Genomic DNA, 69,755 nt, shown 5'->3' with positions numbered 1-69,755 from the left:
CATCCCTTTAATGAGCAGGGGAGCCTGAGAGCCCCAGAGGAGCTGTGGCTGCTCAGCAGGGACCCCAGCCAGCTTTGGGAGCGCATGACATTGCAGGAAATGTCAGTGAGATGAACAGCACCAGGAGGTCCCCAGTAGAGAGCTCACTGAGCACCCGGAAGAGTTGCAGGCCAGGACCAGCTGCAGCAGATGTCGGCACAGCTAGAGGAGGACCAGGCATCACCAGAGCCAGCCATGAGGTCGGGTTTGGGAGGACTGGACAGAGGGTCTGGTGGGTGGCTCCCTAGCTGAACCCTGTCTTCCCAGCAGACCCAGCCTCCCAATAGTACATTTAACTCTGGTGCCTTCCTGACCACTCAACTACCCTTTGCCCATGAGTCAGCTTGATCTGAACCATAACAAACTCCTGAAGTAAAACAAGAGGCCAGAGTTGTCCCCTGTTCCTGCTCCATGTCCTGTTCTGCCCTGGGAACACTGATTCCAGGGAACACACTCTGAGAACCCTGAAGTAGCTGGTGGTGACCTGAGGATGTCAGAGTCAGCAGTGGACCAAGGGTGGCTCCAGCCCTAGCCACCTCCCTGACTTGGGGCTGGTGGCTCCCTCTGCTCCTCACTCCCATACCGCATCTGGTTCACACCAAGTGAGGTGACCCCGCCTGACAGCCCTTCCGGCACTGGAACTGCTCATTCTGAAGCCATGCAGTGAGAGAATTGCAGGACGGCCTCACAGCAGAGGTGGCAGGGCTAGGCCAGGCTGTGGAGCAGAGGGCCCCACGGATGGAGCCCCGGCAGCTGTGTCTGTGCCACCCAGGCCAGGGACCTCTGGCTGCCCCCAGGTGAGAACTCCCGAGCCCACACGCTGACGACACGCAACCTGGGGCACTCAGAGGCTTGGCAGGATGAGGGCTGCACTCCCAGAGCACCCGAGCCATAGTGGGGTGAAACTGCCAGCAACAAGCTCCTGCCTCTAGGAACCCCGAGCATCCTCTCCCTGCAGCTGAGAGATGCTCCCGAGCACTGTACCCCACTCCAGCACTGCACCCCCACAGGAAAGGGTCTGAGCAGTGACAGCCACCACAGGTGGGGACCCCACCGTCTGCCAGTGTGGCCTCTGTATGGGCTTGAAAAGTTCAGCCTACACTTCATGGAATCTGAATGGGGCAAAAATAACGGGGTGATCTTGTAGGCCAGGTCACGGGCACAGGGCCCCTGAGTCTGAGAAGATGCTGTACCTGCAGTCAGGCAGCTCATGGGGAGTCAGGCAGCTCATGGGTACTCAGCCGACCATTCCAGATGGCCTGGGTGTGCATAGGGTCCCTGGCTCATACTGGGGACCCATCAGCCCCACCATGACCTCCCCTGATAATAACACACCTTAGAAAAAATCCAGGTCAGAAACTAGCTCGGTCCTCTCTGCCATCCCTGTCCTGCCAAGAACGTGCCAGGACCCCATGGGCTGTGCCCTCCCAGGAGCCCTGGCTGTGCAGCTCTCACCCACCGATGTCCTCATCCCCCTGCCTGGAGCCTGGTTCCACCTGGTTGTTCCAGGAGGAGCCTCAGGGCATAGTGACTGCAGGTTCCAAGCCTCCACCATGTCTGGGCCTTGGCCCCCACCCCCACCCCCCTCTAGTCTTCACCCAGAGACCTGGGGTGCTGAGGGTCAGGGCTCCAGCATCCACCTCTCCCCAGCCCACTTCTCCAAGCCCAGACTAGAGCTCATCACACTGAGGGTGGCAGGGCTGGTGGTGGTTTTAGCTATGGCCAAGTCAGTCCCAGTCTCTGGCTGGCCAGGCTGGGGCTATGCTGGAGGGGGCCACACAGTGGCCTGTGTCCTGCCCTAGGCCCCCAAGTCCTCAGGTCAGGCCACCCTCGGAGCACTTGCGCCCTGGCCACAGTGGGAGATGGGAGCACAAGCAAGGTGGCCCTGGGCAGGACTCGTGCACTAGGGTTCCAGCACATGGACCACGGTCCTCACCACACCCACCAGCCTTGTGGCAAGCGCAGAGCACAGTGAAATAGAGCGCTCTCCCAGCCACTCCCCCAGCACCTGGCAACGCTGGGCCCCAGCCGGGTCCTGCGGGCGGACAACATGATCTGGTGCTTGGAAGAGGTGGCCGAGGGTGAAAGCCTGCGTGGAGTCATCCCCTCCTCAGAGAGCCCCGTGAGCACCAGGGACGAAGCCTCAGGTAGCCCGGCAGGAGGTGCTGCAGGCCAAAAGTGGCTGCTGAGGTGGATCCAAAACATGATTAAGACCACGAGTTCTAGATGAGGTCCACCATCGTCCACCCTCCTGCTGGCCCAGGCCCCGGCTGAGGCTGATGCAGTGATGCCCAGGGAGGAAGCTGCCGGCACACTGAAGCCTGAGAGGGGCTGGTGTCCCCAGGGAGCCCGGGCTCTCACTGGGGCCTAGGGCAGGACCAAGCATGGACCTGGAGCCTGCCTGTTGCCTGTCGCGTGGATGGTGCTGCTGCCGATGTGCAGGCTGGTCTCCCAGGGGCTCTGCTGAGCTGCAGCTCCGTGGCCCTGCGTTCAGAGGCAGAAGGCATAAGTGCTGTGCAAACATCCTGCCTTCTCCCCAGGATATTTTCTTTAATAAAAGAGCGTGGAAATGTCAGCCAGTCTAAACAAACAGCCAAGTTTATGGAGGATGAACAGGCGCTGAACGAACCCTCCCGGGTCCACTTTCCTAGCTGGCTTGGGAAACTGCACCAGGAAGCAGATTCCTTCCCTGTAGGAGGGGAGCATTTAGGGCCACAGTGACCTTGACAGTCAAGGAAGGAAGGGGCAGGTGGGCCCGGTGAGGTATCCAGAGAACCTTGCCATCCCCACAATGCCAGAGGAGGAAACAAAGTGTCCCCTGCACACCTACCCTCTGTGCAGCCTCAGGGACAAAGCCAGCTGGTCCTTCAGCACGCAGCAATGGAGTGGCTTGTGACACAGTGGGAAAAGGCCTCCAAGTGTCAGCATCCAGGGCTCAGCCTTGCTTTCCTGAACCCCGAGCTGGGGCTGAGCAGAGGGAAGCAGGGCCCCATTGTACCCAGTGTCACCTTGTGAAGATCAAGCTTAATTGTCAATCTGACAGGCTCAGGAGACCCAGGAGAGGTGACCAGATCGAGGGGCCACTGCACTCATCAGTGGATGAGTCCCTGCTATTGACAGCTGAACGTGCTGTTACGAGGTGGGATGCGGTGGAGAGGGATCCTGGGGTTGCCTTTGGGTGCACCTCCTGACGGTGCTTTTCACGCTCTGCTTCTGGCCCCCATGATGTGAATGGCTTTCCTCTGCCAAGTTCTCCTCCCATGATGTTCCTGCCTTGGCTCTAGCCAACCTCCAACTGACTGCTCTGAAACCATGACCCAAATTAAACCTTTCCTCTTAAAGCTGTGGGTGTCAGGTCTTTGGTCCCAGCAGCAAACAGCTAGCGAATGGACCCCCAGGTCGGACTACCTGGGAAAGCCCCACCCTGAGAATCTCATGCAGGAGACTGGGCCCCACAACCACTCTGTCCCTCCCAAGCTGAGGGTCAAGGCTGAACCTGGAACCAAACTCCACCCCCTCAGGAATACAGGCCGGGTGCTGAGCCCCACTTCATGACTGTGCAGTCCACCGAGAACCCAGGACGCAAGGTCTGTGACTACACAGGCAGGGAAAGCTGGCTCTGCCCAAATCAGCTGTGCCCTTGCCTCCTGTGTCCCGTGTGACCTTGGAGGTGGTATGCTGGAGTGATTTAAAAGCGCCTGGTCCAGATCTCCCCCACAGCCATGTGCCAGCCATGGGCCACTCACTGAAGGGGAAGCAGTCCTCAGCCAGGCTGCCCATCAATCAATATTTTTAATTACCTACATGATTGACTAATAAAACTCTCTACCACTAATTGATTTTTTGATGGGGCAGAGCCTCTGTTCTTACGAAAAGGCTACTTAGATGAAGGGTTTGTGTTTTTTTTTTCCTCACTTAAATGGGAAGTTGTATTTCTTTTGGTCATTTTGGAAAAGGAAAGATGGAAAGGAGCAGGAACAAGGGGAGACCAGAGGCCAAGAAGGTTATGGGCCCATCTGTGAGGCCATGAGATGAATTACCAGGTAGCGAGTGCCCATATGCTGCCTGGCACCAGAGGCTCTGAAGGGTCAGGAGCAGCCATAGACACCGATGCCTGGGCTGGCAGCAACCTGGGACATGTGTGCTCAGTGTCAGCTGCTCCCATCTTTCCAGTCGTGAACTACAAACGTCACACTTTCAAAGCTTTTTATTTGTTCGTCTTTGTGTTGCTGGGGGTGAGTCCAGGGCCTCAGACACACTGGCCAGCCCAGCCTTTCCTTGGCCTTCTAAAGAAAGCACTGAGTTTTAAGTTAGAAAAGTAACTCATCTGTTGTAAGCAATTTGGGAAAGACAAGCAATTCTCACACAATGATCAAATCCTCCGTGGGTAGGAAACAGAGATGGCACTGGGGCTGCTGCTGAAGCCCTGCGATCAGAGGAGGGACTGTGACTCCCCGAGGCCACGTGCCCTCTCTGAAATGACTGCCACACTTGGTCCCAGCCAGAGGCCACTTCCCAGAGCTGCCTGGGGTTTCCAACTGTAGGTTCCTTGGCAGAAACCTACCCAGGCCTCCTGGGGATGGGCCTGCTGCGGGTCCAGAGCCCTAGGATTCTGCCTTTAATCAAGAAGTTCATAGGGTTTTGTGTCTGTTCAAAGCAAAACAATGAGAAATAGAAAGCCATAAAAAATAAATCACTGCTCCTCCTCCTGAGAGCTAACGACAGGAGGTGCGGGCAGGGACGCCAGAGGAGCCCCAGTCCCAGGCCCCGCCAGCCAAGTGCCTCAGGTCTCTGCCCCCGGGGCTGCTCTCACCCATACCTTGCACCCAGGCCCCTTGCTGAGTCCTCTCTCTGCAGCCCTCCAGGCCATGCAGGTAGCCTGGCCTTCCTCACCTGCACCCCAGCCCGTCCTCTGTGCTGACTCTGGAAGTCCAGGAGCCCCAGCCTCCTCTTCCCTCTTGGAGGTCTCATGCAGCCCTAGAGCCCCCCTCTGTGAGGTCCTGCAGCCCAGGCCCATTGTTCAGACCTTCTCAGAGGCTTCTAAGGAGTCCTGACTGTCCCCAGTTCACACACACCTCAGGCCGCCCTCCACGCCCTCTCAGGCTCAACCCAAGTCACTGGCAGCCTGCACTGTCCTGCCCATCCCCATCCTGCTGGTCCTGGGTCTGGCTGTCCTCCAGCCCGAGATTTCCAGTACCGTGATGCTCATACTGTGAAAGCTGATCCTCTGACCACCCTGCTCCCCTCCTGGGTCACCATCTCTACCAAGGCAGAGCACCCGGAGTCTCCTCCCCACCCGCCGGCCCCCTCCTGCTGCTCCTCCAAGGCACTAGGCACACTGTCCCCAAAGCAGAGCCTCGGTGTAGCACAGGCTCCGGCAGTTGACTGGGACGTGATGCCAGCCAGCAGGGTTAGGGGGAGGCAGCCAATGTGGGATGAGTGAGCACTGGGCTGGAGGGCGAGGGGACCCCGAGAAGCTTCCAGAATTGTTCCAGGCTCAGCTGGGAGTGTCCTTCCCCTGGCCAATGGCTGAGGCTCTCTTCCTTTAGATTACAGCTCCCTCACCCCGTCCACAGCACCCTGAGCCCCATCACCGCCCAGTCCTCCTCTTGTCACTTCCCAGCAGCAGATCTCTTTACGGCCTCAGCGGTCTCGCCCACTGGCGGCCCGGCACAGGCTCCTGGCATGGACACCTGGCACGAGCGCCAAGCAGCACTCTCCTGTGACTAGGAGGGAACCCATTCCAGAAAACGCATCCAGTGGAAAGACGGAGACTGAAAGAAGCAGTGTGGGCCAACCTGCATAACACAAACTTTCATCACGGAAAAACTCAGACACACAGAGAGTAAACAGAAGAGCAAAATGAACCCTCAGTGCCATCGCCAGCTTTGATGGCCACCCAACTGTTCCTGCACCACGTCCTCACCTCCACTCCATTCTTGCAGCTCTTCGTGGGAGGAAATTCCCCTTTGCTGGGCTCAGGGTGTGGCTCGGGCAGAACACTTGCCTAACCTGCCCAAGGCCCTGCATTGGATCCACAGCCCTGAAAAAGCAATCGCTGTACACGTGTGGAAGTAAAAGTCCAGCTGCAGGGGCAGCACAGCTGTGCACTCTGCCTGTCATACCAGGGCATCTGCCATCTTGGTCTCCTTTCTGGCCGGGCTCAGAGGCAGGCAGAGGAGTGGATGGGGCCACTGGGGCCCTGATCAGAGGCTGAGGCCGGTGAGGCTGGATGGTCCTGGCAGGTACAGGCTTCCTGTGTGACCTTTGCCAGCCACTGGCCCAGGTCTGGCCACGTGGGGCCCGACATTGCAGGAGCCACTGCCCTGCTTCGAGACTATACCCAGAGGCAGCAACCAGGCTCCCTACGAGGCTGCCGGATAGCAGGGTGGGGCAGGTCTCCCCCCACCCCCACAGCGCTGTGGCTGCAGGGCAAAGTTCTGTTCTCACTCGTGCCTGGCCCTCCTCTATGTGTGCTCAGCCCCTCCATGGAGATGTGCAAATATTAGCTGTACAATTTCAATAAATGGGTGCACCCAGGTATCACACAGGCCTGACATGACGGTGAGCAAGGCCTAAGTCATTTTTAATTGCTGTAAACCCAGGAGATGCTCTCCAAATCTGGTTGACTGTAAGGAAGAATGAATGAGTGCTGAGATTGAAATCCCAGATCAGTGTGGCATGGGATGAATTCGTCCAAGAGAGACACAGAGGGTGAAGCAGGCTATGGTCTTCACTTCCTGTCATGGACAATATGGCTGATTAAATGTACTGATGGAAAAGTATTTGTATTTAAAATTTAAGAGTAACTCCCAGAAAAGTAAACATAGACTGGTGCCTTTCTAGGGAATCATTCAAACAACACCCTTGGCCACTCCCTTATCTGAGCAGGTTCGGAGGTTCCTGGGTCTTCAGCCAGGGGATAGGGGTGCACTCTTGAACAAAGTCCCTGCCCACATGAGTGGCCCTTCTGAAGGACACAGGAAGTCATCAAATCAGTAAGTGTAGCCTGAGCTGGTAGTCTGGTGCTGTGGGCCCAGCAGGAGGGTACAGGGTGGTGTGGAACTGCTTTGTGGCTTTAAGCAGAGCAGTCAGTGGCCTCTGTGAAGCAGGACTAGAGGAGCTGAGGAATTGAATCCTGTGGGTCAGATCGAGAGGGTCCCAGGCAGCGGGGCAGGACAGAAAACATCTGCGGGCCAGCGGGGGTCACTGGCCAGTGTGGCCAGAGCCGTGACAATAGAACAAGGCCAAGGGGACACAGGTCAGGGCTGTGTGATGGGAAGGTGGCCTGTGGCCTGTGTTCACACCTGTGTCCCCAAGGTGGTGGCACCCTCTACAGCACAGAACAGGGAACCTGACGACCAGCCTCCTCCAAGAGCTGCTGACGAGAAGGCCCTGTCCTCTGTCTTGAGTGCACTCGCTCTGTCTCAGCCTCTGGGATCAGTGCTTGTCACCAGGACTCTGGGTGGTAAGGAGAAGTCTCTGGCCATTGTCCGTGAGGAACTTGGGCCTTCCTGGGAGTGAGCTAGGAGCGGACCCTCTCCCCAGCTGCACCTCCAGCAGGTGGGACTGAGGCCCAGACCCCCGCTTAGCTGCATCTTCCAGAGAACTGGAGCTGAACCTCACAGCCATTCCGTTGCCGGCCCTGGGCAAGGCCAGATGATGTTGGTCCTTTTGGGTGGCTGAGCGAGGGGTCTGTGTCACCTCACAGTCACCAATGCAGCTGCACTAGGAGAGGAGTCAGGATTGGACAGGCGAGAGGTCAAACACAGACAGCTTCGTGTTCACTGAGGTGCGGGAGGGGTGCGGGATCGGCCTTGGGGAGAATGGGAGAACTCAGCTTCGAACCTGCTAAGTCTCAAGGCCTGCAGGACCTCGGTCAAGCAAGTTATGAGCATGGGAGCCTGGGATTTAGGGAGAATCTGGGCTGAAACATACCCATGATGGTGTGGTGTCTGCACGGAACCTACATGTCCTGCTGTGTGCTGAAGTCACCCCTGGTACCCTGACCCCAATACTCTGTTACTGTGCATTTAGGGGACTGATGAAATAATCCTGCACGGTTCAGCACAGACCCAATGCCTTAGTTACTTTTCTCATTGCTGAGGCAAAATACCCAACACCCAAATTTAAGATACAAAAAGTTTATTTAGCTCACAGTTTATAGAGGTTTCAGTCCATACTCGGCTGGCTCCAAGGCAGGGTGGCCTGGCAGACATGCCTCACAGAGGAGAAACAGTCTATGGCAGGCAGAAAGCATGCAAGGCCCTTAGCAGCTTCTTTCTGCTTCTTTCTGGATTTAGTGAGGTACCAAACCAATCAGTGGACTGATTTAGTAATCACTCACCTCTAATTTTAGCACCCTTAATCCTAGCATTGCACTATGAATCAGTCACACACTAGAGATCTAGCTACCTCTGAACAAGGCCCACCTATGACTGTGTGAGGCTTTGGGGGGACATCTAGACACAAACCGTAACACCCAACGTTCTCTGAACACCTGCTTCCTGAGTCTTCGGATGGTGCGTGTGGAGAGAGGGGCTGAGGAGGTCTGCAGTTCAAACCCCCAGAGGAGGTGGACTCACGAGGAAAAGCCGCAGAGAAAAGAGAGAAGGTGCTGGTCCCGGGCACAGCACATTAGGAGGTGGAATCCATGCACAGATCAAGGGGTGGAGCCTAGCAAAGTGGACTGGAAGATGTAACCCAATGTATGCTTTCTGCAGGAGACTTCCTTCAAAAATAAAGATTTGGATAATGTTTAAAGTAAAAGAATGGTGAAGGGTGCATCATGGAAGCACTGTCAAAGGGAAGCAGGAATGGGTAGGTTAACAAATGGACTTCAGAGCAAAGAAAGTTCCCGGAGACAGAGCCGTCACACACGGCTGAACAGCCCATCTGCCAAGAGACTTAATGACCTAAATATGTCAGGCAAGGGACTGCAAAACATGTGGGCAAAATACGACAGAACTGAGGAGGGGGACAAACTCACATATTGCCGAAGACTTCAGCCTGGCTCTTCCAATAGCCCCTAGAAGCATGAGATGGAAAGACTGGAACAACACTGTGCACCAGCAGGACCTCATCACCACTGACATCCCTGCAGCAACTGCAGAGCACAGATCCTTCTAGGAACTCACGGAGTACACAGACTGGAAGACTGTCCCCACAAGTGTAGAGGAATTGAGTTGATACAGTGTTTCCTCTGACTAGAAAGGAATAAAACTGAGAGCTGGAAAATTGCCAAACACTTGGAAATGAAACAACACAACTTCTAAATAAACCACGGGTCAGGAAACAAAGGAAACATCAAAATTTATGGTCCATAGCTGTGGTACTGATGGAGGAAAATTCATAGCACTATATGCATGAAACAAAAGGGCAGAAAAGGCAGGAATAGAGGATCAAACTCCTCTCTCAACAGCCTAGGAGAAGAGCACCAAAATAACAGCAAAGCAAGCAGAAAGAAGGAAATAATAAAAATAGAACTCAGTGAAAGTGAATCAGAGAAAATCAATAAAACAAAGAACTGGTTCTCTGAAAAGATAACAAAATTGACAAACCATTAATAAGGCTAACAAGCCAGGCATAGTAGTGCATACCTATAATCCCAGCACTTTGGAGGCTGAGGCAGGAGGATTGCAGTGAGTTCAAAGTCAGCCTGGACTATATATTGAGACCCTGTCTCAAAGAAAGAAAAAGAAAGAAAGAAGAAAGAAAGAAAGGGAAGAATTAGCCAGATTGACAAGAAAAAATAAAAGGTACAAATTATAATATTATTAATGAAAAAAGGGCTATCACTATATACCCTGCAGACATCAAAAAGATGGTAAGGGGATACTATAAATTTAATGAGGGCCAGGGCACTCATCAGTGATTTAGCTCAGTGGCACTGTGCCTGCCTCGGAAGCGCAAGGGCCTGAGTTCGATACCCAGTACCAAAAAATAAAAAAAATTGATGAATTAGCTGAAATTGACCAATGTGTTCAAAAACACAAACTACCACCATTCATAAAATACGAAATAGATAATTTTAGTGGGCCTATGACTACTAAGGAAATTGAGTTTATAGTTTTTAAAACTCATAGAAAGAAATATCCGGACTCAGACACTTAAAAAAGAATTAACAATGACTCTACAAATGTTTTCCAAGAAATAGAAAAAGGGAAGCTACTCCCAACTCATTCTACAAAACTAGCATCACTCTGATGACAAAAATGCTACCAAAAAAACCTAGACCAATAATCTTCTTGAACATAAATACAAAAATATTTAACAAAATAACAGTAAAAAAGAACTCAGTGGCACAGAAAAAATAATTACAAACTGTGACTAAGTGGGATTTATTCCAGGAAGGTAAGCCCAGTCCCAGCAATCAATGTAATCCTCCATATAAACAAGACAAGGAAGGTAAATTATATGACCCTATCAGTTTGTACAGAAAATGCGTTTCACAAATTTAACATTCACTCCCCATTTTAGAGACTTACAGAAGATAATAATACAGGGCTGGGGATTTAGCTCAGTGGTTCTGGTGCCTGCCTTGCAAGCGCAAGGTCCCGAGTTTGATCCTTGGTACCAAAAAAAATAATAATAATAATAATAATACAGAGTACTTCCTCAATTTAATACAGAGTATCTACAAAAAGAAGAAAAAAGCTGGGCAGGGTTTACGTACCTATAATCTCAGGGCTCTGGGAGGCTGAAGCAGGAAGATCACAAGTTAAAGCTCAACCTGGGCAAATTAGTGACTTCATCAGACCTGTCTCAAAATTAAAAAGGGCTGGAGATATAGCTCAGTGCAAAGGCCCTAGGCTCAACTCCCAGTAATGCAAAGAAAGAAAAAGAAAGGAAAGGAGGGAAGGAGGAGAAAAGGAAAGAAAAGAAGAGAAATGAAAAGAAAAAGATGTCTACAGCCAACATGGTGCTCAGTACTGAAAGACAACCTGCTCCAAGATCAGGGCCCAGGCAAGAATGGCCACGCTCCCCTCTCCTACTCCACAGTCCTAGCCATACTGCAAGACAATGAAACGGAGGTAAAGACACAGAGTGGAAAGTAAGAAACAAAACTGTGTTCTCACAGACTAGAGGTAAAAAATGCTAAGGACTTGATTTTAAAACTAATAAACAATCCCAGTACTCTTGCAGAAAATAAGGTGAACATATAAAGATCCATTGTATTTTATTGTAAAGAATATGTGAACATTAAAGTTAAAAATGCAGTAACATTTACAGTCCCTCAAGACAATGAGCACCTTGGTGTAAATCCCCCAAACCTTCCTGGGACCGAGAGAGAAATCCCACTGACAGGAGGAAGAATGGACATAGGAAAGATGCAGGTTCTTCCCACATTGGCCTGCAAGCACAACATGGTCCTGTAAAAATGTCAGGAAGCTCTTTGGCTGGTGCAGACAAAACTGTTTTAGCATGTACACGGAAAGGCAAAAACTGGAATAGCTAAAATACGCTCTTGAAAAAAAAGAAACTGGAATGGAGCAACCCATCTGCTGTTTACATCACCAAGAGAGTGAAAACTGTGTGTCAAGGGCCGAGGGGCCCAGGCCTGTGCAGGAGGGGGCTCAGAAGCTGACTCACACGCATGCTGTCTAAGGGGTTTCTGCAAAGGCACAAAAGCAGGGAGTAACAGGAGGATCATCCCTGACAAGCGGTGCTGTGGCAGCGGACAATCGCAGTCAGAACACAGGCCTCCAAGCCAAGTGCTCTCCTTTCACAGGAATCCACTCCACGTGGCTGTGGAGCTAAATGCAATACACAAAACTAAATTTTTAGAAAAAAATGATAAAATATTTGAGATTCAGGGGTAGACAAGACGACTAAAGCACAGCACATGGATTTGACAGCCAAAGGAAATATTAATAAGATGGCTCCGTCTAAATTCAAAGCCTCCACTACACAAAAGACCCTGTCATGAGGTTAAAGGTGATACACAGTGTAAGGGAAGTTGGCAAGGAAAGGGTGGCCAGTGCCAACACTGGACACCACCGCAGGCTCGAGACCACTGGACAGGAGGGAAGTCCACAGTGCGCAAAGCAGAAATGTTTAATGAAGGTTCAGAAAGCGTCTCATTTAGCAAAACAAAAACTAATTCAAAAAACGAGTCAAGGTTATGAGAAGAGACAATTTACAAAAGAACTAGGCCTGGCTGCTATGTGGTAACACGCTCAAGGTGTCCAGGGGCAAGGCCAAGGCACAATGACACACCTGTAAGGTGCCTGTTCCTAACTCACCCAAACTACAGAAAAGTTAAGAGAGCGGTACAAAGAAACCACATCCCCGATTTGCCTTTTTCTCCCTTTCCCTCCCCTCTTCACACACACACACACACACACACACACACACACACACACACAGAGGCATGTATTTCTGCACATTCTTCACTGGTCCCTGCTCTTCTCTAACCTGAAGGTGCATCGGGTTTCAGAGCTCTCCGGCCTTCGCCCCTGATGGTGACATTCTGTGTCCAGGACCACGTGCTGCACTGGACCATCCCTGGGGTCCCTTTCCATCTGGGGCAGCTCCGCCCTCCTCTGCCTTCATGAGATGGATGTTTGGAGGAGAGCTCTCTGCATAGGTTGGAGAACACACCTCGACCTGGGTCGGTGTGTTCCTCAGGGTTAGAGCCGAGTCCTGAGTTTTAGACAGGAACTTGAGCTGTGCCTCTGGGTGGACAGCGCACTCCTCCCACTGCTGAGCAGAAGGCTTTGGTCACTGGGGTGAGGCAGCTCTCACCAGGTTGCTTGGTGGCCCAGGCACCATTCCCCTCTGGAGCACATGCATGCTTTTGTGGGCAGACATTTTGCACTGTGGTCCATGTTCCTGTGATCCATGACTCACATCCCACTCACAAATTCAGCACCTGCTGATACTCTTGCCTGAACTGTTATAGTTGCTGTCAAATGACACGTTGGGACTCCCATCTACATTTATCACCTGCCGCTCCACTACAAGCACAGCTCTCCCTGTCTTCATATTTCCTTCATGTCACTATGGACTCATGGGATTTCATTCCATTCCACATCTGTAATTCATGACCACCTTCACTGAGCTGCTCTGATGTTCCCTAGGTCAGGCCTCTGCCCCTGCGGCTTATCTCCCACCCCACCCCACCAGAAGCACTTCCCTCCTCAATCACAGCAAGATGCTCAGCCTCATTTTCTTTCCCCTGCCCACCCTGGAATCTCTTCTCCAAGGATCCAGGCTCCTTTCAGTGGAGATGGAACCATGATGGGCATAACTCGGCGTCAGCAAAATGCTGGAGAGCGAAGCCCTGCAGAGGGCATGGTGCAGGGCTCTGTCTTCACATTTTGGGGGTCCCACACAGCACCATGAGGGATCCTGACCCTGCACAGAGCTGTCTGCCTAGAGGAATCGGCTTCACAGGACCTGGCTGGCACCATGTCCACCAGGCACAAAGCCCCACACTGAGGCATGCAGCATGGACCCTGTGCACTCACAGATAAGAAGAGTTCAAGGCCATGAGCTGCTGTCCAGTGAGCAGCAGTTCAGAGCGACGAACACATCCTGGAAAAGACAAAGAAGGCCGTGTCATTGCTCCACATGAGGATGGGGTCCTTGCCGTGCTCACCTGGGTGCCAGTGACCTCGTGGGATCCCCTTCTCCCACACCTGGCTCTGATTCCAGTCCCTCGGGTGCCCACATGAATGGAGTGTGGAGACCACGGGAGCCCCCATGTGATCAGGAGATCAGCTCGGTTCCCCAGCTCTACCCGAGTCCTGCCTTGGTGCTTACCAGCCTGGGCTCACTCCTGAGCCTCCCTGTGCCTCAGTTTCACCTTCTGCAGCGTCCCCATAGGGCAGCAGGAGGAAGATCAAGACCCAGAGTGCAAGACAGCGGCGGCATGCAGCGGACATGAGGGAAAAACGCTTGGCTTTTCCCACTCTAGTGGTCACAGCTCTTGTACCCTTGTCTCGTACCAAATGTCAGGGCCTGGGGCAAAGGTCCGGTCCTGCATGTGGGGGCAGCTGACAACCTGCCATAGCGGGCGGTGCACACCACTGGGAAGGCCCTGAGCCACAGGAATTCCAAGCCCTTCAGCTTCCACACTGGGACCCCGCCCCCAGCCACTCCAACAGTAAAGGATTCGCCTCTGGCCCAGATTCAACAGATCACCACAAGCACATCAGGGTTTTGCCTCAGCAAGTACTTTCTTCTCTTTCGTATGTTCTGCCTCAGGTTTGCATTGTGCTACCCTGGCTCCTGGCATCATATCCACCTTCCATGTAGAAAGAACGGAACCAAGAGAAAACTGGAAATACCAGCCACACATGCTCCTTTATCAAGAAAACAAGCCTTACCCAAATCTCTCTTTTCAGTGCCACTTGAGTCTCATTTGCCAGAACTGAGCCATTGGCCCACACTTGGTTCCAGAGCAGTGGGGACCATGTGAAGCATTTGGCCTCATGATGCTGACAGCAGAGGGGGTGAGAAGCCCTCACAGGGCCACCCCTGAACCCCGTTAAGAAACCCTTGGGCCTGCATTCCAATGGGTTAGGGTGGGTGGCAGAGCTCCCCAGGAGCTCCTTCTGTCTTAGACCCTGGGGTCCATCTGAATAGGGCCAGCTAGGGAAAGCAAGAGGGGAATCCAGGTGTGGGCAGGGACCTGTGGGCTGGGGAGGGACAGGGTCTTCACGTTGGGGACCTGTGACCTGTGAGCTATTCTCTGTCTTCAGGCTCCACCAGCTCAGGCACGGCCACTGCCCCTTCACCTGGCCCGCAGGCAAATGACAGATTCATGGCCCAAAGGCAGCAGTCTCTAGACAGTGGCTGCTCTTCCCGCAACACCCGCCCTGGCTGGGCACCAGCACCGCTTCCCAGCAGCAGCAGCAGGCTGTGAGACACTGGGAAGGAGGGCTCGGTGCCACAGCATGTGGCGTGACTCCTCACAGGGAGAGAGACAGGTGCAGCTCTGCACCCACCGCTAGGGCAGGAATCCCTGCCTCTGTCACACTCAGCCCCTCCTGGGGTGGGTGAGCTTCCTGTCCTTTCTAGTCTGGGAGTCCCACCTCAGTGGGTCTGTGTGGGTAGAGGATGCCATGGCTCTCCCACAAGGCCGGAAAGGAAGGAGAATTCAATTCGCCAGATTCCAGCCCAGGGCTGGCTGTCACCACCTGGGCTCTTGGCCACTGAGAGGCTGCAGATTCCTGGCTGATGGCAAGGAAATAGGCCACCTCTCACAGTGCTGGCACATGCTTGGGACACCTGTGTCCTCTGGAACCCCACTTCTGACAAACAGCATCACCCTGCTCTACCTTGCTGGGCCCCGTCAGCTGCCTGTCTCCTGCTTTATCAAGGGCCCCTCAGAGAGACTCTTCCTGGTGACTCCTGAGTGTGCTGTTGTCCCTGTTCCTACATGTCCCACCATGTGAGCTGCCTTGGCTTCACCAGCCCTGTTTTTTGCCCCTCTGATGATAAAGTGATTCACCTCTGCCCTCCACCCAAGTCAATATGGGCAGCACGGTCCGGCAGCAGCTGGACCATGGGCAGCGGCTCCTCCTCCTCCCCTTCTTCCTCCATCCCATATTCCATATCCCCACCTGGAAAGGGGGGACCGTGCTTCCCTCTGTCCACACCCCAGGGACTCAGACCCACCAGACACCTCCATCCTCTAATGCTGAACACAGCCCCACAGTGAGCCTGTGTCGGCCTTCAAAGTACATATCACCCTGCGGCTCCCCCAGGCTGCCCACCCACCTGACCAACCTGCTCCCCCTGGCAGGTGGATGCCAGGCTCCATCCATCTCCACCTGTCCTTAGCCACAGCCTGTGCCCTGAGAACATTGTCCAGCCACCACATCAGCTGAGCAGGCCGCTGGACAAGACCTGCAAGTGCTGGGCACGGGGTCCGCCTCATGGTGGTCATCTGCTGAAGGAGACCCAGCTGGCAGCATGAGCCTGTCCTGCGCTGGCCCTGTGCAGTCAGAGCTGAGAGGCTCTGCTGCCTCTGAGCTTGGCGGTCCTTGGCCCCAGGTTGTGGAGGACACTCATATTCTGGGTGGTTCATTTGAGCCTCTGGTACCTTGGGCCTTGTCCCTGACCCCTGCTAAGGACTCCTATGCTTGCCCCCAGGGACTTCTGCCCACAGTGCCACCCGAAGACCACAGGCAACTGCTGCTCCCACACTGGCAGGGCTTATGTCCTGGTCCAGGGAGCTGACTCAGCTCTGGTGACTGTCCTATGGATGGTAAGGGGAGATGGTGGCCCCTGAGGTCAGGAGGTGACCTAACCCGGCTGCCATGCTGCCGTGCCCAGTACAGATCCTCCTGGAGCCAGAGGTCCAGCTGGCAGCCCAGGCCAACCAAACCCCACCAGCCTCCAGGCACCAGGTGCCCCTGCTAGCCACAGGAAGGAGCATAGGTGGGCCCTACCCTGGCCACTCAGCTGCCACCCTGCCTGGGGCAGTGCTGAGTACCAGGCCACCTTTGCTGGGTGCCACCCAAGCTGCAAACCCAGCGGAGGAGCTGCTATTGTTGCCCACGACAGAGGGGCTGGGACTGAAATTGGTCACAATGCCATACCGCTCTATCCTAGGCGCCAGACAGCTGTCTCCTCAGGTCTCCCTCACAGCATCCTCCACCATGTGTCTGTGCCTATGTTTCCCCTTATGAGGATGCCAGCCACGCTGGGGTTGGGCCACACTGATGCCGTGGACTTTCACCCCTCTGTAATTCCAGGACAGCCACACCCAGGCCCTGGGGTTAGGACCTCAGTGTAGGGACTTCGGGTGGACGCAGGTCAGCCCACAGCAATGCCAACATCTGAGTACGCATTTTCATCCTCAGTAAGACTCAAGATGACCCAGCAGCCAGGCCAGGCAGTGGAGGATGAGGGCATTAGCCCAGAGCCAGAGATCTTTCTGTTCTAGGCCCAGCAGGTCTCTCTGGGCCTCAATTTCTCCAGCTGTACGATGAGGTTTGGGTGGGATGGGGGTTGGAAACTTTCTTACCTAAGATGGCTTGAGGTCACCTTTCCCTGGCCACAAATAGGGAGGTGGGGCACCAGCAACATCCTTGGAAGGTTCTGTCATCAGCCACAGGCACCTGCCGGCCCTGTCCCCTGGGTGTCCCACCTGGCTACCCTCACACCCAGGAGCTCACCTGTGAGGTGACCAAGGAGAGCTGTCCTGTTCCCAGCAGGCTCCTGGTAGCCACCCCACCCCACGCAGGCCCAGCTGTTCCACCCCTGTCCCTAAGAACAGTAATGGCTGAGACCCAGGACAGGGCTGTAAATCAGCACCCCAAGGTTTAACCTGAAGAAGGTTTGCTGTAGGCCTTATCTGAGCACCTGAGCTTTCCAGTGAGTTCCTTCTGCGGCCGAATTCATTGTTATCCCTAACTGTTCTCTCCTTTTCCCTGGTTCAGAGATGCCCGAGAAGTGTGCACGGCACTGAATATAGAGGAGGGAGGGTGACAGACGGTGTGGCTCCACTGCCAGGGCTGCATCAAGGATGGAACTTCCTTGACCCAAAGCCCCAGACCTTGGCAATAACTAAGCCCAAGTCTGTGTCACTGCCACCAACGCCACCCGTGCCTGGGGCCTAATGCTGGTTGGGTGTCCCTGGCCATGCAGGCAGGGTCTGCAGCCTCCCCAGGATGAGGCCTTTCCCAGGGGGACCTGGAGAGGATCTGTGGTCAGAGCCAGGTGCCCCCTCCTAGGGACAGAGAGGGACAGTCCTGAAGCCTTTCTTCCGGAAGGGAGACTGTGGTGGAGATGCCCTGAGGCTCAGTACTACCCAGGGGCAGGGACCTTGGGAGGAATCTGGGGAGCTCTGATCTGATCACAGGAATCCACTAAGCCCTGGACTGTAGATCCCCAGGAGCCAGGTTTGGGGCCTGCAGTGAAGCTGGAGCTGCAGCTCAAGTCAGGGGGATGCAGGCTGCAACCCCAGGGTGCCCCAAAGAGGAGAGGCTGAGGGCACAACTGAGACTCTGGCTGGCTGGTGACCGGGCCAAGGGTGTCACCCCGAAATGCACCTCCTTGCCCCCCACCTGCTCTAGAGCTGTGGACTCACGGGTGGAACCTGTAGCCCCACAGCCAGTGATGAGCTCACCCAGCCCCACCTGGACCTGGGCACTGACAACGGCCTGCCGTAGGAACACAGGGGACTCCAGAGATAGGACACCAGGCTGAGCTCCAGGCCTCTTTCCTAGCACTCCACCCTCTCCTCTAGGAGACAGTCACTTCAGGATCTAAGAATGCTGACGAGTGACAAAGGCCAGGGGTAACCAGGCAACGCCCATGCCCCACCAGCCCCTGGAAATGGGACATTTTCACCATGCACACTACACATAGGTCAGGAGAGCCCAAAGATGACTCGTAGGGTGTGGAGCTGTGGTTGACCTGCTGGAAACTGCAGCTGAGACTCTGCAACAAAACCAGGGAAAGTGGGGAGCATGGCTAAGAGATGAGCTGTCCATGGCGGCTCTGCAGAGACACAAAGGATGGGGCTGGGGCCGTGTCCTTCACACTGTCCCCATGCACCCATTATGTCCTCCAGATGAGGCTCCTGGCAGGTCCCCAGGGACAGAGCAGGTGAGCTCAGGACCCTGGGAAGGGGGGGTCCCACTCGTTCTGCTCGCTCCGTGTTTACCCCTGAAGTGCCCACGTGCATGGCCTCACACAACCCCTCAGAGGGGCTGGGCCAGAGGGCAGATGTCCCAGAGACGGCAAAAGCCACAGCTGCGTGCTCAGACCTCGCCTGCAGCTCTGAGCCACCCACCCTCCTCTTGGGGTGCCCCAACCCACCCTGCCCACTGTGCTACAGAGCTGAGGCACCGTGGGCCAGCCCAGCCAGGACAGGCCCCTCCACCCCCCACCAAGTGGCCCCAGCCAGACACCCTGGTTCAGCTGAATCTGGGCCAGGATCTGAGCCGGGCACCTGCCCTCCTCAGCCCAATCACTAGAGACAGTGAGCCGCAGGCAGCTGTGGGCCTGGCAGAGCCCAGGCCGTCAGGTGGGGGCCCATCCCTGAGCCGGAAGGAGCACCTTCCAGACATGACTGCATCCAACCTTCTCCCCAGTCTCCGGCTCTGGCTCGGGGCCCACAGTGAGCTCAGCTCCTTCCCACTCCTGGGCTCCGCTCCATGTGGACTCTGCAGAACAAGGCCACCTCTGGAGCCTGGAACCCACATCTGCATCCCTAAGGACCACATAAGGAACGGAGCCCAAGTGGCTGAGCTTATAACCGGGTTTCCAGAGATCCCTGCACCAGCTGCTGCCTGGACTCCTGAGGCCCGCAGAGCCTTTCTGAATGTGGCTCAGACCTCAGACCAGCCGGATCCTGAGACCTGGAAACCACCACCACCACCACCACTACCACCCACCTGCTGAGACCCGAGTGCCTCAGCTCCTGGGACCACGGGGAAGAACATGTTCCTGAGCTTTTTGAGTCTCTCCACAAAATATTTCCTGGTGCCTGTCTGAGACTAAAAACCTATTAAAGTCATAAACTTCTCCTGCGGACTCTTCTCAAAAGCATATTTATCTAAAGGGCATCTGTGTTTGGTCTCCGGCACCAATGCTCCAAATGCCGGGCCCCGAGTGATTTATCTGGGGCACCTTGCTCTCTCCCGGCTCAGCCTTGCTCCGTCTCCTTCAGCTGCTGTGTGTAGACCCCAACCCTCGGAGGGAGAGGGGTGTAAAGGGCGTGGTGGCAGCGGGGGCTGCCACACCTCTCACCACCTGCTGAGCACCCGCAGCTCTCCCCGCCCCCCTGCACTGGCACTGCTCACAGCGGCCCCACCTGCTTGCTGTAGGTGCTGGCAGCCAGCACCAATGAGCCACTGTCCCCACAGCAGACCATGGATAGGGACACCCTTGACAATACAGCATGTGATGACGTTAAGGACGGGAGCCATCACGCTGCAGGCACCCCAGGGCTACAGATAAGTCCAGTGCCCTAGACCAGGAGGCAGAGGGGGCCTAGGGGTGGGAAGAGGATGACTTTGATGGATGGGATGAGAAGCTGAGTGACAGAGGCCAGGAGGAGGTGGGGAGGGGCAGGCACTGAGGTCCTGGCCTTAGCCATAGGCCCAAGGCCCTGGACAGCCCTTTATCACCACATCACAATATGCATGAGCCCCTGGGCCCTTCCAAAGAGGCCTGGAGGGCAGCCCTGCTGGTTGCATAGGAAAGGACATCAGGAGGCTGTGAGCTGAGCCTGCCCCCAGGGGCCCGGGTCCCTCAGGGGTGGGTGCCAGGGTGTACTCCGGAGTGCCATCCTGCCCTCGGGGCTGTGGCAGCTTTAAGCCACCACCAGTAGACCCCAGGCCCTACCCTGGCCAGGACTCTTGACGGCTGTGCCCCACTACCTCTCTGCTGGGGGAGTTGGGGACCCCTTGCCCAGGCACCCAGGGAGAGGCTAGGAGCTCGTTTCCAGAGCAGCACTACCCAGTGTGTATGCCATGCATGGCTGCATGATTTTACATGATTTTAAATTGAACAAAAGTAAAACTTCAGTTTCTATGTCACACTAGGGCTCCGAAAGCACTGGTAGGAACATGTTTACCCAGTCAGAGCATTCTCGGGGATATGGTCAGCTGGGTTCCAGTTCCAGGGAGTGGGGAGGGTCTGCAGGTGCCTGGCAAGACTCCAAGCAGGTACATGGAGGGAAGGGTGCTGACAGCCCTGAGATCCCCCAGGGGCTCCGGGACCAGGCTCATGGTCCTGCAAACAGAGGCCAGGCTGGGGTAGGAGCTGCCAGGCTGTCCCCTTGCCCAGCACCCCCAGAAGCCTACAGCCCTCCTGCCTCTGTTCTTGGCAGTGCCAGGCAGAACCAGCTGGGCCACTGAGATCCAGAAGAAGAGGGCAGCCTGCAGAGCCATTAAGGACCCCAGGCCATGGACATCTGCTTGCCAGTGCTTCCAGGATGGTGGAGTGTGCCCTCTGCCAAAGGATGCTCTGCTGGGCTGTGGCTGGGGGCACCTGTCCCTGCCAGGGGATCATGAGACTCCAGGCCTGCTGGCCTCTGCCTCCTGGTATCCTCAGGCTGCTCTCTGCCCAGCTCCATGCCGTGTCCAGAGCCAGCTTCCTGGGGGGGGGGGGCTCCAGGCCGCATAGCCCTACATGTCCCTCCCTGGGCAGCTGTGCCAAGTGTGGCCTCGTGTTCAAGGAGTCATTCAAGGGCCTGTGTTTTACTCACATCAGCATCCCTTCTTCTGGAAATGACCTTTGAACATAGTAAGTGCCCAGGAAATAAATGGACTGTTGGAGAAGGTGAAATGGAAAATACTGTATCTAGACTGGGGCAATCGAGTTATGTGTGAGTTTTTGAGTAAAAACTCTGTTGATCATTTTAGGTTCCACGCGTAGGTGGGGGAAACCTCATGGGGACCCCATGAATGGCTTCTCCCCAGTCTTCTGTGACTGACCTCCCCACACTGCTACCCGATCCCTCTTTTTGGTCCACTGTACTGGAGACCAAATTGGGAAGCATCATCTATCTTACCTGAAGGCCTTGCTGTTTTAGTCTGGAAACCTGAGGAGAAGTCATAAATAGGTTTCTCGATGACAATGTAAGCTTAATTTTTCATTTACCTGCAGCTAATAATGGATGGGCAGGCCTCTCTGGCTTCCAGAAGCCAAAAGGAAGAGAAAGGGCTTCCCAGTGACAGGATAATTTGTCAGAAAGTTATGAGTGCATCCAGCAGGGCTGTATAGGAAGTGTATATTGAACAATATGACACACCGGCTCCTAATTGCTGCTGTCTTTCTGATCAATAATACATGTTTTCAAAAAGCCTTCTGTTTGCATTTACACAATGGACTGTAACTACTGCAAAGGATCCATTAAGACCTATTTTAAAAAGTGCATTCGTAAAAAGTTGTCTAAATCTGCATTACAAGGCAGATTATGAAGCTGCCTTGGGAGCTGTTTTTTCCTGAGAGGTGTTCAGGCCACATCTGCCAACCTGGCCTGCAACTGAGCTCCTGGCTCTAGGCTGGTGCAGAGGCACTGGTAGGCCAGGGCCTCCACTGTGACCCATGGGCCTGGGGACACGGTGTGCGTAGAGCCCAGGACACTCACTCCCACGTGTGTGACTTCAAGGTCTCTAGGAGGTCTGTTGCTGCAGACAGCTCTGGGGTCCTGGGGCTCTCTACCCCAGCAGGGCTCGAGTTGGGGCCGTTAGTTGTGGCCACCAGGCTTGCGTTTCACACACAGGTGCAAGTTTTTACCTGGGCAGGTGGGAAGCCCAGAGAAGAGGGAACTGGGTGGATAGGGATTAGGGCCACCTGGCCTTCTGTGCTGCCCTAGCAACGTCCTCCAGCTTCAGCCCGCACAGCTGCCAGGTGAACAGTACTAACAAGGGTGGCCCTGCCTGGGGCTCTGTGAGGACTGGCCAGCTTGGCCTCAGGCAACCCAGGGAGGAGAAACTTGCCTTCCCACAGAGGCCCCAAAGCAGGAAACTTCCCCAGGCCACCACCCCACATTGTGCCCCTGCTGGCCACCCCCAGGGAGCCTAGGTGGAGAGTCTAGAGATCAGTCTGCTGACCCCATCCCCTCCAGTCACCCTGCACTGTCCCCACAGTGCAGAGTGGGAAAACAGGCCGCAGAAGCAACCTCAACAGACCAGATTCCTCCTAGAGAGCGGGGCAGGAGGAAGAGGAGTTCAGAGGAGAACCCTGGCTCAACAGGGACACATGAAGGGCAGTGGGGCAGAGAGAGGACAGGGAGGATGTGGCAGCTCTCCCCAGCCTCCAGGCTCTGCAGGGACAGGACATGCTGGGCTGTTTTGACTGGGGAGTCGGGGCTGCCCAGGCACCACGTCAATCAGCTCTCCTAAAATAAACAACGCAGAATGGCTTAGTTGGGCTTGAGGTTGCAGAGGGTTCAGGGTGAGGGGGACACACCATGGTGGAAGGGTATCTCGAAGCAAAGCTGCATCCCCAGATCAGCCCAGATGCAGAGAGAGGAAGGGCTACGGACCACACAGGATCCCAAGGTCACACCCCCATGATCCACTTCCCTGAATGCGGCCCCACTTCCCAGGAATGGCATTCCTCAGCGAACGGGCTCCCTGATGTGGTCAGAGGCCAATCATCCAGGCATGTTCCAAAGCCCCACCTGAGCTCTCCAGCTTTGGGGACACCATAGCTCCCAACCCTAACAGGCCCAGCCACATCAGGGCCCAGACAGGTGCAAGTGGGGGTCAGCGGGCCAGCCTCCAGGCCACCCCACCACACACACCTGAGAGCCTGAAGGGGCCCGTATTCTAATGAGGAGGGTCTGTTTGTACATTTGACCTTTGACAAGGGTTATCCTCCAGGCCGGGGACAGGGCAGGGGGGGTGGCTGTGGCTTTCTCCTTGCAGCTGCTCCGGAAGAGGGTCATCAGTATGACCAGGAACAACAGACCTGACCCACCTCAGCACCCCAAGGAAGGGAAACTGAGGCATCAGGCAGTTTGCTAACTCAGCATCTATGCTTCCAGCAGAGTCACACTGCCCGCAGGAAGGACTGGTGCCCTGTCCACACCTCTCTGGGGTGGCCTCAACCACCAGTTCCTGATCACTGCCCAGCCTCCAGTGCCCCCAGGCTGGGCTGTGCTCTGGGATCTGTGACCACTCCCTGCACAATGAGCAACCAGGGTTCCTATTCCTGCCCTGGCCATCTTGGTGCCTCTGAACATTCATACCAGCTGGGCTATGGTCCAGCACACAGGCCCTGCCTCCCCTCAGCAGCTCCTCCCCACCACAAGTCTGCACAGGGCAAGTGGCCATGCAGAGCCAAACCTACAACCTCCCTTCCCGTGTTGTGTTTTGGGGCTGGATGCAGAGTCCCAATAGGTGGCCTTCACACTCCATCTTGCGTCAGGAAACCCTGTGAGCTGCTCACCACTGACCTTCACAGCTGCCACAGGAGGACACGAGCTAGTCTCCACGTGGCAGATGACAAACCCGAGGCTCAGAGGTGAAGTGATTTGTGCAGTCATACAATTCCAAGTGGCAGAATCCAAGCTTAGCAGAAGCCTGAGGAGCTTCCTCTCCACAGATGTGGTTCAGGGACGGGGCAAGGGCTCCTGGTCAGTGCTCACCTTGTGTGCACCAGGCACTGGGTTTCATCCCCAGCACTGCATAATCAAGAAGCGGAACAATGTATATTTGCTCTGCCTGGGCTGAGATGTGGCCTCTCCCTCTCAATGTTTTCCTCTTCCTCTGAGAGACAGAAGTGTATAGCTGGGGAAACTGAGGCTCCAGTGATCTGTTCCTGGGAAGAAAGCATGGAGGTGGGTCTCCAGCAGTGCAGGTGCCCATAGCTTCATCCTAGCACAGGAAGGTCTGGCATGGTACCCACTTCTGGGCCAAGTGAGGAAGCTCCCTCTTGCCTCCAAGGTTCTGGTCCTCCTCCCTGAGGCCCCAGGCCAGCAGGTCCGATGCTCCCTAGGCCTTTGGCTTGGTGCCTCACCCTCTGGGTAGTTCCCTGGGCATCCACGGGAGTGGGAACGTGCATGGAAGCACACGCATCCCTACGTGTGAGCAATGCCTGTGTGTACATGTATGTGCACAGAGGAGACCCCCAGGCCTCTAATGGAGAGGGCAAAGACCACACCATGGCACAGGAAGACCCAGGGGTGGAAAAGCCTAGCCAGGCTTCACCCTATCCAGGGTCAGCCCTGGAGCACATTGCAGCCAGAGTCCCAGCCCCCTGCCTGGGGTGCTCCCTGGGCACAGGCTGAGGGTTTGGCCAGCAGTCCATGCCTCTAAACCACTGGAGGGATGCCATGGCCAGTTCCAGCTCCCACGGGTGGACAGCAGGCAGAACAGGGTCCAGGGTCCAGGATGGTGGCTGTCATGGCTGGCAGGCCTGTGGCCCAGCCCCCGACCGTAGGCAGAGGAATGGACATCTCAGCTGGGCTGGACCCAAGCCTGCTCTCCTAGCAGCCCCTCCTCCCCAGTGACTTCACTTTGACTTCATCTCTGCAGAGCAATACGATGTGAGCCATGAGATGTGAGCCGTGCCTACTCAGCCAGCCCAGGGGAAGGCGGGGCAGCGGGGAAAGGGTTGCCTGCACCCCAGCCCTGGGCCTCCCCCGCCCCTGCGCCCAGCTGGCCGGCCGGGCCTCTAAGGGCAATCCTGGAGTTCCCCAAAGCCGGCCTCACCCACACATGCCGGGTAGGCTCAAGGATCTATCTGCGGGACGCACTTACAGGCATCGTTTCTTTGGGGGAACTTCGGCAGCCCCAGCCTAAGGACCTCTTTAGGCCACCGCTCCTGCTGTGGAGAAGTGCGCCCAGTGGGGTTCATAGTCCAGCCAGGGGATCCCGCCCCATCCCCCTCGCACCCTGGAACTTTGGACCACACCTCTCCGCCCTCCGGAGAAACCGTGGGAGTTGCGCCCCATTCCCGGTGGGTTGGGGGACCTCGTCTCTGGGTCCCTTTTCACGCGCGGCAGGAAAGGGCGAGCGGGGACCGCTGGCTGGGGACGGAGCGAGAAGGCAGCTGTGCGCGGGAGCGCGGCCTGGCTGCACCGGACCCCGACTGCGGAAGGACTGGGGCCCCCACGCCCTGCCGGGGACCCCGCGCCCCTCACACACCCCAAGCCGGGTCCTGCCCCGCAGCCCGCCCCGCCCCGCAGCAGGGCCCCGCCCCGCCCCGCCCCGCCCCGCCCGCTCCTGCGGCGCAGCCCGCTGGTCTCAGTCCCGAGGCGCAGCGGTGAGCGCCCGGGTCCAGCGCGGAGTGCAGTGCGGGGAAGTCCGGGCCGCCGCAACCCACATCCCGTACCTGGAGCCCGCACCCCACGCCCCGCACCTGGACCCTGCACTCCGCACCCCGTGCCTGGCATGGGCTGCTCCGCCTGAGCGTCTCTCCAGACCCGCGTCCCCGAGGCGATGGCGAAGGCGACGTCCGGCGCCGTGGGGCTGTGGCTCTTGCTGCTGCTGCCACTGCTCGGCGAAGGTGAGTCCTGGGGCGCCGGATGCGGGGTGCAGGACCCGCGGGGGGGCGCAGGCGTGGCGCGCTGACAAAGGGGGCGCACGGACCGCGAGGGGCGCGCGGCCCGCGCCGGTTCGCCTGCGCTGTGAGTGGCCTCCGCAGCCCCGCTTTCCCGTGGCTCACGTCTCCTCGCTCCTCAAACGAGGTGGCTTTGCTGCCTGGTCTTGCTTGGTCCAACAGCTATGGTTCCCGGGACGCTTGGACTGAGCACCCCCAGCCTGTACCCTTGGGCGGCCCAGGGCTCCAGATCTGCGAGAACACGGGAAGGTGCAGGCCGTCGTGTCTCGCGCGCTGGTTCGTTATGAGATGGGGCTCAGCTGCGCGCCAAGAGGCACCCCCAGCACTCTAGGGTGACCCTGCCTAGAGCATCGGCCCCGGTCCTAACCTGAACCCCATCCCCAGTCGGACAGGACACACCGAGTTTCTGGGAGAGGGAAGGACCCTTCACTACTGCTTCTCACAAAAGGGCGTTGTTCCGCACTCCTGGGAAGAAAAGACCACAGTTCCTGCCTGCCCTGTGCTGCCCACCACCTGGCAGGGAGGGAGCCCGAGAGGTGCTGCGCAGAGGCACAGGCACAGGCGAGGACTGTTCTTCCTGTGGGATGGAATGGAGACTCCTGCGTTTGGCTCTCAGTTGCACAATGCCCAAGCCAGCAGGCAGCAGGCTGGGCACAGGGCAGAAGCCAGGAGAAGTCCCCACCTGTGACTCTGTCCAGCCTGACCACTGTGGGCCTATGGCCAGTGTGACTCAGAGGCCGTGCTGGTGTGTCCGCCACACACACTCCAGCTTCGGGCTCAGCGTGCCTGGTGAGGCCGTGAGTGCTAGGCTGGGGGCTTGGAGCACACTTGCAGAAATGCAGGTTGCTTTCCGTGGAGACCCCTGACCACAGAGTTCGGGCCAAAGACAGCCTCCCCGTCCAGGGAACGTGGGCCCCTTCCCCTGGGAGAACCAAGACGCTTCTATCAGAGGCACTGGGCATGGAGTGATGGCCCCAGGAGGGGATGGCAGGGCCGTGATGGGGCATGGGGCTCTGTAGCAGGATAGGAGTTTGGCTGTCTCAGAGCTGAGCCAAGGCAAGGCTCCCACAGTACAAGAACGGAACAGCTGGGCCTCCCGCGCCCTCTGGTGGAGGCAGTTATTCCGATGGCCTCGTTGTCCAGGGCACTGCTAGCGTCCGAAAGGGAGGGTCTCCCTCAGCTCTGCTCACACACTCGTGCCGGGCACACCAGGGCTGTGTCCTTCCCCTTCCTCGGGAAGATATGCTCAAGCCCATGGACGCCCTGTCCACCCTAACCCCCACCCAAGGGCCAGGCCCCTCTGCTCATCCCAACCCACACACCCTGCCCCTCGCCCACATTCTTCCGCACTGCCCCAGTGGCCTGGAACCAGGGGACCTTACCTGAGAGTGACATGTGCCTAGGCACAGCTCCCCAGGTGGTCCCTTCAGAGTGGGACAGGGGCTATGGAGCTCCTCACTCCCGGCCACACAGGTGCACGCACACACCCATGCACACGTTCACACACACACACACACACACGCACACACATGCACGCGCTCATACACACAAGATCCTGCCTGTGCCTTGCCCCTCCCCTGGGCAGGGCCTGCACACAGCAGCACGGGGCAGCTGAGCCAATGCTTAGGGGCCCCATTGCTAAATTGCCTTTATTCTGCAGAATTGCTTTAGGGCCAGGCTAAGTAAATCACTATTTCCTCGGTGGTGGGAAGAAAACGGGATACTTTCACCTAATGGGGCACTAATGGCCTCTTAGTTGAGGGAGGAGAAAAGTAATTAAAAATTACAGTGTATGTTGGAAACGGATCTGGGGTCCTGAGGGTGGAGCTGGAAGCTGTGGCTCCCCAGGAGCCTTCTCCCTCTTCAGCCTGACCGAGAACCTTGCCTCCCCTGTCTTAGGACTTGGATACAGCCATGCCACCCTCAGGCCCACGGCAGGTGGCTCTAGGCCGGTTGATCTTCCCACCAGCTCCGTGAGGGCCTTGGTCTCATTTTCACATCTCACAGACTGGAGACTGAGGGCTCCATGAGCCTGTGGACTCCAGGGCTGGGGAGATGCCCAGGGAGGGACATGGCCTGGAGCCTGACCACCTGCGGGCCCAGACCTTCCCGGGTCTGGAGGAAGCCGTGATGCTGGGCTACACCCAGGCGGGAGCCCCTGTGTATCTGTGGATGACTCCTGGACAGGCACTTGTGTGCGGAGCGTGGCAGGAGGGCGTACCCATGCTGCCTTGTGCCGGTGATTGCCCGGCACCGGACATCTGACTGTAGAACCCGTGGGGAAGAAGTGGACAGGCAGCGCTTCCTTCCCTCCTTCCTGCAGCCGTGTGGGCACTGTGGGGTCCTGGGGCGGGGCTGTGGCCTGTCCTGTCTGGCTGGGTCCACACTCAGGCTTCTCCGCATCCTATGCCCTCCGCTCCTCACCTCCTTCCCTCTTTTCCAGTTGTTCATCTGTGTGAGGGGCTAGATGTGCCACAAACACCTGGGAAGGGTGTGTTCACCCCAGCAGGTGACCCTCACCTGTGCGGGATGTGTGTGATTCGGACAGGGTGCGTACGATAGGCCACAGGTGGGCTCTGGGTGGGAGTGGGTGCCGGGAGCCAGGTAGGGAGCACCTGGCAGGTGAGGACAGGGGATACCTGTCCCCTGGGTCTGCAGGGTTGCTGGTGTGGGCTGGGGGTGCTTGGACCCCAGAGTGTGGAGTGTGGGGCCTGAACTGCTGCTGCTGCCCTGGGCGCTGAGCCCTTGGGGCAGGAAAAGAGGTGCCAGGCTGGGTATTGAGGCCAGGCTCACCTCTCCTTCCTGCCAAGACCCCCAACCTGGCCCACACGTGTGGGCAACCCTCCTCCCCCTCCTCCCCTGCCTGGCGGGCCAGGCCTCTGAACCCTAATCCCCTGAGGCTGAGCTGTCCTGGGGGCCCTGGGTAAGCTAGGCAGGAAGACAGGAGTGCTCTTATCCCAGGAGCCCCTTCCAGCCAGAACCAGTGCCCTTGCTGCCTGGTGTGGAAGTGACACTGGGTGGCAGTCAGGGAACTCACACCACCCAGGGCCCTGAGGAGAGCAGGTGACTGGCCCTGACCACACACTGTGTGTGCTCTTGCTGTGTGGGTGGCTCTGCAGGGCAGCGGCCCGGGTACTGCATACAGGTCACCTGTGGTCCTGCACAGGTGTGCACCACCTAGGGCCACCTGCAGGCTTCTCATGCAATGCCAGGGAGACCCACAGGCCTGGGGTCTGTGCAGGCGGGGACATGGAGGCTACTGATGGATCTGCACAGCCTGGGCTTCAGGGATGTGTCTGGGGGTGGTATGGCCCCAGAGCAGGAGGTAGGGGAGGGAGGCTAGACACTGTTCAGCCTCCACCTCAGGAGGCTGAGGCAGGAGGATGCCAGGTTTGAGCATAGCCCGGGCAGAGTAGTAAGATCCTGTCTCAAAGTAAATTGAAGTGGAAAAGGGCTGGGATGCAGTTCCGTGGTAGAGCACCTGCCTGACGGGTGCAAGGCTGTGTTCTCTCCCCAGTGCTATTAAAGAAGAAACAGCCACACCTTCCGCAGGTGCCTCTGTAATTCCAGAAATTCTCACCTTGAGTTCCATACAGGGAAGGAAAAAACGTGAAATTAGTAATGACCTGGAAAGTGCTGGGAAAGAGGGACAGGTCGGAGCCAGGACCTGAGGGTGGGCTGATTGGAGCACACAGAGTGGGCATAGGGGCACAGGACACAGGGATGTTGGGCAGGACATGGTGAGTGTTCAGAAGTGTGCTGTGCTTGCTCCCTGGGCCTCCTGGGTGCCTCTGCCCACCTCTGCCAGAGTTCTGGTCAGCATAGCAGCTGGGGGCAGGGACTTGATTACAATTCATTACAGCTTTTTAAATTCACATAACAGCATCCCTTCCCCCTTGTCCCAACTCATCCTCCTGCCCTGGATTTGCCTGCTGGGATCCTCCTCTAACTCCACCATGGTCTGGTTTCTCTGGCTGGCCACGCTCACACAGTGTTTTCCTCCACTTTGTCGCAGTGCCAGGGTGTGACTCCTTTTTAAGAATGAATAATACTCCTGTCTGGGGACCTACAGCCCTAGGTATCAGTTTTGATGTTTTCCACCCCTTCGCCATAAACAATGTTGCTATAACAGTTGTGTACAAGGCCATTTCCAACTGTCGTGGGGTCTCTAAGGTATATAAAATTGCTAGATCTTTCCTGTGTTGTTTTGGAGGAAGAGGGGTGAAGGTTACAATGCATCCACGTCCTCGGCAACACTTCTTATTTAAACATGGGGTCTTGCTGAGCATATGGGGTCTTCTTGAGGTTTGGGGGGGGGTCCCCATTCTGCTGTCTGGCTAGGTGTCTAGTCCACCGTCTGGAGAGTGTCCAGTCCTGTCCTGTCCTATGGGGTCCTGTCCTGTCTGCGATGAGTCCCACTCGGCCAAGTGTGTCTGAGACACTGCCCCACCTGACACCCTCGAAATCAGGTGCCCTGGCTTCTGGGTCCTTCAAGCAGAATCTGTGTGTGGGCAATGCATCACCACAAACCCAAGGACTGAGGAGGGGATAGAGCTGGGAAGCAGCTGCCCCTGCCCTGAGGACACACAGCCTCTGTCCAGACTAAAAATAACCACCGGATCCGCTGTAAGCTGATTGCGGCCATCTCAGCTGTGATGTCACACCGCTGGCTAGAGCCACTCCAGGGATGGCACTGTGCAGAGAGTGGCCACCCCTTGTCCACCGGTTCTGGAGGCTGGTATGGGGGTGGGGACTTTTGTGGGCCCCAGTAGATCTGATTCCAGGCAGGGCTTGGGGTGGTGAACAGCCCCTAGGCAGAAGCTCTGTGCCCAGTGGGCCCTGGGAGGGGTCCTGTCCCACTCAGCACCCAGCAAGCACAGGCAGGCAGACATGGCCAAGCTGCCTGCCTTGTCTCTGCTTCTGGTGTTGTGCTGAATCCCTCCTTTGGGTCTAAGAGGACACTGCATTTTCCCCAGCTCCTCAAGCCTCAGGGGCCTGTCCTGCTCACGTCCTGGCTCTGGCCCGGGCTTTATTCTGTGAGTCCCATGGGCACAGAGGGGCTCAGGGATGGCCTCACCTCAGGTGTGATGCTTTTATTCTGCAGATGGAGAAACTAAGGCTAGAAGGAGGTGCAGTGGCCACCTGTGGAGTCCTGTTAAGGCTGCAGAGCCATGGCCCCGGGTTCCCCCTCTGTGAACAACCCCTGGAGCAAGGCTTGGCTTCTCTTTACTGATCAGGCCAATGCCAGTGACATTGCCAGTGCTGGTCTGCTTACGTGCGGGTCCTCAGGGCTGGGACTGGAGCTGCTCTCTGGGAGGCCCTGTGCCATCCCTGTCACCACCGTCCATCCACCCCTGTGATCTCATCCCATCCCCTCCCCGTCAGCCCACCTCCACCCTCACCCATCCCTTCCATCACTTCTGGGGAGTGTGAGCAGGGCTATAAGTCAGTGGAGGCTGCTGGGTGCATGGAGGACCTCAGGCCAGTGCATGGTGCTGTTGCTGGGGTCACAGGGCCAGATGTCTGGTGACCTGCACGCTGTCCTTGGTGACCACATGGGTGGTCAGTCCTTTTCCACCAGGCCCTGCCCTCAGAAAGAGCTAATTGCCACCTAATTGGTGGTTTCCTAGCACAGAAGCCGGAAAGGCTGCAGCAGCCAGGATGAGGTCAGCAGCAGCTGAGAGTCACATGTGGGCACGCGTCCATCTTCCCTGTGGGGTGCAGCAGCTGCTCTGGGTGGGCGTGAGTAGTGACACAGTGCCCATAGGTGCAGCCTGGGCCCCCTGGGAGCAGGCCTGAGCCATGCTAAGAACGCCCTCAAGTGCTGGCTCCCTGGGCCATGTCGCTCTGACCTCAGTAGAGCTTCTGAGGCAGCGTGAGGTCAGGACCCTGCCAGGGTTCAAGGTGAGTGCTGGCCTGTGTCCCAGCACTGATGGGTACAATTGTGTGGAGGAGGAGCTTGCACAGTGCAGGACACCCGGGGCGGGGTGGGGAGGGACAGCACCATCTCCCCTCCATCCATCCTGCCAGACTGCCAGAGTCCTTGCCCCCTGCAGCAGTTGATAGGGACACAGTAACAGAGCCCTGAGGCCCCAGCAAATGGGCAGCAGGACTCTAGGCAGGAGCCCTGCTCTGGGGACAATGATGTGGAGAACCCAGGGCGTGTTCAGGGAGCCTTGTCACTTGGTGCCTGCCAGGACAGCCGCTCACTTCTACTTGTGTACGGAAGCCGGTGCCCCTGGAGATGTCAGCCATAGGGGAGGGGTGGGGTGCAGACCATGGTGATGGCAGTGATGGGGCACAGGGTGGAGGTCACAGGAAGGGAACCAAGGTCGTGGAGCTGGGGTGATGGTGATGGTGGCAGAGGCCACAGGAGCGTGTGGGTGACGGGGACAGGGCAGGGAAGTGGTGGGATGAGCACGTGGGCATGGCAGTGGACACCAGCCCCCTGTCATGAGAGCTTCATGTCACTGGCCTGGCCTGGCTCCCACCATCCTGTGAGGGTGGCTCCATCTCCGTGGTTGCAGAGGGGAACACAGGCAGAGAGCATGGGCCCCTGGCCCTGGTTGTGCCACTGCAAGGCAGGCACTGCAGGGATGGACACTGCTCGCAGGGTCCTGGGGCATCACTGAGCACCAGAGCTAGACCTCCCTGCCTGGTGCTCCTGCCTCATATTGTCTGGGAACTTTGTGGCTGCCCACACCTGGAGCCTCCGCAGTTCCTGGCCTCATGTGGGGTGGGGGAGCTCCCCAAGACGGGTAATGAGGACGAGGAGACTATGCTAGGTGTTGGCCTCGTCCTCTGTGGTCATCAAACAGATGCACTGGGCCTGGCCTGGGGTGGAGGTGGGGCTGGAGCAAGGGCCAGCCAGGCAGTAGATGGCTCCGTGCAGGCAGAAAGGACAGGAACCTGTGTACCTGGGCCCCGGACCAACGGTAGGAGGTGAGCGCTGGGAACACAGAGACATGTGTGGGTGGCCCCAGGTAGACGCGAGGCCAGGCAGCCATCCAGCCTGCAGCTCACAGGCAGTCAAGGAAGCGGACCACCGCCCTGGGCGGGGCCATCAACGGGAAGGCAGGGCCTGTGGCTTCTGAAGGGCTCCAGGGGACGAGGAAGCGAGGGAAGAGGTGTCCAGTCTGCCCCTCTGCCACCTTCTCCACAGTCCCTGGATGGTCCCTGCCTTCCCCGAGGCTGCAGTCTCCGTGTAACCCTAGCCCTTGGAAGGCTGAAGCAGGAAAATCACTTGAGCCTGGGAGTTTGATGCCAGCCTGGGCAGTACAGTGAAACCATTTTTGATCAAATAAAAACATCCCGTTACTATGCTGGCATAAGACAAACATAACCCAGGCTTCTTTGTCCAATTACACTCCTCGTTTTTCTTTTCTCCTTTTGATTTTAAAGTAAACTCCACCTTGAACATGTTCATGCCCCCCAGTGCTGGGCCTGTCAGGGGCCAGGGCTGCCCCTCACTCCACGGGTCCTTGCTCCAGGGGCTGGCCAGGTGCAGGCCAGTGGTGCCCTCGGTCTCCCTGGCCAGGGGCTGGGTGTGTGGTCTTGTGAGTGGCTGGCAGCCAGGCTGGAATGGCAGCAGAACCTGAGTTCCCGGTGCGGGTTCACAGCAGGTCCATGCTGAGCCAGGAGGCAGCACTGTGTCATGAGTGGTGGGTGTGCAGGTGTGAGGGGACTATGAAGAGGATGAGTATTCATGTGCTGTGCCTGAGCGCAGTGGTGAGCATGTGGTGCTGTGTGTGTGAAAGAACGTGTGTGACATGGGTCAGACCCACAAGGTCCCAGGAAGGAGCATTCCCAGGAGCTTCTGGGCCCGGGGGACAGCACTAGAGAGGAAAGGTTGACCAGACACCAAGGCCACACCCGTGAGACACACCAGACACCCAGAAGTGGCTTTGCTAATCCTGGGGGTGGCTCCAAGGCCGTCAAGTAGACAGCTAGGGTTGACCCTCACAGCATAGTTAGGGCACATAGCTACGGTGGGGTGTGCTAGGTGTCCCTGCGCCTGTGCACCCTGGTGCCCCCGCACCTGTACCCTACTGTCTGCCAGAAACACGAGGCGACTGTGGCACTGCCTGCAGAGAGTGATCTTCTGGTCTAGCCTGTGCCCGTGCACGAGCACACATGGGCAGAGGGTGTGTGGCTAGGCATGTGTGTATGTGCCTTTTGTGTATGCAAAGGGAGGGTCTGCAGAACTACTTCCATCTGCACCCAGATGCCAGTAAACTGATATCTGGGCAATGTGGAATACAGAGAGGTCTTGGCAGGCTAGGGCAGGGTGGCGTGGGCAGGTAGGGGGTCTTGGGTTATGGGCCTCTGTGTCCCTTTCTGCCTGTGTCCTGCACACCCTGGGTGGATTTGTTCCACGTACTGCCTGTGACAGGTCCCAGGTCTCTCCAGTGGAGGTTGGCTTAGTGATTGGCAGGCATGGTCTGAGCAGCTGGGGCTGGGGCTACCTGTGGGCAGGACCCAGGGATGCAGGTGGCAGGCGGTGTGGGGTCATGCTGGGCCCCAAAGTGGGCAGGAGCAAAGGCTGGGTACAGACCTGTCTGGGAGAAGGTGGGTGCAGGTGTGCGAGGCTGGGCTCCATGAGGCCTTGGGGGGCTGCTGTGTGAGGCCCCCACAGGCACAGAGCCTGCCCTGTCCACATTCCTGCATGGCAGGCCAAGGTGTGGGTTCTGGGAATGGGTGTCCAGCACACAGAGGGGAGCGCCTGTCCTCAAAGCTCCTCGGTTAGAGAAACTGAGGCCCAGAGTAAGCCAGTGCTCTGCAGGGGGCCACCAGCCCTGTTGTGTCACTTGCCAGTGGCTTATTCTGTTCCCCTGCTGTAGTTGGCTGCTTCGACTGTGGGCCCCAATCTAGAATTGGGCGCCATTTCCAGACAGGCAGCACAGGTCCAGACCAGCATGGGCCCTGTGAGTGGCCCGGGATGCACCAGTGCCCTCGTGCTCACCTGTCCTCAGCCCCATTTCCAATTAGGGTCAGTGTACAGGAGGAGTGCCTGCTCTGGGCCTCCTGGGGGGCGACTTAGGTGCATTCGGACCCCGGTCACATCATTGCCGGCCCCAAGGCCCCTCCGGGCAGCAGGAGACTCCATCCTGCCTGTGTGGGGCCCCATGAGCCACCTCCCCCAGCCCCTGCCCCTCAAGGCACAAGGCATATCAGAGCCGTGTTGGGGGCCCAGGCAACAGGCGGGGTGCACTGGGCAGCCACCAGGAGCCATGGCAGGAGAGGACTGCCCTTCGTGTGGCCGGACTCAGAGAGAGGTCAGCTTGGTGCCATCTGGGAGGCTCTGACTCCTGGTCCAGCGGGAGGGAGGTGGCTCCTGAAGGGGTCCCTAGGGAGGCGGGTTGGGTGATGGGGTCTTGGCTCTCCCTCCTGCCACACTCCAGGGTGTGGCTTCCGGGCTTCCCTCAGCTGCACCCTGCACTGTGGGGCTTGGTGCCCCCCAGGCAGCAGGGAAGGAAGGCAAGGCTCAGCCTGCTTGCCCAGGTCCCACACTGCCCCCATGGCCAGAGCAGGACGACAGACACCTGAGGGCCTCCAGGCACGACCGTGGCCCGGCGCCTCCCCACCTTGGCCCAGGCACGACCAGAACAGACTCCCTCCCTCCCTTCAAAGCTGGCCTTTTTCTTTCTTCCTAGGATTGAACCAGAGGCCTACGCACGCAGCCACCTCCCAGTCCTTTTAGCTCTCATTTAGGAACAGGGCCTTGCTCAGTTGCTGAGAGGGCAGGGCCCCAGGCTGGCTTCCCAGCCCAGCTGGCCTTGTACCCATCCTGGGGGACGACCCCGGACCCGCACTGCCTTCTGGCTCCCACGGGGACCCTGTCCTCTGCCTACCCAGCACACTTAGCCCTGGACTTTGTCCCAACCCCTGCAACTGGACGCCCTCTGCAGATTAGCAGGAGGGCCACCAGGGAGTGCAGAAGTGCAATCAGTTGCCCGTGAGCATAGGGTTCTAGTAGCTGCTTTGTGTGTCCGTGTTTTTTGTGCATTACGAAATTATTTGAAGTTTTTTAAATGGGTTATAAGCAACTTTTGCCTGTTTACCCATTTTTGAAAAATATCTTACTACTTTTAATCCAAAAGTCCACATGAAATTGGCCATTTTAACCATTTTCAACTGTGTGGGTTCAGTACCATCAAGAACATCCACATTGCTGCCATCGCTGGGGTACATGCCTGTAATCCCACCACTTAGGAGGCTGAGACAAGAGGATTGCTGTGAGTTTGACATCAGCCTGGACTACATAGCAAGGGCCTGCCTCAAAAAACCAAGAAAAAGAAAAAAATGTCCGTGGTGGCCATTGTGCAGCCATTGCCATTGTCCACCCACAGAACTTTTCCATTTGCTCGGCTAAAGCTCTGCCCACGAGGTGGTGATTCCACAGACACCATCCAACTCTGTCTCTAGATGTGACTATTTCCGGTGTCTCAAGGAAGTGAGGTGCAGGGTTGGTCCCTTTGAGACTGGCTGTGTCACTCATCAGGACTTCCTTTTCCTTCTGAGGGCTCACTAGTATTCCATTTTGCGTGGCCATGCATGGATGGACACGTGAGTGCCTCCCCTCTGTGGTGAGCAATATTGCTGTGCGTGCACGTGTGGGGACCTCTGTATGCAGCTTCAAGTTCTTCTGGGTCTGGATGCAGGGCTGGTCATGGCTGGGTCATGTGCAGTTCTGTGTGTGACGTTTTGAGGAGCCACACCATCTTCCACACAGCCTCACCACTTCACATCAATACCAGCGGTGCACAGGGCTCGCATACTCACTATCTGACAATGCTTTTCTGTTTTTTTTCTTTTTTTTTTTTTTTTTTTCCGGGTACCGGGGATCAAACTCAGGACCTTGCACTTACAAGGCAGGTGCAGCACTACTGAGCTAAATTCCCAGCCCTGAGAATGCTTTTTAGTTTTAAAACTTCAACATGCACAGCCAGCACACAGGCAGTAAGCCCCCGGAGGGCCCAGGCCAGGTGTGGCCAGCATCCCAGCTTCTCCGGGCCTTCACACCTCTGCCCTCAGCCTAAGATTCTCTTTCTAGTTTTTCAGGTGGAACTTACATAGGTGGAGACCCAAGTCTCAGCTGTGCCGTGTTGATGTGTAGCTACTACACATGACCTTCCCCATGGGGACAGGACACTGGCACCCTCGGGACGCCCTCTGGCTGTTCCCAGGCTACCCCAGGCAGGCATCCGCTTGCCCACCTGGGTTCAGTCTAGAGGCCACGATTCATGGCCTCCTGCCTGTGTCTTCAGCTTGCACAGTGTCTGTGAGGCCAGTATAGTGGCCTCGTGTCACAGGAGCACATCCTTCGTCATTGCCATGTGGGGTTCTGTGATGCACACCGGCTGGCTAGAGGTTATCAAGGCTGCTGTGAATAATCCAGCCATGTATGATCAAGGTCACCTGGGTGTATTTCCACTGAGCAGCGTGGAACTCCTGGGTCCTGGGGCAGCAGTGGGTTTGGGTCAGTCAGTCTCTTACCCAGTGCCACCTTTGTTGCTGGACACCACCGTCTGCCCTCCTTGTCTGGTGGTGTCTCGTGCCCTTTCAAACTCCAGTCATTTGCTCAGAAGCCAGCATGAACTCTGAAGTTTAGGTGCTCAGGAAACTGGGGTGCCTGACAGTGATTCTGCTGTGTGTCTTATTTCTGCCTTCTCTTTCCTCCTCCTCTGTTGTAATGAAAAGTGTTTTCAACCATTGTTTAGCTACACACACGCCCCTGTGTTCTGGTTCTTTGGACCAGAGGTGAGAAATCCTGTTAGGAGCAGAATTATAGGTTGATGGCTTTCTTGTCCCCACCTTCCCCATGTGACCCCTGCCTTCTGCAGCCCCCCTGGGCCTCTACTTCCCGAGGGACGCCTACTGGGAGCGGCTGTACTTGGACCAGCCGGCCCACACACCACTGCTCTATGTGCACGCTCTACAAGACATGCCTGGGGAGGTCCCCCGTTTCCACGTGGGCCAGCACCTCTATGGCGTCTACCACAAGCCACTGCACAAGAACGACTGGATCCGTGTGGAGGACACTGGTCTTCTCTACCTCAACCGAAGCCTGGACCGTGACTCCTGGGAGCAGCTCAGCCTGCGGAGTAAGGATGGCTTGCTGCTTGCCCAGCAAGCTCGGGCAGGGGCTGTGTGGCCCCCAGGCTCCCATTGGGGAGGTCAGGGCAGGGGGTGAGGTGGCACTGGTGTCTGTGTTCAGTAGCCCTTGGGCCTCCTGAAGCTTCTGAACTTGGGGGGCCGTACAATGGTCTGGGTGCTCGCTACAGCAGAACCTGGGGCGAGGGTTTGGAGCTGTAAGAGGGGTTCCAGGGGCTGGAAAAGCCCCTGGGCTTGATTCAACTGGTGCACAGAGCTCACTGCAATGGTAGCAGTCATAGAGAGCTCCTCCCTCCTGCAGGCAAGCACTTGGCCTGGCCCAGGTGTCCCAGAAAGCATGGAGCCTGGGAGACCTGGCCAGAGTCCCAGATGTGGCCTCATGGAACCCAGTCTGGGGAGGGGTGGATCAAGTGCCTCAGGCTCACACCAGCCCCGGTCCAGATCCAGCAGGGGTCACCCAGCAGGGAGAGACATGGAGTGGGCAGCCGGTGGCCGGCGGGTCGTGGAGGAGGTGGCTGGAGGCAGGCTTCGGTTCTAGGCATGCCTGGTTGTGGCCAGGCCTTCCTGAGCCCCATGGGGCCTGCATTTCCTGGGAGGCCTGAGCCAGCAGTGTCTGGACACTGCTGGGCCCCATCAGGACAGGATCTCAGGGTTTGCATGCGGATGTCTGGCCACAGCTGGGGTGGATGGAGCAGGGCAGGCTAGGGAGGAGCAGAGTAAGAAGATCGGGGAGCAGCCAGGGCCCCCAGAGAACCCTATCCCGCTGGACTCTGGCTTCCCTCCTCGTGGTACCTTGGTGGGAGTGCCATGGAGGTGCGCTCCAAGCGCCAGAGGTGTCTGTCCTTGGTGGGTCCCAGGGCAGGTTGAGCACAGGAGCTGGCCCTGGGGAGCCACCCACCACAGGAGGTGGGGACATTGGGAGGCCGGGACCAGGTGAAAACAGGTGGGCATGGTGGGCCGGGTGCTGCAGCCTCAGGGTCCTGCACGGAGCTGGGAGGTGAAGCCAAGGGCTAGATGTGAACCCTGGACCCCAGCCAGCTCGCGCCCATGCCTACCAGACAGGTAAGGCCTTGCCTGGCCTGACTCCTCTCTTCTCTCCCCACAGACGGCGGCTTCCCCCTGCTGACCATCTTCCTGCATGTCTTCCTGTCGTACCCGCCCCTGAGAGAAGGCGAGTGCCACTGGCCGGGGTGCACCCGAGTATATTTCTCCTTCATCAACACCTCCTTCCCTGCCTGCAGCTCCCTTTCACTCCGGGAGATTTGCTTCCCGGAGAACGGGCTGTCCTTCCGCATCCGTGAGAACAGGCCGTCCGGCACCTTCCACCAGTTCCGTCTGCTGCCCGTGCACTTCCTGTGCCCCAACATCAGTGTGGCCTACAGGCTCCTGCAGGGTGAGCAGCTGGTCACTTCTGGATCTACACTGGCCATGTGCTATCCTGAAGCAGAGGCAGTGGTTGGGAAGGTCACAGGCTGGTGTCCTCCAGTCTCTGGGGCCAGTGGCTTCCGAGAGGACAGGGAAGAATGGGGTAGGTGTAGTGGAGACGGAGACACTGATTCAGCCAGGTGGGCAAGGTGGGGGTCCCAGAGCGAACAGCAACTAGGGCAGGTGACAGGGTGGGGCCTCATGTGGCCCAGCTGCTGGGGAGGACTAAGGCTGGGGAGCAGCGTGGCCCTAGGCCTGAGAGTAGCCTTCAGAGCTTTGCACCCTGTGGGCCATGGAAGCCATAGAAGGCTGACTTTACCTTGAAAAGGATCAGCCAGACTCCGGCGCTGGGCGTAGTGTGGGCTTGCAGGTGTGGGTGGAAGCAGGGAGACAGGCTACAAGAGGCCCCTGAGCTGGAGGACGGGGCTGCATGAAGCTGGAAGCCAGCAGGCCTCCGAGAAGCAGGGGACCAGCAGGTTTGATTTCCTCCTGGGCTGGCTGTGGGTGTTGAGCACTGTCCCAAGGATTTTTCTGAGCAGCTAGGGGGACAGCCGCCTCTCCAGAAGCTGGGCCTGGACAGGCCTGGTGTGGGACAGGCTGGTGACCCCAGGGGAATGAGGAGAGAAGGTGGCCAGCTGCCCATGAGGCCACTCAGCTGGTGATGTGGGGCCACACTACTGTGGGTCTATACCAGGCCCACACTCGCCAGCGTGGTGCAGCATGGGTGGAGATTTCCGTAGAGGAAGGAAAGCCTGCACTCACACTCAGCACTCAATCTCCAGCCCAGGCAGGGTACATGTCTTCCAGACAGATGGGGTTTTGCGTGCAGCCATTTCTTGCTAAGAAAAAATGACATGAATTTGTTTAGTATGGTTTTTGTAAGCACACAGAAGAGAGGGAAAGGTGGTATGAGTGACGGGCGTTTCCAGGGTGAATAATTCACAAGTGACTGATACCCCACTGACAGGGCTGTGCTGCCTTCAGTGGGTCCCCTTGCCTGGGTTGCTGCTGGAGGACAAGCTATAGAATGGGCTGGGCCTGTCCCCTCTTATGTCCTGTGAGTCACTGCAGAGTGCATCTCAGTGCCAGGCACTGCTGGGACACCTAGGCCCTGGCGTCTACTAGGGAAACTGAGGCATTGAGGGGCCAGCAGCCAGGCCACGTAAAATAGGGGGTAAAACTTGCCTGGAGTAGGGCTCAGTTGAACGCTTGGTGTCAAAGGCAGGGCTGAGGCTTTAGTTCCCAGGCTTTCCAAGGGAATCAAAGACTGCCTCACGTAAATGCCTGCCGTGGCACCACGGGCTGGCTGTCACCTGCTGTGTCCCCATCCCAGGTGACGGTGGCCCCTTCCGCTGTGCCCCGGACAGCCTGAAGGTGAGCACGCAGCGCGTGCTGGACCGGGAGCACCGGGAGCGCTTTGACCTGGTGGCCACATGCACCATGCGCTCTGGCGCACATGAGGACGAGGTGCGGGAGCCCTTCCTGGTCACAGTGTACGACGAGGACGACTCGGCGCCCAGCGTGTCGGGGGTGGGGGACACGGCCAATGCCGAGGTGGCTTTCCGGCGCAAGGAGGTACGAGTTCGCCCTCCCCTTAGCTGTCCTCGCGGGCCTGGGGAGGGAGCGCCAGCTGCAGAGACCGGAAGGCGCTCGCTGGGGACCTCCCGGGCTATCAACCCACTTCAGGGAGTGGACCAAGTGCTGGGCCTCCAGGCGCTGCAGGAATCTGCGAGGAAAGGGGGTGCTGATGGGCTGAAGAGGAGCTGGGCCTCCTTGGAGAGCAGTGGCCCAGGGCAGCCAGGCAGGACCACAGCTGGGGAGGGGTTGAGGTCAGCCTGGATCCCCTCTGATAGCCCTTCCCTCCCCCACAGGGCACAGTGGTGGCCACACTACGCGTGTTCGACGCGGATGTGGTGCCTGCCTCGTCGGAGCTGGCCCGGCGCTACACTGGCACACTGCTGCCGCGGGATCCCTGGGCGCAGGAGCACTTCCGCCTGGAGCACGTGCCCAATGAGACCCGCGTGGCCGCGGAGGGTGGCGGCACCGTGCGCGCCACAGTGCACGACTTCAGTAAGGGGGGTTGTCTGCCTGCCTGTGACTGCACACACCACACCACACCACACGTGTGCACACCTCACACTATTATGTGTATGCTCGGTACACACTACACCCTGTGCGCATGCAGCAGACTCCTGTGTACACCATACACACAGCACACTGCACATCGCAAACTCCTGTGTGTACACTGCAAATACCACACCCCACTGCATGCTGCTCATGTGTACTCTCATGCACACTGTATGTACATATCACGTACCACATGCCCTACATACCACACACACCCTGTTAACACCTCACACTCCTGTCCACACCCACATCTATGCACACTGTACATATGTATATCACGGAGATCTTCCTCCTAGCACACACCTTACACACACACTTGTGTGCGCGCAAAAGCTGCCCCAATTGAAGCAAGTTCCTGGGGCATGCAGCTCAGCCAGGCAGTCAACATTCCAACGTGGGTACTCATTCCGCTGACCTCAGCCTGTTGTCTGGGACCTACCTGTGTGCACATGTATGTGGAGGCTGTGTCTGGGAGGAGGTGCCAGCAGGGCCCAAGCCTGGGTGTCGTCACCATCATGTCCCCACCCACAGAGCTGGTGCTCAACCAGAGCCTGCCCATCTCCGAGAGCCGAGCCCTGCAGCTGGATGTGCTGGTCAACGACTCCACCTTCCAGGGCCCAGGCTCAGGCGTCCTCCTCCTCCACTTCAACGTGTCAGTGCTGCCCATCCACCTGCGCCTGACCAGCACCTACTCTTTCTCCGTGAGCAGGAAGGCGCACCGTTATGCCCAGGTGAGGGTGGGCCGGTGGGTGTCAAGCAGGTGGGGTGGGTGATGCCCAACTGCCCAAACAGTCTGTGGATGCAGGCGGGGGGACCTTGTTTAGGGCACAGCTTGGGGCTCCTTGAGGCCTCTGTATTTCCCTTCTTCCTTCTTGGTGTCTTTACATCACATTTGGCACTAATGTAAGAGCAATGCCAGGTGCATCTCTGCATGCTGACCTGGAAACATGCCCCCCTGGTAGATTATGGGGTGGAAAGGTGGTTGCAGGACAGGTTTCAAGCCTGGTCTCTGGAGGAGCGAACCTTGCTCAGTCTGTGAGAGTGGAGCATGGTGAGCAGTGGCACCCTCTGGGGGAAGATGGACGCCTTGCTTCTCCTGGCAGGTGCATCTACCAGAGCTTGTGGTGTGCCTGTATTTGTGCTGGAAAAGAAAACAATCAGATGTGGACAAATAAAACCATTAAAGCTGAGGAGGGAGAAGAGCACCCCTTCTACCTCCTCAGCTGAGTGCCCTGGGGCAGTGCACTTCTCAGGCACTTTCTGCACACACATAGTCCCCAGAGTACATCCACCTGCACGGCTTCTCCTTGTGGAGAGGCACGTCCTCTGCAGAATGTCATATTGAGTCAGGCTCCCCTTTGCCCAGTGGTTTGCCAGTTCTCTTGGTTGGTCCTGGCACCAGCCCAGAAGGGACAATCCCTGTGACAGAAGGGACCCATCTCTGTCCCTTGAGTGGGGAGCAGCGTCAGGTATGAGGTGACAAGCAAAGGGGTCTGGTCATCCACGCCATCACACTCCATCCAGCCTCAGATTCTGGCTCCTCACCCCTCCCCAGTTTTTGGCATTGTGAGTTGAAGATGGAGCTAGGACAGCATCCAGTATCCGAGGAGGTGGAATTGGGCATGCTTTTCGGGGACAGCTGAGAGGCTTTTGCTGTAGGCTTAAGCCCAGGGGTGCCTAGCTCTGCATTGGGCCCCTGGTGGAGTCATCTCAGATATGGCTCTGACTCGTGGGCAGCACCTGCCCCACCTTGGGGCTGGAGTTCTTGACTTCACCTGCTGCAGCTATGAGTCTCAAGTGGCCAAGAGGTGCAAAGTCCAGCTGCCCAGCCGTGGGGCCTGGCATCCCCAGAAGGAAAGGTTCCCGTCTTCAGAGTCCTAGGTTGGCGTGGTCCAGGTGACCTCACTGCATTAGTTGCACTGCTGGCAGGCAACAGGGCAGAAGGTTGCCCTCATCTCTGACTCCTGGGAGCAGAGGCAGCAGTGACTTGGTGGCCTGGACAGGGCTGGGATGGGCAGGCAGGTCTGCACCCTGAGGCATGCAGGGAGCTGCTGTCCCTAGGTCATGCAAAGGACACTCTGAGGCCAGTTGAGCCTGCTGACCACCTCATCCCCCAGGTCGGCAAGGTCTGTGTGGAGCACTGCTGGGAACTCAGCGGTGTCCGTGTCCAGTACAAGCTGCAGCCATCTGGTGTCAACTGCAGTGCCCTGGGGGTGCTCAGCTCAGCCAAGGACACCTCAGGGACCCTGTTCGTGAACGACACGGAAGCTTTACAGCGGCCTGAGTGTGATGAGCTGCAGTACACAGTGGTGGCCACCGACCAGGAGACCCACGCTCAGGCCCAGGCTGCACTGCTGGTCACTGTGGAGGGGACATGTGAGTCTGGGGTGAGGGGAATCGCCCACGGTCCCTCCCAGAGCCCAGACCTCCTCCCTGTGCCCAAATCATGATGCTCCCTTGAAGCCTGATGGGAGGCTGGTGGGGAGAGTGTTGCTGTGTGCTGAAATTCTTGTTACCGGGTCAGGGAGTCAGGTACGTGCACCTGCTTCAAGGCTGCTGGGTAAGATGCAGGACCGGGGTTAAACTTGAGTTCTGCAAAATCAAACCACAGTTGATTGATGCAGGCTGTGTCCCTCAAGCCCAAATCCAAGAAGCTTCTCAATCAGGACGTTTTTGGTGGCTGATCTGGTGTACAGGTGGAAAGTCCCACACTTGACCTCATGTCAGGTCACAGAATGCCGTGCACTGAGACTTCAGGGTGGAATCAGGTTGGCTTGGGGCTCCATGACAAATGTGCCGCGAGGCAGAGCAGACTTCCCACTCAGCCTCAGGACACACACTTGACTGTCCCAAGATCGCAATACTAGAACTTCTGTCTCACCCTGCACCCAAGGGACACTCAGTCCGAGGAGACTCAGTGAGATTGCTTGGAAATCGAACCTCGATGCGTCGCATCCGCATTAGGGACTGACATTTGCAGAGCAGACGCCCACCTTTAGCTGAGCTAGGTGTCCCTGGTGTCTGGCCTGACCCTGAGCCAGCTATCCTCAATCCGTCCCTGTCTTCCCTCCCCGGGAGCAGCCCCCACCTGTGGCCCCAGTTCCCCCATCCCACCCAGGTGCTCTGGGTCACCAGGCTCCACCCGGGGACAGCAGGGCCCCTGTGACCCTGGCTTGTCTGCCCCCCAGACGTGGCTGAGGCAGCGGGCTGCCCCCTATCCTGTGCAGTCAGCAAGAGGCACCCGGACTGTGAGGAGTGCGGTGGCCTGGGTGCCCTGTCCGGCCGGTGCGAGTGGCGGCAGGGTGATGGCAAAGGTGGGCCAAGCTGGGGATGGGGAGGGGGCTCCAGACATGGGTCCCACGCCCAGCCCACCTGACCCCAGCCTGCCAGTCCTTGGGTGTCCGTGGACTAGGGAGGCTCTACCACTGGGACCAGAGGGGCCAGGCTGATGCATGGCCCGTGGGGCAGGTCAGAGTCGAGGGTAGACGTGCAGGACAGTGGCTCCCACAGGTGGCCCCAGCTGCCATCCCCACCCCGGTGACCTGCCTGTCCCCGTAGGAGTCCACTGAGGACCCCGCCCGGCCTTCCACAGTGGCCAGGGCTGTGTGGGATTTCTCTTCCTGGGCCTCAGTTTCCCTCTCTAGAGGGGCGCGCTGGGCCCGGAAGGCCATGGGGTGTCTGAGTGGCAGCATCCATGTAGTGACGGCTGTGTCACACTCCAGGGATCTCCAGGAACTTCTCCACCTGCTCCCCCAGCACCAGGACCTGCCCTGATGGCCACTGCGATGTCGTGGAGAACCAGGACCCCCACATCTGCCCCCAGGACTGCTTGCGTAAGCTAAGGATGGCAGGACTGGCAGGGGACCCTGGCTGCATCCGTTTGTAAGGAGCAGGCTGGATGTGGCAGCAGAGCGTGGCTGGGCCCCTGTGCAGCCCTGGGTTCTGTCCCCGGTACAGCCATGGGACCAGATGTCACAGTGGTGAGGCCAAGCCAGGCTCCTCCCACCTTTCACGTGGATAAGGGCCCTGTCCCCGACATGCTGGCCCTGGCACCTGGCCTCACAGCGCTGTGTTCTCCTGCTCCCTGTGGACTACCCCTGCTCTGCTCCCCAGCCCCCCGGGGGTGCTTTCTGGGAATGCGGCAGGGGCCCTAGGCAGTCTGGGTTCCTCCCCAACAGCCAGGAAGTTGGCCTAGGGGGCTTCACAGCAGATCCCCCTGCCCAGGTGAGCAGCTCCTGATGGCCTGCACATCTGGGCATGGGGTGAGAGGAGCCCGCGTGTCCACTGACCCCGGGCTTCAGGCCACCCTGGGTGATGGCTGTGTCTGTCCTCAGGGGGCAGCATTGTTGGAGGGTATGAGCCTGGGGAGCGCCGGGGGATTAGAGCCGGACATGGTACCTGTAGCTGCTTTCCAGAGGAGAAGAAGTGCTTCTGCGAGCCCGAGGACAGCCAGGGTGAGGGCGCAGCTGCTGGGAGGACGAAGGCGGAGGTGCTGAGGCTGCACCCTGCTGAGCCTCAGTTTCCCCATGGGTGCAGCCCGGGAGAGGCTCAGAGGCCTCTCTGAAGTGCCGTCCTCCCCATGTTCTCTGACGAGGGCTGGGGCAGTTCAAGGCTCTTCTCCAACACCTGTCCCTGGCTGGGCCCCATTCCCTGTGCCTGTCCAGCTGTCACCTTCAGGTCCCCATTGGCTAATGTGGGTGGCACAGGCTACAGTGACTGCACGGGGGATGCCTCCTGCCCACCCACTCCCCCGTGCCCAGGGACACTCACAGCGCCTGAGTTACGACGGGGCCCTGGTCCAAGCCTCTGCCTCTGTGTCCTTTGTGGAGGAAATTCCAGGGGCCTCCAGGCTGGGCATCTAACTCCCTGGCAGCCCTGGGTAGCTGGTGCAGGGGGTGTAGCCCCTTCCGTGTGACCTGGGTGGGCCGCCCAGCTGTCTGTGCCCACAGCAGTCAGAAGGAGGCTGCACAGTCTTCAGCGGGGCAGGTCTCCCTGGGGTGCCTCAACGCTGAAGGCTGTCCGCCCACACAGCCCCCCTTTGTGATGACCTATGTCGCACGGTGATCGCAGCAGCTGTGCTCTTCTCCTTCATCGTCTCGGTGCTGCTGTCCACTTTCTGTGTCCACCGCTACCACAAGCATGCACACAAGCCTCCCATCGCGTCCGCAGAGATGACCTTCTGCCGTCCTGCCCAGGCCTTCCCCATCAGCTACTCCTCAGCGGGAGCCCGCCGGCCCTCACTGGACTCCATGGAGAACCAGGTCTCTGTGGACACCGTCAAGATCCAGGTGAGGGTCCCTGGCCCAGGGCTCAGGGACAGCCTGGGCATCCTCGCCAGCTGTGCATCAGGAAGCACCCAAGCCGCCTCCCAGAGGAGATGGGCAGTGCAGGTGGAGTCAGGATGATTCAGGAGGCTGGGGTGTGAGCCGAGAGGGGCCCAGGAGGGTAGGCTGAGCCCCACAGGGAGGGAGCAGAGCTCCAGGGTGGAGTAGGGCCACCATATGGCTGGTCCTGGGTTGGAGGTTGAGCAGAGGAGGTTACATTCTGCACGCTTCAGCCCTTCCAGGGTTTGCTTATGTATCCAGGGGGGGCCTGTTGTGCAGTGGGACACAGGGACCTGAAAACAGTACACTAGCCAGAGCCTGAGCCAGGTGCAGGAACGGTGGTGCAGCGTGGGCCAGATTGGGCTTCCCCAGGACTTGTGGCACCTTTCTCTGCAAGTGTCCACAGGGGGCTGTCACCCTGGATGTTCCCACTCTAGCTGGACATTGTAGACTGGAGGCCTCAGCTGTGGATGCTGTGTAGGTCCCTGGGGCCCAGGATCAGCAGATGGAGCCCTGGATTGCTGGCGGTCGCTGTGAGCATACAGGGATGCATCATAGACCCTGGGCCCCTCGCTAGAGGGACATGGAGCTGAGCCCTGAGCATTCAGGTGTAGGCAGTAGGTGGGCAGAGAGGGTCAGTGTGGGTCCAAGACTTCACTCGGAAGACGAGTTGTCCATCACGGGGCCTTGTTCTTGGTGCAGAAGCGGCCACTGCCCACCCAGGCTCATCCCCCAGGCTCCTCAGTGGCACGCCTCCATCCTCCTCACTTTTCCCCTCTCTCCGCCTTTGTCCCCTCAACCCACATAGGAGGACCCAAAGTGGGAATTCCCTCGAAAGGACCTGGTTCTCGGGAAGACCCTGGGAGAGGGCGAGTTTGGGAAGGTGGTAAAGGCCACGGCCTTCCGCTTGAAGGGCAGAGCTGGCTACACCACAGTGGCCGTGAAGATGCTGAAAGGTAGGCGGAGCTGCAGAGTTTGGCACAGGGCAGCCTTGGCCCTGGAGAGGCAGCAAAACACACGGTGTCCTGGGGTGTAAGTGCTGCGTCTGCCTGTGACAGTTGTCCCCCACTGTCCCATGGAGTCCTGTGAGGAGCCTTTGCCAGGGAGCCTCACAGCCTTCACACCTCCCAGCGGGTGCTCTCCGGCCTTACAGAGGCAGGACAGTGGCAGCCAGGCGTGTGGCCCAGAGCCCTTGTCATGGGGGCAGAGTGGGGGCACCCATCAGGGTGCTTTGGGGGTGTGCCCAGATCCCCAGGCTGCTAGTTCCCCCAGCCCTGGGGGCCACTGTGAGGCCCTCGGGAGATCTGGGCCCTGGGCCCTGAGGGAGATGCGGTGCCAGCCCAGCACAGTGGCAGGGGCTGGGGTGCAGCCTGCTTTCCCAACTGTCTTCCAGAGAATGCATCCCAGAGTGAGCTTCGGGACCTGATGTCCGAGTTCAATCTCCTGAAGCAGGTCAACCACCCGCACGTCATCAGGCTATACGGGGCCTGCAGCCAGGATGGTAAGCAGGCTGGTGCCTCCCCTCCCTGCCCTAGTCACCTCCTTTTGATCCCTGCACCCCCAGGTTTTGTGCCTGTGGTGTTCCCGGGTCCCCAGGGGGTGCCAGTTGTTGACTGAGCTCCAAGGATGGTACTGCTTCCCAGTACCTGCAGGCCCTGGGTGTGCATGGCCTCCAGATGGCCCAACCCAGCCCCGCACGGCAGGACACTGTCACCGTTTCTCATCCGAGAGTACACGTACCATCTCGTCTGTCTTGGTTTCCAACCCTTGGTGCTGCCTGGGACTTTTCCAAGTTGTGTGTGTGTGTGTGTGTGTGTGTGTGTGTGTGTGTGTGTGTACATCCATGTGTGCATGCGTACAGGGAACACAGGGACGGAGCAGCAAGCACCTGATCAGCACCCGGACTGACCTTCCCAGGCCTCCCCACCTCCACTGGGCCTCACAGCCCTGCAGTGGTAGATGAGGACGGGAAGGGTTGGGGCTCCTGTTGGCCAGTCACCGTCCCCTGGAGGGAGCTGGTGCCCACAGTGGTGGGTGTGGGAATTCCAGGCTTGCGCTCCTCAGAGCTGCCCTGGCAGGGCCATGCCAGGATCCTTTTGCCTGCGGGGTGACCACTACCCCGCCTGCCCAAGTGTCCCCACACCCACTGTCCCTGCCCCCAGGCCCGCTCCTCCTCATCGTGGAGTACGCCAAGTATGGGTCCCTGCGGGGTTTCCTCCGGGATAGCCGCAAGGTAGGGCCTGGCTACGTGGGCAATGGAGGCAGCCGAAACTCTGGCACCCTGGACCATCCGGACGAGCGGGCACTGACCATGGGCGACCTGATCTCCTTCGCCTGGCAGATCTCCAGGGGGATGCAGTACCTGGCTGAGATGAAGGTTGGTGCAGGGGTGCACCCCGGCCCTGTCCAGCTGGCCTGCCAGCCACCTGAGGGTCCCTCTCCTTCCCACAGCTTGTGCACCGGGACCTGGCAGCCAGGAACATCCTGGTGGCCGAGGGGCGAAAGATGAAGATCTCAGACTTCGGGCTGTCCCGAGACGTATATGAAGAGGACTCCTACGTGAAGAGGAGCAAGGTACCCCCTACAGAGTGCCCCAGGGAGGTCACAGCAACCCTCAGGTCCTCTAAGAATATTCAGTGGCTTTCCAGGTACTGAACTCTCAAGCCACCTAAATTACCCCATTCTGTCCCCCGCTTGAGTGTGCAGAGACCCCGTTCCTTCTCTTCCTGGGTCCCTGCTCTTCCTGAGGGCTGTCCTCCCTTCCTGAGGCCTTCAGGAGGATGCTTTGCTTGTCATCCCTGGCACTTTACGAGGCTACTTCAGGCCTTGGGAAGGTCATGGCCCCTTGCTGTGGGGCCGTAGCTCAGGGGCTCTGGGGCCCTGACGTCATTCTTTCCTGGGGCAACCACCCTGATCTCTTAGTTTTGTCACCAACTCCACTGCACTCCCAAAGCCTGGTGATGAACCAAATGGGGGGAGTTTGCAACCTTCCAGGGGTCCCAGCAACCAGGCATTCAGGGCTGACCCCGAGGGGAAGGAACAGCACTGGACACAGCTTGGCTCAGCTCTGCCACGAGGGGCGGGAGCCACTGCTGCTGGTTTTGAGGACCCTGTTTACTTTTTCTGGGGGTTTTCAGGGCAACAGAGACCTCAGAACCATTGAAGGGAAAGAGGGGGGCTGCTGCCACTGCAGTGGGGTGTGATACCACCTTCCTGTGACACAGGACGGGGGTCTCCGGCCTCACAGTCCCCTGGGAAGGAGAGGATGTGAACACAGGGTCCTAGAGGATGCATTTGGGAAAGGGGGATTGCAGTAAACGCTGAGGCCTTGAGCCAACTGCCTCTGAGGCTTAGTCGAGGAGGTGGGTGCAGGCTGCACACCTGTAGCCCCCAGGGTGTGCCCTGGAGCCAGTCACCCTGTGTGGCAATGGGCGGCTGCCCAGCTCCCACCAGCGTCCCTGCAGCACCCTGCAGCTCAGGCTGGGGCTCCAGGCCTTGTGGCTGGCCCTGACCCAGAACTCCAGTAGCTGGGACTGCAGAGTCACACGAGTGCCCCCCATAGGGCCGGATTCCTGTCAAGTGGATGGCAATCGAGTCCCTGTTCGACCATATCTACACCACCCAGAGTGACGTGTAAGTGTGGCTGTGGCCATCCAGCTGCAGGGGTGGGGGCCACCGTGTCCTCTGCGTAGCTTGGCTGGTGTAGTGCTGGCCCCTGAGGGGAGGGCACCCAAGAGGGCAGGAGGGCCATCCAGACCCAGCTGACATCTAGTACAGCCACTCTTGGCATTGGTGGCTGGCAGGCCTGGCAGCTGTGGATACCTGGGCCCTAGCAGGTATAGTAGGTAGAGATGTTCACTGTCCCCTTGCTTACCACAGGTGGTCCTTCGGGGTCCTGCTGTGGGAGATTGTGACCCTGGGGGGCAATCCATACCCCGGGATTCCTCCCGAGCGGCTCTTCAACCTCCTGAAGACAGGCCACCGCATGGACAGGCCGGACAACTGCAGTGAAGAGATGTGAGCAAGTTTGCTTCACTAGCCGTGCTCTGCCCCCCACACAGGGCCTCCCACGGGAGGGGACATGGCCACCCCAGCCACCCTCTGTGCCACACACTGGGCCTTCCATGGAGGGGACACAGCCACCCACTTTCTACCCACTCCTGAGCACCCCTGGGCCACCATCCCAGGGAATGCAGAGTGACAGAGCAGAGAGCCCCGTTGGATGGAGGCAGATGCTGGGGTAGCAGCAGGCTGTGGGGCAGTGATTCCAGCGCCCCGCAGGACACATGAGCAGGTGCTGGAGAATACCCAGCCTGAGAGCACCAGAGCTGTCTTCCTTCCCACCAGGCAGTTCAGCCAGGTGGTCCCACATGGTTCCAGAAGGTTCTAAATAGTCCCAGATGGTTCCACATAGTCCCACATGGTCCCAGATGGTTCTAGGAAGCAAGTTGAAAACAGATGAGAAGGGACTGTACAGAGGCAGGGACTTGTGCCACAGTCTGTACGCTGCTTGGGGTGTGGTGCCTGGGCAGCAGCCACAACACCTTAGCATGCTCTGTGCTCTGTGCCTGGACTCCTGTGGAGGGTAGGAACATGCCAGTCGGAGGTGTGACAAGCCACCCACACCTGAAAGTTCAGTCACCTCATCGTGGCACTTCCTGCTCAGCCTGCAGAGCCTGCTGTTCGTGGTGTTTCTGTGAGCAAAGAGAACGTAAACCTTCTGGAGGGAAGGGGAGCTCCACGGTACTGGAGCCCTTGGGTCTGGAGTGAGGCCGCCCCGCAGTCCCTGTGAGCTTGGAGACGGGAGCAAGGCAGCAGAGCTGTGGCTCCTTTGCACTGCAGGCCCTCACCACTGCCTGCCCCACCCCCAGGTACCGCCTCATGCTGCAGTGCTGGAAGCAGGAACCAGACAAGCGGCCCACGTTTGCGGACATCAGCAAAGACCTGGAGAAGATGATGGTCAAGAGCAGAGTGAGTCTCGGCCTCCCCTGGGGCTGCAGTTCTCAGGCCAGAGTGGGGGCGGGAAGGTGAAAAGCGGGTATGCCACCCCCAGGGCAGGCAGCGGGGACACTGCCCAAACCACAGAGCAACCGCAGCTCCTCTCTTGACACCCAGAGGGTCTCTCGCAGGGCCGAAGCAGCCCTGGGGCCCGGTGGCGGCAGCGGGGTGGGACTGTGGCTCCAGTCCCTCCGCAGTTCCAGATTCTCAACACACGTGGCCAAGAACGGGAGCCCCAGGTGTCAGGTCTGCCTGATCTCGAGGGGCTTGTGTCAGGTCTCCCGGTTCTTACTGTGAACCCATTTATAAACTTTCAAAAGCCCAGTGTGACCCGAGCAAAGCTTGTCTGGAGGCCTCCTCAGTCGGCTCGCATGCCCCCCTTTACAACTATGAGGGAGGGAGTGCGTGGACACATTTGGGGCCGGTATTTGTTGAGTAACTACTAAGTGCTGCATGCCAGGGATGCAGCGAACCAGCCGGGCCCTTGAGCCCTCGCACAGACATCTCTGTTCTTGTTGGCACGTTTACCAGAAGTGTCCTTTACAAACTCAGGATGCAGGGTGCTGGGCAAGGCCCCTGCAGCAGAGCTTCACAGCACCACCAGTGCTGGGGTGGAACCTCAAGTCCTGTGAGTCAGGCTGTCCTGACTCTTAAGAGCCAGCTCCAGGGACAGTGCCAAGGAGCACCGTGGCCTGTACCAGGCCCTTGCACGCAAACATGCACACACACAGATGTACACATGTGACAGTCACGCTGGGAGCTGGCACCTGTGGCAGTGTCCTGGGCACAGCCAACATCAGTGGTGTGTTTCACATTTCTGAGCCCTGACAGGAGCCCCAGGTGGAGGGGCTTTGGGGGAGGCTGTGCCCTGGAGTGTCTGACACAGGTAGTCAGTCCCCTGCCCTCCACTGTGGACAGGCAGCCCAGGCTGCCCTTCAGGCCCTGGAGATCTATGGGGGGGGGCAGAGAAAACAGATGATACTCAGGTGCCAGTGAGGCAGGAGCCACCTTGGCAAGGGCCAAGGTGTGGGTATGCCAGAACCCTTGTCCTGGGCCACCACAGAGAGGGGGTGACTGGCCATCCCTCTCTTCCAGGACTATCTGGATCTCGCAGCATCTACCCCATCAGACTCACTGCTGTACGACGATGGTCTCTCGGAGGAGGAGACACCACTGGTGGACTGCAGCAGCACCCCCGTCCCTCGCGCCCTCCCCTCCACATGGATTGAAAACAAACTCTATGGTAGAATCTCCCATGCGTTTACTCGGTTCTAGCAGCGTTGCCCTCTGCACTGTCCTCACTGTCTGTAATGCTTTCTAAAAGTCCCGAACAAAACCAAAGTCCACACCGAACCCTTTTCTTTGTAAATGTCTGATCTTGCATCCAGTTTACATGTAGGCCTTTTTTTCCAACTATGTCTTTCTAAAAGGATGTGAAAATAAGTGTCATTACCACACTGCCCAGCAACTTAAGACAATGCAGCAGAAACCATCAGGGCCGAATTCTTGGGAGATGCTGTGGAAATGATGAATAAGTCATTTCAGGGGTGGCACAAGTCACAGCACTTCTGGTTTAGTTACTTGGGTAAATTTACCTGATGGAAGGGATTTAAACCAAGGAGGGCTGGCACCTTCTGTGCACTGAGTTGCAGTGGGAGCCGCCTCCCAGAGGCCGCCTGGGCCTTAGCCCTGCCAGACACATGGACACACTGTTTTCACATCCTTCCCCCACAGTTGTCACGTATGAAGCCAGCGCTCAACCCTGGAGCCGATGCTTTTTGAAAGAACGTATACTCTGTGGTGCTGTGGGCTTGCAATGGACAGTAAATATGGTTCTTGCCAAAACTCCTTCTTTTGTCTTGGATTAAATACTCGAAAAGTTTTCTGCTTCCTAACTTCATCACTGAGCACTTAGATCCAGGCATCTCAGCCAGTATGCTCTTTCTGCTGCCCCCCAGTCACAGTCCCCACTGATGTTGGGGCTAGTGCATGCTGCACGCTCCCAGGAGGACACTTCTCTCTGTGGTAGGTGATGGACAAATAGGCTCCTTTCCTAGGACATTCCTGCCACAGCAAGCTGTGTTGCCAGCCTCTCGCCGGTGCCTCCCACTGCCAGAGGAAGACAGTTAAGCAGTTTAGCAAACAGAGCAGATTTCAGAGTCTGAAGCCCAGAAAGGCCAAAATTGTTAGTGTCTGCTAAATTCCATTTTACCAAGAGAGCACGTAGTCTTGCCCCATTAGGACAGTTTTTTGGAAACCAAGAGTGTAAAACCAGGAGTGTAATTGGCACCGAAAGCAGAGTTTGGCTTGAACATCAAAGGGAGTTTTGCCAAGGCCTCACTGTCTGCACCTGACATGTGGGTCCTTCGGTGCAGAACAAATGATGTGTTTTCATTTTTAGGCATGTCAGACCCGAGCTGGCCTGGAGAGAGTCCTGTACCACTCCCGAGAGCCGATGACACTAACACTGGGTTTCCAAGATATGCAAATGATAGTGTATATGCTAACTGGATGGTTTCACCCGCAGCGGCAAAGTTAATGGACACACCTGATAGTTAACATGTCTGTGTGCACGGTCATGGACTCACGAGGGAAAGAACATGCCGAGAATGGACAGTCCATCGGCCCATCCTGTGCTCGTCCCCCTAGCCAGGCCAGGCCCGAGTGGCAGATTCTTTCCTGGTAGTTTGTTGTAACTGGTTTCTCTCCTGATGGCCGGTGACGTCCCTCCTGGCAGATGTGGCCGCTGGGTGAGTGCTCTTGAGTCCTGGCACTAAGGTGTCCTTCCCCTTTCACACCGGGCAGCCCCTTGGTCTGTGCCCACCAGTGACTACCATGTGCTCCTGGCCCCGTGTAGGCTTGCCACTCGCTTGTGTGAGAAATTATACCTGAACTGTCTGATTTTCCTGGTTGCCACTGAAACAGTGCAACAAGTTCAAACCGTGAAGCACACACACACACACAAACACATGTGTGTGCACATGCACACACACAGGCAGTAGGAAACCCTGGCCAGTAGCCTGGCCTGACTCAGAAGGAGGCTACCGGGCCTGGATGGTGACAACAACCAGCACCACTCCAACCCCAGGACTGGAGGGAATGGGGGACCAGGACAGGCCTCGGCTCCAAATATGAGAGCCTATAAATGGTTTTTTAAATCACGTAGCCTTTTCTTAGGAAGACATTTATTTTCACCATTATTTAAGCGATTCTTAGATTTAGCACAATGGGGATCTGATGCTGCCCTTGCTGTGTGCCCAGCAGCTTTGAGGAGGGGCTTGAAGACAGGTCCAGGCCTTGCATGGCGGTGTGGGGTGACCATGACCCTGCCACCACAGCACAGAACACGGCAGTCTCTGGTACTCGATCACCCTCACCTCTGCCCTGCCATGTGCCCTCTGTGGAGAGCAGTATGCCGAACAGGTGGGTCTGTGCTTGTGTCAGTGCATCCCATAGCACTCCCTCCTGAAAAGACAGACCTGCTAGTTGTGTTAGAAGCACTGCAGACCACTGCGCCTGACTGCAGCTCTGCCATGGGAAGATACCAGGTTGCTCTCAAAGAGCTCATGCCTGGCTCTTCCTGTTCACAGACAGCAAGGCATTTTGGTTTTTTTGATTCTCACCGTGACTCAGATGTAAGCTTCTTGTCACTGCACCCTGGTGTGGTCACACTCTGCGCCCCTGCAGCTGTGGGGGTGGCCACGGGAGTCCAGGCCTATCATGTCTCAGGAAGGGGCCGCACCACCAGAACACTGCCTGATCTTCAGACATCAGCACTGTAAGAAGACTTTGAGTGGTCTCCATAAACGCTGCACTTTGTGGGCACTTCACAAAGCAGAGAATGATGGCATTTGGGTGGTAGGAGGGCCTGGATGCCTGTGTGACAGCCCTGTGGAGGGTGTGCATGTAGGCGCACACACACATCCAGAGAGAGCCAAAACACGCTCACAGGGATGTGTAACATGGCTTTAGTTTGGGCCATTTTCCAGATACACTGTGATAAGTTCTACAAATACTGTAGTCATGGCAAACTCCTGGTTTTCAGATGAGCTTCATGATAGTTTTACTAAATGCAGAACTAGGAAAAACTCAAGTTACTAAAATGTCCACCCAGTAAGTGTGAATTGCTACAGTTGGTTTGCTGTCATGGGACAAGACCTCCAGGTCTAAACACTTGCCCAGGGATGGGGAACTATCACTTGCCTAGTAACCCAGCCATCTGAGTTGCAAAAGTACCTGTGCCTATTAGTCCTATCAGACAACTTTCATACACATATATGCAAACGTTGCTAAGTATTGTGTTACCCAGTATTAAATAGCAATCTGTCAGCTATTAAAATGTGTGAAATCCATTTAAGAAAGGTTATTAAACCACACCATGTTAATTTGTTTTTGTAGTCAAGGTGACTAAGGAAATAATTTCAGTTGTATAAATAAAATCATGTATCATAATATATGCAAACTTCTTTTTTTAACTTTCTAGTGAACAGTGTCAGATCTGTGAGTTTGACATTTCCACACAAGAGTTAACGTGAACAAAGGAATCTGTCACAGAGGCCTCCTGGCAGCTGATAGTGACCCAGGACGGGGCTCACACATGGGGCGTGTGACCAATCACATCAGCAATAGCTGCTGGACATGTACCTGCTCCTTGCTCTAGGCTGCCTCCCTGCAGAGCAGGCAATGCCAAGCATAGGCCCTCGAAGTCCTCTGCCATCTCCTTGGCTGAGTGCTTGGAGCTGTGGTGTGTTAGCAGTGTGAGGTAGAACTAGTCTGTTACTAAAATCTGCATGGTCGTTGGACCCCACAGGTGGCTGGTGCTGACCGGAAGCACCCGTGTTGCCCTCGTGCCTTCTCCCTGGGTGGGACCCTGGGGCTTCCCTCTAAGCTCTGCCAGGAGCAGACAGGGAAGTTGTCAAGGCAAGTTGTCACCTGCATAGAGCTGACCTGTAACACCTTCTGCCCTGTTACTTTCTGCACATGTGTGTGCATGCACATGTGTGTGTACACACAATAGCCGCAAGCCATGGCCCAGCCCTTGGTGCCTATGTCTCCTCCAGTCTGGACCACAGAGGCTAGACATAAGAGAGTGACTCTGGGTGGAATTTGTCCTCTGACATGTGATAGACCTCCTCCCATGCCTCCACACTTTTCCTCCTGAGCCTGCTGCAGCCTTCACCTTGGAGGGATGAGAGACCTTGGCTGAGAAAAGCAAAATCCCGTCAGCCCCTTTTCAAGAATAGTGACATCCCATGAGGAGCACTAGTGTGTTTGTTTCTTTCTCTTTTTTTCCCAACCTTTCCCACATGACGCTAGCTTATTTGGATGGAAATCTAGTTGAGTTTGTGTGAAAGCGGTCTTGGATAAGTACATACAAAGGAAACACATACAAGGGAAAACAGTTTCCACCCACATAAAGGATGCATTCTCCCCTGAGCTGTGGAGCAGGGAGTGAGGATCCCTGACTCCTTCAGACACACTCAGCACATGTGGAGGCTGGTGCCAGAGGGCTTCAGCCTCTGGAGCTCTAGCCATGAGCAGGGCACAGAGAGTGGGTCTGAGGGCACGTATGGCAGGCCCGGCCTCTGGGGGACATGCTCAGCCTCTGCTCCCATGCTCATGAGAAGCTACCTCTGCCCTCTCCCCAGCAAGCAGCAGCCTCAGCTGGAACTTCATAGGAACTTTGCAGAGGGAGCCAGGACACACTGAAAGGATCATCTCAGTCAAGATCACAAGGAACTGGAACCAGAGCCCATGTCTCAATTTGGGGGCCTCACCTGCTGTGTCCTGCAGCAAGGTGGTTGTCTGATGCCAAGAGGGCCAACTTAGCTCCCTGGTGAGGGCCAACTTAGCACCCCAAGGTCTACAGCTTGTCTCTGCACTGTGCTTTTGAGTGCTGTTTCGAGGGATGGGATATGTTAATCACAGGACCTAGATCTCAGCTGAGCCTGGGCGCTGGGTAGGGGTGGGGGGGTCGTGTCTCGAGGGGGTGATGGGAGCTGGGCCACAGGGCGTGGAGGGAGCTGGGGCAGCAGCAGGGCCCGTCACTCATGCAGGAGAGACCACAGGCAGTGTCCTTCCCAGTGACACTGAGCAATTCCAGTTGGAAATTATGTTAGCAAGCAAGGTAAGGAAAGTGCATTCAAAGCTAAAAAATTAATAGTCATTCTCTTGGAGAAGAAGAGAATTTTGACATTTCATGTAGATGATCTTTACCATGCAAAATGTTAACTTCTTCAATAAAAATATGAAGTCCATCTCAGGTGTGTCAGGGTTTTGTTTGTCTTTATAGGCAGTGTGAACAGTACCTGCCAGCACTGGAGTCCCTGTCCACACACCCAGTGGAGGGATGGGTCTTGAGGGTCTCAGGAATCTCGGGAGCTGAAGGTCTAGTCCAAGTGAAGAAAGCACATGAGGCTATAGGAGGCGGCAGGGTCTGAAGTACTGGGAGCCTGGAGCTTCCTCTCCCACCAAGGCCCTCTGCGACTTCTCTGCCTGAGCTTGTCTTCTGAGAGATGGCAAGACCTGAGCACTTTCCTGCAAGCTTCGGCCACAGGGCCTGGGAGGCTGAAATCTGGATTGCCCAGAACCCCAGGGGAAAAGGAACACAAGTCTGGGGACTTCATCAGAGTCTGGAAGGCAGAGTGCAATTATGGGAGATTTTTGTTTTGTTTTGTTTTTTTGTATTAAATTCTTTTATTGGTACATTGTAGGTATACAACACAATTACATTTCTCATTGGGAATTGTACCTTTACATAATGCATCTTGGTTCTTAGTTTTTCCCCATTCCTAGCCCTCCCTTCATGCCCTCCACCCTTCCCTATTTACAAAGACTTTATTTCCATTTTTTCCATTTCTCATCATTTTTCCTTTCCCTTCTTTCCTTTCCTCTGCCCCTCCCACTACCCCTACCCCTTTGGACCTTCTCTTCCTATTTTACATTACGATTATTCATTCTAATCATTGGTACATTTTAGGTATACAACACAATGACATTCATCATTGGAAATTTGCACCTTTACATAGTCTCTCTTGGTTCTTATTTTTCACCCTTGCCCAGCCCTCCCTTCAACCCCTCCAGTCCTCCCTATTTACAAAGATTTTGTTCCTACTTTTCCATTTTCTCATATTAATCCCATTCCCTTCTATCCTTTCCCCTAGGCCTCCCACTTCCTTCCCCTTTGCTCCTTTTCTTCCTATTTCACATTACCTATTACACATTTAGTCCTTATTTACACTGTCAGTTTCTCACACCAGAGAAACTATTCGGTATTTATACATGTGTGTCCTATTTATTTCACTTAAGAGTATCGCCTCAATGAGCATCCACTTAGCTATAAATGTCTCTAATTTCTCATTTTTGATGGCTGAGTAGTACTCCATTTTATAAAGAAACCACATTGTCTTTATCCAGTCTCCAGTTGATGGGCATTTGGGCTGTTTCCAAGTTTTAGCTATCACAAACTGTGCTGCTATGAACATGGGCGCACATAGATCACTGTGGTATGATTCTTTTAATTCTTTGGGGAAGATCACCAGCAGTGGAATAGCGGGGTCAAATGGGACTTCCAGTCCTAGTTCTTTGAGGTATCTCCATACTGATTTCCACAGTGCTTGCACCAGTCTACACTCCCACCAGCCGTGGAGCAGGATTCCTCTTTCCCCACAGCCCCGCCAGCATTTGTTACTGGTAGATTTCATGATAGCAGCCATTCTTTCTGGAGTGAAGTGGAATCTCAGTGTTGTTTTCATTTGCATCTCTCAAATGACCAGTGATGTTGAACATTTTTTCATGTATTTATTTGCTATTTCTACTTCTTTGTCTGAGAAATGTCTGTTCATTTCAGATGCCCATTTTCGGATTGGGTCTTTCAATTTGGGAGGTCTGATCTTTTTAAGTTCTTTATAGATTCGAGATAGTAGCCCTTTGTCTGAGGAAGAGCAGGTGAAGATTTTTTCCCACATTGTGGGTTGTCTCTTCACACTGCTGGTGGTTTCTCTTGCTGTGCAGAAGCCTTTTAATAAGAAGAGATCCCACTTGTTGATTGTTTGTGCTAGTTCACGGGCAACTGAGGTTTTGTTCATAAAATCTTTTCCTACACTGATGTCTTCAAGGGTTCTACCTAACCTCTGTTCCAACTGGTTCAGAGTTTCTATTTTAATATTTAGATCTTTAATCCATTTTGATTTTAGTTTAGTGCATGGTGAGAGATACAGGTCTAGTTTTAATCTTTGGCAAGTTGAAGCCCAATTTTCCCAGCACCATTTATTAAAGAGGCTATCTTTCCTCCAGTGAGGGTGTTTGGCTCCTTTGTCGAAGATGAGATGGCTGAGTGTGTCTGGCGTTGTTTCTGCATCTTCTAATCTGTTCCACTGGTCCTCAAGTCTGTTTCTTTGCCAGTACCATGCTGTTTTTATCACAGTAGCTTTGTAGTAGAGTTGCAGGTTGGGGATTGTGATACCCCCTGCCATGTCTCTGTTACCTAGAATTGCTTTTGCTATTCTGGGTCTCTTCTTGTTCCAAATGAATTTTTGATTGTTTTCTCAAGGTCCATGAAGTATGCTGCTGGGATCTCAATTGGAATTGCATTAAATCTATATAGCAGTTTTGGAAGTATGGTCATTTTCACTCTATTAATCCTTCCTACCCAGGAGCAGGGGATGTCTGTCCATTTTCTGGTATCATCTTCAATCTCTCTTTTCAGAGTGCCATAGTTTTCAGAGAAGAGGTCTTTGATTTCTTTCGTTAGGACGATTCCTAGGTATTTCAGTTTTTTGGATGCTATTGTGAAAGGAATTATTTGCCCTATGTCTCTCTCAGTGAGTCTGTCATTGGTGTAGAGGAAAGCTATTGATTTTTGTGTGTTGACCTTGTAAGCAGCTACTTGACTGAATTTGGTTATTAAGTCTAGAAGACTTTTGGTGGAGTTCTTGGGGTCTTCTATATAGAGTATCATGTCATCTGCAAATAATGACAATTTGACTTCTTCATTACCTATCTTTATTCCTTTTATTTCTTTCTCTTGTCTAATTGCCGTGACTAATGTTTCCAGAACTATATTGAACAAGAGTGATGATAGTGGACATCCTTGTCTTGTTCCTGATTTTAGTGTGAAGGATTTCAGTTTTTGACCATTTAGTATGATATTGGCTGTTGGTTTTTCATAGATGGCTTCTATCAGTTTGAGGTAGAGACCATCTATTCCAATTCTTTGTAGGGTTTTTATCATAAATGCATGTTGGATTTTGTCAAATGCTTTTTCTGCATCTATGGAGATAATCATATAGTTTTCGTCCTTGGCTCTATTGATATAGTGTATTACATTGACTGATTTTCGTATATTGAACCATCCCTGCATCCCTGCAATGAATCCCACTTGATCAGGGTGTATGATCTTCTTGATGATCTTCTGCATTCTGTTATGGGAGATTTTTAAGAACAGGAATGGCACCAAGGATGGAAGAATTCTAACTCCTCCCCAGAATCACTGGAAGAGGTAAAAGAAGTGTCATCACAGGAAGTTGTACTTTTTTTTTTCTTGGTACCAGGGATTGAACTCAGGACCTTGTACTTGCAAGGCAGGTAAAGTGCCACTGAGCTAAATCCCCAGCCCAGAAATTGTACTTTTAAAGAGTTGGACCAGGGATTTAGCTCAGTAGTTCTGCTGCCTGCCTCACAAGCGCCAAGTCCCGAGTTCAATCCCTGGTACCAAAAAAAAAGAAATAAGAGAATGCCCAGTTAGTTATCAGTCCAGCTGTAACCTTTTATGTGCCAGAGAGATACCCAAGACCCCAGCAGATGCCAGAATCCAGACAGAGCAAGCTTTCCATTCTGACAGCCAGGACGGCCATAGCAGCACGATGAGCCGACAGGTGTTGTGTACTGTCTAGGTGCACTGGGTGGGGCAGGGCTGGTGGCCGGATGGGGGATTGTGAGATGTCATCGCGCTACTTGGGCACACAAGTTAAGACACAGAGTCTTATTTCTATTTTTCATTTAATTTCAGGTCATGGGTAACTGTAACATGGAAAGCAAAACCATAAATAAGGGGTACTGTTCAAATCTTTAACTATGTAAAACTAAACCAACACCACCCAAATGAGAGCAAGAAGTCCTAATCCTGAATTTGTACAGTGAGGGAGTCAGCCAGCATTACCTGTCACTTTCTGGCAAAGACTCCAAGGCAGGCGGAGGAGTTGGAACACTTTATCAGGGGAATAAAACAGAGGTTTGGGGAGATTTGGGGTCTGCTAAGGCTGGAAGTTGGTGACCTGGAAGCTGCTGGCTGCTGGGTAGCAACAGAGCATCTTGTGTTCTTGTTTGAGGAACATACCTGGCTTTCTCTGGTTGGCTCAGAGTTGGAAATGGCAAAAAAAAAAAAAAAAAAAATAGAGAGATGTTGGCAGTTGTTGACCAAATCCTGACCGTTCTGGGCCAATCACTGTGAAGACTGGAGCCTGGGGCCTGGGCAGCCACCACGGTGCTGTATGAGTTCTCCCATCATGTGGCCTGGCTGTCAGGAATGTTCTTCCAGTCTCCCCTCTTGGTCTCAATCCTGCTTCCTTGAACAATTCAAGCTGGCAAGAAATGTGGATCTTCACAGTAAGGGGCATCCTGTTGGCTCCATAATCAGCTGTACTGGGAGGCCTTCGTGTTCCTGTCACATCATCCTGCTGACGGCTCAATGATGATGGCAGCCTGCAATGGGACAGCATCCTGACCAGTGTAACAAGAGCAATGACAAGTGCTTTGAACCAAGGACACAGCTGACCAACCTGCAGCAAAAGCGGATCCCACCAGGCAGGAGGACACCTGAGAGCCAGTGGCCTTTGCCAATGCTATGAGGCCCATTCTGCCCACCCTATTCCCCAACCCAGGCACAGCCTTAGCAGAGGCCATTGATTCACAAGCAACAAGCAGGACCAAGGTAATATCAGTGTGACTTGGCCAGAGCTCATGACATGTTCCCCACCACGTGGTTTCTACAGATAGGTCTGCAGTTTTCCTTTCCAGATTTGAAATTTGTCCCTTCCCAAACTTATGCTGACAGTCCATTGTCACTGTGGAAGGATGAGGCCATGGGGACTCCTCCCTCATGGTGGGTTGTGCTGTTATAAGACTAAGTGCTGCCCCCTTCCCCCTTTGCCAGGCGGTGACACCACAGAGCCCTCACTGGGTGCCACACCTTGTCTTGTGCTTCTCAGCCTCCAGAACTGGAAGATGTTGTGTGATGGACATGGAACCCAGGGGCTGTGGCTGCTAAGCATGTGCTTTACCACTGAGCTCACCCCCAGCCCAGAAATAAATGTCCATTATGGATGGCTCAGATGATTCTGTTACCACCAAACAAAAGACGGAGATGGGTGACTTGTATTTGGAGTGCACATGAGTTGGAATCTTCGGCCCTGGTGACTTACAAAATTAGGTTCTCTGTGCAGACAAGCCTTGGAGTGCTACTCCTAAAGTACCAGAGATGTTACCTGAGCACTGGCATCCTGACCACAAAGGAACTGTCCAGAAGAGAGATGTGGCGAGCTCAGGCTGGACCCAGACTCACTACTGTAAACACCCTCCACTCCTTGGAAGGAGATGCTGTGCCTGAGTATGTCAAAGGGACCTGGAAGCTTGGACTCCTGGCCATGTTCCAGCTTGATAGTATTTTCAGGAAATGTTGACAGGTGACACAAGACCCAAAATGACTTCGAGTGCTCCTTAATGCTTCTCCTCTGTGTAAAACAATAGTCAATGGCCTGTGCTTTGAAAGTATTTGCACAGAGAAATTTAGCTAATACCCACCTGAAGCCATCTGGTGCTACCACACCACCATCTTGGGAACACATGAGTGCAGGAGACTGCAGTATTGATTAGGCACAAAGCAGGCTGTAAGCAGTGCAGGTTGCTAAGAGCTGACCCCACCATTGGCTTGTTTAGGGAAGTGAGTCTGGCCAAACCTATGTGCCAAGGTCAGAGTAGCTCACACCCAAATTCCACTCCCACAACTAAAACCTTCTTACTAGAAGGTTTTAATTACATATTCTAGTTACAACCATGTATTTCGTCTATTCTGTTCCTAATTCAAGAGTGCTTTGTCTTGTCCTTTAGGAGCCTTATCTACATTAATTTCCATAGAAACCACGTGACTCCATCCACGTAGTTCTGGCCTTGCACATAGCTCGCCTTTACTCTAATTGATTACCAATAAAAATCAGTGGTTTGGACTGGCCAGCACATTTGTCAATTGCATCGGTGTTGGTTGTCCTGGCTCCCTGCTTTCGGTCTCTCTTAGTTCTGTCTGTTAGGTTTTTTTTCCCTCAGGCCTGCGCTGTATACCGGACAGGAAACTGCACCTTAACTGCAGGGGTCTCCAGTACATGAGTATCTGAGGAAGGGCCCAGATTTCCCTCTTCTTCCTTTCCAGATTCAGGGACTAAGCAATTTGTATTTTATAATGGCTTAGACGTCTGAATCCCACCAGACATTCCTCCTTTAAGAATCTAGATGAGAACATGACCTAGTTTGAGGCTGTTTGGCAGGATGACCTGCTAGAGTTTCCTTTGGCTTCAGTATCATCCCTTTTGCCTAGTCCTCCACCTCTCTGACGTCTCAGAGTCGCCTTTGGGGAGGCAGAAGGCATCTAAACGTGGCTTAATGGGCCGGGGATTTAGCTCAGTGGTTCTGACGCCTGTCCCCCAAGCGCAAGGTCCAGAGTTCCATCCCAGGTACCAAAAATAAATAAATAAATAAATAAATAAATAAATAAATAAATAAATAAATAATAAAAGTGGCCTAACATGCTGTTTTCCTTGGTAGGGATTCCAGCATTCCCCATCATGTACTACCTGGAAGTATATCTCCAATCCGTGAGTGTTTGCTGTCTGGCTCTGGTGAGTTAGCCAGCTAGCCCAAGTGACACAGTCACCTGGAATGGGTTTATCACAAGCAGAAGACTGCTTTCTAAAGGACAGCATAAGTTAGTGATAGTGCATCCTGCTTGATAATGTACAACGTTACTGTTGAGATGTGGTTCCTCCACAGGTATTACAAGGTCAGGGCTAAAGAGGGGGATCCACGCCTGAGGGAGGCCAGAGAGCCCTGAGGCTGGAGGGTCCTGAGGCTGGAGGGGAGCCTGCATGGGAGTGGGCAGAGCCTCACTTGGCAGCTCCTTCCCACTGAGGCTCCAACGTGGCGGAGTTCCTGGTGCAGTGGTGTTGGCTGCGTGAGGGGAACGGCACATTAGAGGTTAGTGGCCTGCTGAGTGTGCTAACCAGCTGGTCACTAGCAAGGTCTGCACGGTGTGAGAAATCTGGAAGTCACGTGGGGCCAGAAAAAGCATTCCACAGATCCTTTTGTAGGGCTTTTGCCCTAGCTTTGCACCCAGGTCAAAGGCAAGGAACAGTGGGGCATCTGATTCTACCCTACGCACCAGGACATGAGGGACAGCAATTTTGCAGATGGGTCTGCAGTCTGCAACCAACAGATGTCCTCATGTACTTGGCTTCTTCCTGGCAGGATGAGTGTCAGGAGGATTAGTGCAGGGTCAGCAGCCAAAAGATTTTGGCTTTCAAGTGTAGGTTTGACTTCTGGTTTGGAAGATCTAGCTGAACTTGAACTGGCTCGGCTCCAACTGTTTTTCCCACATCAGTGGAATTTTGGGTTCATAGTGCGCCAGGTACAGTGTCAGGCTCCCTACCTGGATCTGAAGCCCACAAACAGAGAATCAGGAAAACATCGGAGCAACTGCCACCTGCCCACCCATAGAGGGATCTTCTGCAACCTTCTAAGTAGTCCCAAAGGCTCTGGCTGCCATTGCATATTAGGGTTCCACTTGAAAAGTAAATCTCTCTCTAAATTTTCAGGGGTGATGTCACAGAGCAGGAAGAAGTGTTTGGCAGAGAAAGGCTTGCAAGTGTGCACAGGAACAGTGAATACTCATGGGTTACAGGTGACACTCACTGTCCGTGCTCTGTGTTTACCCTATGGAAAAAGTAGAGGAAGAGGGCAGAGTTTATACAAAAAGAGCTGTGCTGTATGTACCAGAAATTGATGAGGGGTAGTGGGTAGAATTGTGCCTCCAAAGGATATGTTCAAGTCCCCACCTGTGAGCCAAGGAATTTGACATTACTTGGAAGCAGGGTCTTTGTAGAGATATCAAGTTAGATGACGTTATACCCGACCGGATGGGCCTGAATCCAGTAACTGGGCACTTAGAAAGAGGGACAGGGATGCATGGGCCTTGGGATGTAGCTCCACGGTGATAGCATTAAAGAACCCTGCATTCAAATCCTGGTACTTCCCCCCCCCAAAAAAAAGGTGGAGGAGGACACATTTGAAGATGGAAGCAAAGATCAGAGTGAGTAGCCACAAGCCCAGAGATGCCAACGAGTGATGTGACCACCAGAAGCTTCGGGAGCCAGGACTCCTCCCCAGCTCCTTCGCAGGGAGAAGATCCTGCCGATCCTAGGCTGCCAGCTTCCAGAGCTGAGAGGACTACATTTCTGTAGTTTTACGACACCCAGTTTGTGGCAATTCATGCCAGCAACCCCAGGAAACTGGCACAGCTCCTGTACTCACAGTGGGTTCCTCCCCAGAGTACACACTTCAATGGCCAGGCTGAAGGGTCTTTCTCTTGGCTTGGTTTTTCTTTTGTAAGCGGGGACAGACTTTTTTCCAGTGTCCCTTCTACTGACAACACCAGCAAGTATCCTTGTTGGTGGACAGTAGGCAGGGCCGTGGCCACCTGGATTTGGTCTACAGAGTCACAGTCTGCTCTGGGTCCTGTCTGGCTTTTCGCTTTCAGAGTGCCTGCTGGGAGCTTCGGTTCCTGCAAAGGGCCGCTCCCTGTCTGATCTCTGTTTCTGTCCTAGATCCTGGGTTCAGGTTTAACTCCTGACAAAATGAGATGAGGGGTTACTTTACCAATTCCCAAGTGTCATCATGTATTTCCTACTGTACACCCCAAATCTCCTACAGATGCATCTTCTCTGTTTGCATGACTGAACTATAATCCAGCCTTCTGTGTTGGAAATATCTTAGGTATGGCTTCTAGGATACTTCATCCAATGTTTTGAGCCATTTTGTGGCCTCTTGGGTTTATCCTATATGGAGAGGGATCCTATAAGTTCCTTTCCAGGTGAGTCCAGTCCACTTTTGCCATTCAGAATTTAGCCCTGGAGGTTCTGATCAAGGTGCATGCAAGCTGATAAGAGATTGGGTAATCTTGGGTCACACTTCTCCACTGTATTCTAAATTAGTCTAGGAATATTTGCTTGGGGTTTTTTGTTCTTTTGAGAACTCCTTATAGTTTTTTGTTATTGTTGTTGTTGTTTGTGGTGCTAGGATTGACACCACGCCTTTGCACTGAGCTACATCCCCTGCCCTTTTTTAATTTTTTATTTTGAGACAGGGACTCACCACTTGGGTCCAAGAGGCAGAGCAGAAGTATGCTAAGGAGGAAAGAGGGACTCAGGGAAGCAATGAAGTGAAACAGGGGAGGATCTACCAGGAAGCTGAGTTCAGTTTGTCAAACTGTTCATTAACTTTGGCCAAAGAATCTGTTAGGGAAGCAGTGTTTGGAAGCAGAATTCCATTTGGAGACAGTGATTATGAATTAAAAGCTACTGCCTGCTGGGCCTAAAAATCTTGGTTTTCTAGGGCTTCTCTCAAATGAGCAATTTTGTTCCAGTTGGATGATCCACATCACCCTTTGTGGAGTTAATGCTCTTCAGAAAGGGCACAGACACCCCCACCCATTCTATAAGGGGCCCATAACCTGATAGCCCTGTGTGAGCTGAAGGTGTTATGACTCACCTCACCTGCCTGCAACCCGCTTGGCTCCATGGTGTGGTGGAGCCAGGTGCTCAGGGTGCTGACTACGAGCTGAGGCTCAGCACAAGGAGCCACTTATCAGTAGCCCTGCAAGAGATCAAACTTCAAGATACTGTGTGTGTGTGTGTGTGTGTGTGTGTGTGTGTGTGTGAGAGAGAGAGAGAGAGAGAGAGAGAGAGAGAGGGTGTGTGTATTGTGTGCTGGGGATTAAACCCAAGGCTTTGCACATGCTAGGCAAGTCCTCTACCACTGAGCCACATTACCAGCCCTCAAATTATGCTTTCTACTGAATACCAGTTTACTTTCTCACCATCGTGAAGTCGAGCAGTCATAAGTCGGGGGCCAACTTAGAAGGAGGGGCTTTGGAGGAGGAAGGTCAGGATTACAGTTAGCATATGAGAGCCACCACAACAGTGGCAGAGGTGTAATGTGTGGTCTCTGGGGACACAAAGTTGAGAGGGAGCCTCCTCCAGTCTATTGGTGGCCAAACCACATCTGTCCAGGTAGACACCAGTCTGGTAAGAATGGCAAACTCAGGGCTGCGATTTAGCTCAGTGGTTCCACTGCCTGGCTCATAAACACAAGGACCCAAATTCGATCCCCAGTACCAAAAAAAAAAAAAAAACCCAAGAATTCATAAATCTTGGGGCTAGAGATTTAGCTCCCTGGTACCAAAAGAAAGGCAAACTCACAGCTCAAGCCAGAGGCTCCTGAGGCCAGGCCTGTGTTTCCCTGTGAGTTACCTCTCATCACACTGCTAGCACAGACACAAGACAGGAGAGGAGTGACCTGACTCTACCAAAGATGCCATCCATGTGGCCATCAGTCCAACCCCTAGGTACCAAACAGAACAAAAGCAGAGCTCAGAACCAGTGCTCACTCAGCCACATTGGTATGGATTCCACAAACCAAGACCACTGTCACACGAATGCCCACAGCTGGGGGAGGCTGGTGTTGTGGGTGACAAGCGTGCAGAACAATGTTGCAGTCACCAGGGACACCAGAAACAAATGAAGGCCCCACAGAGGCGAAGCACTCCAGCTTGACTTACTGTGGCGTGGGCACTGGCCACCATCACCTGCTGGGGGCCAGAGAGCTGGACCGCTGCGGGGCGGGGGGAGGCTTCAGATTGACTGTTGTTGGGAGAACCTTTGAAAAAAACTACATTTTCCTGACATGAAACACAATTGTGCTTTAGTGCTTTCCACAAGGAAACTACTTATTGTGTAAGCCCCAGTATATATCACCCATGATCTGCTACAGATTATGAATTGGGGTTTATCTGCTGTCCAAATGACATACATTTGGTATCTAACTTAGCTATGTAAAAAGTCTTAAGAAGCTAAAAATTAAAATTCACTGATGGGAGAACCTCATTCACTATAAAAGCAATTCTAGAGGGAAATGCAAATCACAGTTTAAAATATGTGACAACGTGGTTTCGCCGCCTGCTGCGCAAGCACAAGGACCCGAGTTCGATCCCTGGTACCAAAAAAAACCAAATACGTGACAACTGAGCATAATCCAGCTGCCAGGTCCCCTGTCTTAGAAAAGCTTTGCCATTTTCCTCCCTGAATTTCTGTTTTCTCCACTGTAAATTGCAGACCCTAACCTAGGGCTGTTGGGGGGGCTCAGAGGTTCAGAGAGTTTGGGATCCCTGGCAATTGTGCTGCACACGAAGGAGGAGGAGAGCAAGGGGAGAGCAGATGCTACATCTGAGCAGGGTAGACAGGGGACTGGGAAGGAGAAAGTGCTTGGTATGGCGGGCAGCGGTGCACATCAGGGATTGTGGTGGCTCTGAGTTTGGTTCGTGGAGACACAGACTCCGTCCGGAAGGTCTGCAGGACTCATTCACAGTTCCAGGGTCTGTGGTGTCTGCAGTGGGGCCAGGCCCAAGCTTGGTATGGAACAAAATAG

The 69,755-nt window shown here is 55.5% G+C and overlaps 1 protein-coding gene across 5 annotated transcripts; it reads left to right on the top strand.

Moving 5' to 3' along the window:
* The first annotated feature begins 25,708 nt into the window (after positions 1-25,708).
* Positions 25,709-54,754, top strand: Ret (ret proto-oncogene). 5 transcript variants are annotated; one of them, XR_002391964.2, is made up of 21 exons: positions 25,769-25,968; positions 37,866-38,126; positions 39,242-39,529; positions 40,895-41,136; positions 41,433-41,631; positions 42,220-42,419; positions 43,806-44,064; positions 44,877-45,002; positions 45,411-45,521; positions 46,023-46,142; positions 46,720-46,976; positions 47,821-47,968; positions 48,406-48,513; positions 49,175-49,389; positions 49,464-49,586; positions 50,575-50,645; positions 50,892-51,029; positions 51,602-51,708; positions 51,884-51,983; positions 53,106-53,253; positions 54,412-54,430. XR_002391964.2 is itself a non-coding variant. In XM_004874093.4 (20 exons), the coding sequence occupies exons 1-20, from the start codon at positions 25,902-25,904 to the stop codon at positions 54,567-54,569; spliced, it is 3,339 nt and encodes a 1,112-aa protein (XP_004874150.1). In that variant the 5' UTR covers positions 25,769-25,901; the 3' UTR covers positions 54,570-54,754. The 5 variants fall into 5 exon arrangements, 4 of the variants coding, with proteins under 4 accessions (XP_004874152.1, XP_004874150.1, XP_021107278.1 ...); XM_004874093.4 differs by lacking the exon at positions 51,602-51,708 and having other exon boundaries at positions 54,412-54,754; XM_021251619.2 differs by lacking the exon at positions 54,412-54,430 and having other exon boundaries at positions 53,106-53,858.
* Positions 54,755-69,755: the final 15,001 nt, after the last annotated feature.

This window comes from Heterocephalus glaber, unplaced genomic scaffold, assembly GCF_053883595.1.
Source record: "Heterocephalus glaber isolate CG9 unplaced genomic scaffold, H.glaber_assembly_v1.0 deba00001195, whole genome shotgun sequence".
Lineage (NCBI taxonomy): Eukaryota > Metazoa > Chordata > Mammalia > Rodentia > Bathyergidae > Heterocephalus > Heterocephalus glaber.
The sequence above is the reverse complement of the archived record's forward strand: the minus strand, read 5'-3'. Positions and strand labels throughout refer to the sequence as shown.

Bases quoted from the DNA above. Each gene is read 5' to 3' on its own strand.
- Ret (XM_004874093.4), top strand. From the start codon at position 25,902: ATGGCGAAGGCGACGTCCGGCGCCGTGGGGCTGTGGCTCTTGCTGCTG. The intron at 49,390-49,463 runs GTTGGTGCAGGG...TCCTTCCCACAG, and splicing joins AGTACCTGGCTGAGATGAAG to CTTGTGCACCGGGACCTGGC. The intron at 51,030-51,883 runs GTGAGCAAGTTT...CCCCACCCCCAG, and splicing joins GACAACTGCAGTGAAGAGAT to GTACCGCCTCATGCTGCAGT.